The sequence below is a fragment of the Gymnogyps californianus genome, chromosome 1 (assembly GCF_018139145.2).
Source record: "Gymnogyps californianus isolate 813 chromosome 1, ASM1813914v2, whole genome shotgun sequence".
Lineage (NCBI taxonomy): Eukaryota > Metazoa > Chordata > Aves > Accipitriformes > Cathartidae > Gymnogyps > Gymnogyps californianus.
Window position 1 is genome coordinate 132,753,335 of NC_059471.1, and position 70,762 is coordinate 132,824,096.

A 70,762-nucleotide genomic window follows, 5' to 3' on the forward strand; every position below is an offset into this window, starting at 1 on the left:
GCGGCGGAGCAAGAGCGGGGACGGTGGCGAGGGCTGCCCAGGAGGTGGCAATCGGGAGCCTCTTACGGGACTGGAGCAAAGGTGGAGGGAGGCTCCCAGGAAAAAGGTGGCTGCCTTTAAGGTGGGTTTATTTGCCTGCCAGATGGGAAGTCTGTGACCAGCCCCTTTAAAACAGGTAAAGGCAGTAAGGCTTCTCCACCCACTTGCCTTGATCTTTCATCATAACTGTGGGCCAGGCAGGGAGGTTGTGCAATGTGTGCGCTCCAGTCAGGAGGCTGCAGGAGAGGTTCATGCACTGCGAGCAGGAGCCAAGGCTCGGAGGCCTGAGCCGGGAGAGAAGACAGGGGCTGGGAGCCAGCCCCCCTCTCCAGCCAGCATGGAGCTGAGGACCTGGAGCAGCGGGATCAAGCTCTCCCTTGGGCTCCTTCTCTTTTGGGCTCTCCTTCCTTCCGAGGTGCCTGGGAAAGAAGGTAAGCGTGGGACCCGCTGGTCCCTCTGCCTGGAGGGTTGAGCTTGGGCGGGCAGGCAGAGAGCGACCTCCCTAAGGGGCAAGGAACAGGGCCTGGCCAACACGGGTGAGGCCCCAGGGACACCACAGCCCGCCCGGAGGGAGCTGGAGAGGGACTGGGGTGTCTGGGGAGGGCAGGTGGGTGTGGGGGGACGAAGGCCTGGAGCAAATCCCATCCGAATCTTGGTGGCTCAGTGAACTGAGCCCAGGTATGTTCTCCTCCTCCCTCTCCACCCTCTCCCAGTTGAAGTACAAATGCCTCGACATATCCAGTGATCCAAGAGAATTCTGCCTGTTTGCCTTAAACACAAGCGTTGCAGATAACAAGTTTAAACACAAACTCAGAAAGTTCCCCCTCCCCCCCCCCCCCCAACACCCCCACAGTTTCCTCAGGAAGCCCTCTTGGGAGTTAACCCTTGTGAGCAAGAGGACAGTCATTTTTTCAGAGGCAGTCTCTTTCACCTACCCCAGTGTTGGAAGGTATAGCTAGGCTTTACAACTTCCTCTTCCACCTCTTCTCTTAACACTCCCTTGCCTTCTCTGTTCCACTTAGTTCCTTTTATTAGATGTAGTGATCTTTTTTTCTTCCATCTTGGCAGTTGCACAGTGGTTATGAAACATCTGGGGAATGGGAATTTTTAGCAGAGAGGTGAGGAAGAGTAAATCTCTGTTCTGTTCCCTACCTCCTCCTGCAGTTAATTCGTGCCAGAGACTTCTAGTCTCTGTTTTGCACAGTGAGAGGTGTTGGGGCTTTTCCATCCCAAGGACAGCCCTCTCCTTTGCTGCTCCAGGCTCTCGATCAGGAGGACCTAGTTATAACTGGCAGTTCAACCATGGGCTCATCTTGGACCCTGCAAGTGCTGAGTGCTCTTTTAAAGTGTTCTTGATGAGCACGTTTGTATTGAGGATCCACCTACATGGATGCAGCTAGCAGACATTGAGGAGAAGGCCAGCCTAGGTGAGAAGTAATATAAGGTAGCGCTACGCAGGCTCTGGTTTCCCTAGGTGTGTGACCAGTAGTTGGCAGTAACACTCAGGGACTTCTCTGCTGGCTTCTGCCCTATCTCAACCATCTCATTTGGGCTGTGTCTGTGATCCACTCTTCCTTAATGTGTCTGTCTGGGAACAGCTCATTTCCCCAGCATCCTCTCTTATCTGAAGTCTTTCTTCTTTTTGGGGAGACCTCCTCCCATATGGCTGGACAGCCACGTGAGATTCATAGCAGTGAGGCTGTGGACCAAAGAACTCGTAGGCCCCGAGTACTCGTATTCCCTGTGCTCTTGTAGTCTTGCTGACTCGTTCTTCCTTTCCTTGGAGAATCCCTGTTGTGGGTTTCACTTTGAGAGGTACTTCTTGAGAACGGACTTCACCCCCTCCAGTGGGCACTCGGCAGCTGAAGGAGCTGCTGCTGGCAGTGCAGTAGCATGGCACACGGGCTCTGCAAGGTTCCTGTCCTGGCTGCTTCCGAGTTCCTTTTCCCTTGCACTGCTAGAACTTGCCATGCAGCCCCTCTCACTTCCACATCACTGCTTCAGGCCTGAAGTGCGTGGGATAGATATTATCTGGGTGACGGTTCTGGAAGGACAGGCTACCTCACCCTGGGAGTTTTTGGAGACAACAACACAAGAATAGTATCTCAAATAGAGAGCAGAAGAAAAGTGAGTGAGGAGCCTTATCTGGACAGGGAGTCTGTGGCTAGGAAGGTTTTGCCATATGACCATGCTGTGAATGCTGCGAACTTGCAAAACCTGGATTCCTGCTTTTCCCTTCTCCCAATCCTGAAAGGGTGTTTCAGAGGTGAGAACAGCAGTGCAATCCCTCTTATCTCTGACTCTGGGCACACAGCATGCTTCCTCATTCCACAGGACTCTTGCTGATCTGCACTTTACACTCTATTACTTATAGTTGGCAGGCAGTATTTGTAAAGCAGTCAGATGAGGGGGAGAAAATCTGGTTATTTAAATGCCATTTAAATACTTCCCCCCTCCTACCTTTCACCCCCAAATTCTTTTCTGAGATGTTTAGGAATGACCCCTCTGAATACACCCACAGGAATCTAAAAGGGAATCCAAGGAATTTTTCCTGTTTCCTATGTTCCCAAGCTGGGGCTGCAATAGGTGCACCGAAACCAGTAGTCTGTTCTGGCAGCACTGGCAGACCCAAAGGCAGGCACGAAGCTGCACATCTAGCAGTACGACTTATTCCAACTCCTCTCTCTTCTCCCTGTTTGCCTACAAAGTGATACATTTTTACCTTCTCTTCAGATCAAGACTTGAGGGCAAACTCTGATCACATTTTCAAATTTCTTTGAGGGCTAAAAATGAATATACTGCTGAATTTCTCCTTTTTCATGACTCCAGGAGCCAAGGCTTAACACTGCCATGCAGGGCAATCCTGCAAGAGGTGGCAATGTTCAGCCCGGGAGCCCTTACTCTCTTGCTGTCATGGCTAAAACAGTCGTGGAGGGGAGAGGGTGAAACGATTTCTAGGCCACCATCAGATGGTGGACAGCCTGGGTCAGAGGTAGAGGGCTCAGCAGTTTGAGCAACTGATGCATCTCATGACTTTTGGGTACTGTGACAGTAGAAAGTCCCTTCTACAACTTCACGCTGCCTTTGTACTTTCCCAGTGTGTTTCAAGCACTGAATAGTACCTCTATGTGACACTGATTGATCTTTCGTGTTGGTAATTTATTTGATTGCCTGCCTCTTCATCCATTTTGTCTGCTGCCTTCCTATTCCAAGGAAAGATGTGTTCAGCTGCTAATGCTGGGTTCCTATTTCAATAGGCTTCAGCCTCCTGCTCCCATTTTGGTGCAGCTTTAGGAAGTGGAAAAATTTGTCAGGGTTGCATTTTTTGGATGTGTGTGGGTATTACTTGAGAGTAATAGGGGTTACTAGGAAGGGCAGGGAGTCTCATATATGAGGAAAACCTTTTAACTTCCCTCTAGCTGCACTGTCTTGTGTCTTCCCATCCTTCTTCTAGCCGTGCTTTTTGAAGGTAAAAAGTCACAAAGGACATGGGGTTGAGAGAGGAAGTGCAGGCTTTGTCTTCTGTGACAAAACGAGGATGAAGCCATTCCATGGGTCAAATGAGTTGGGTCACTGATTTTTTTTCCCCCTTCTTCTGGTTTTCAGTGGATCTACTCGACACAAGCACGGCGCAGGGTGAACTGGGCTGGCTTCCAGACCCTCCAGAAGTAGGGGTGAGTACACACCTTCAAGGAAGGGGAGCCACTGGGAGTACTAAATGATGGAAAAGCATAATCCAAGTTGAAATTTCACCCTGCCTCCCAAAATCGGGCTTCTGCAGCTCCACCCTCTCCTGGACATTGTATGCTTTGTAAGTCTCTCTCCCTTGCAGCCCCTTCACCTCTGCAGCCTCACCCACTAGCCAGCTGTTTGAGGACTCATGCCTCATGGACTTCCAGTAGCTCTTCTGATGCCTATTGACTTCCAGTAGCTCTCAGTGATTAAACATGTCCTTGAAATATATTGTTTCCATGAAGTAATAAAACTTAATGGAGAAAAAGGAAAAAATCAAATCATCACCCAGTTTTTCATTCTAACATGTTGCAAACACTTCTTATGTCTCCTTTTCTGGGCAAATAGCCATGGCAGAAGTATTTCTGTCTCCAAGTCTCTCAAGAATTTAGAATCTTTGTCTGTTTAAGGTTGTTCTGTCTTTTTTCCTCTTGAGTACTAAACTGAATGATTCAGTTACACATTTTTTAACTCAGCAGCTGACTGAAGAAATAACTGTTAACTCATGGGGCAGCAATCTGGCCTGCTGAGTGGGCTGCATGGTTCTAGGACTTTACACCAAGCCCTAATGCTGTGTTTGGCCCACACAGCTGATAATGGGAGAGGCATTTCCCTTTGTTTCGTGACTGTAAAATTGACTTGGTGGAAGTGCTTCAAAATCTACTCCTGAAACCACTGCAAAATTGGACCCAAAAAGACAGCTGAGCTCTCAGCTATTTTTGTACAAGTTGTCATGGTTTAGGCCCAGCCAGCAACAAAGTACCATGCGGCCGCTTGCTCACTTCTCCCCCTGCGGTGGGATGGGGAGGAGAAAATATAATGAAAGGCTCGGCTCATGACTTGAGACAAGGACAGGGAGGGATCACTCACCAGTTATGGTCACAGGCAAAACAGACTCGACTTGGGGAAAAGAAATCAATTTAATTTGTTACCAATCAAATCAGAGTGGGATAATGAGAACTAGAACCATATCTTAAAAACACACCTTCCCCCCACCCCTCCCTTCTTCCTGGGCTCAGCTTTGCTCCTGACTCCTCTACCTCCTCCCCTGCTAGTGGCGCAGGGGGGCAGGAACTGGGGTTGCGGTCAGTGCGTCACACGTTGTTTCTGTCGCTCTTTCCTCCTTGGGGGGAGGACTCCTCACACTCTTCCCCTGTTCCAGTGTGGGGTCCCTTTCATGGGAGTCAGCCCTCCACGAGCTTCTCCAATGCAAGTCCTTTCCATGGGCTGCAGTCCTCCACGAACTGCTCCAGCGTGGGTTTTCCCACGGAGTCACGGCCTTCTCTGGGCCCAGCCACCTGCTCCGGCGTGGGGTCCTCCACGGGCTGCAGGGGAATCTCTGCCCCACTGTTAAACCTCCGTGGGCTGCAGGGAGACAGCCTGCCATCTCACCACAGGCTGCAGGGGAATCTCTGCTCCGGCGCTCCTCCTCTCTCTCCTTCTTCACTGACCTTGGTGTCTGCATGGTTGTTTCTTTTACATCCCACTCCTCTCTTTGCTGCAGCTCTTCCTTTTTTTCAGCAGTCTTATTTCCCCTTCTTAAATACGCTATCACAGAGGCGCTACTGCAATTGCTGATGGGCTCAGCCTTGGCCAGAGGCAGGTCCAGGTTGGAGCCAGGGAAGCTTCTAGCAGCTTCTCACAGGAGCCAGCCCTGTAGCCCCTCCCCCGCTACCAAAACCCCACCACACAAAGCCAACACACAAGTACAGCTATTTAGTGTGAAGTACAGTTGAGCAGACCCTCTAGTGTCACAACCGATGTTATCGAAGATGGTTTCCTTTGAATAGCAGGACTGTGGGAGGGGTGGAAGGAAGGCACAAAGAAAAGGGAATTCAGGGACTGCGCTGCAGTAGTTAGAAGGATGTATGTTAATACATAGTTCCAGTTCCTCATCCATGCTCTTATCTTTCCAGCAAGCCCCAAACTCTCCTATGGAGAAAGAGTCTTTACCCTTGCTGCTTATAAAGTAGACCTAGGTTCAGCCTGTTCCTAACTCATTTTCATAACTTTCCTCTGTAATGCGCTGTGGCTGGTTTAAATTCACCCCAGCCTCCTCCTCCTCCTGGTAGTCTTACTGGGTGAACTAGAGCCAGACAGTGAGGTTCTCCTGTACTGGCATAACTGCATTTGTTTCATTAGTACAGCTGTTTTGGTTATTATTATACCCCACTCAAAACAGGTGCCCTAGTGAGACATACATGTAGATCATGTTTTGCCCATTGTTCCTTTTGTTGTCCCCATCAACTGTCTGTGTGGTAATTTTAACCCAATACTAGGCTCCAGGCATGTTCAGGATGAAGTCTGCCCCTTGAAGAGATTGGAAAAAAACACTGAAAAGTGCATTCTAAAAATAATCTGACAGAAGGAAGACAAAACCTTTGTTACAGAACATCTGATTTTTGCACAGTAGGTTCACAGCAGTGCTAGGAGTTGGCATACCCTTCTGCTTGTGCTGACTGTACCATTAGTGTGTTATCAACATTCTTTTCCTACTAAATCCAAAACACTGCACTATACCAGCTACTAGGAAGAAAATTAACTCTATCCTAGCCGAAACCAGGACACTGCTTTTTAAAATATGTATATTTAAAATATAGTAGTTCTAACTGGGAATTGTAGAAGGTGCTGGAAAACATGGCCTGAGAGCAATCTGAACTAATAGATCAGGATACTGATGACTGATAAACTAACAGAGGATGAAGAATAGATTCATTGACTTCTGATGAGCAACTCTTTTGCAGGGATTTGTCTAATTACGTCATTTCCCAATAACTGTTAGGTGGAAGGCTGACAAATTGCCACAAGCAAAAAGGGAACAATGGGCGATTCTCTCAGAATCAGAATTTTGAACAACTGTTTCTGAAACCATTCTTCCAAAATGAAGAAGTAAATATGTTCAAAAGAGAACCGAGATTAATTCAGAACATTTTTTGACACAAAAGAGCTAAGATTAATACTGAATAGTCTGACTAGCTTGATTAGTAACAAGCTGGAAACATCTGAGCTGTATTGCATACAGAGTTGAAGGGTATATTTCATGTAACACTGCTACTTGTACCTAACCTCAGATGCCAGAGATCTCCCATATGTGAGCTGGATTTGTGTCAATATGCTTATCACACAGAGAAGGAATTTGCTGTGAGGAATTGTCATGCTTTATATGGACAAGGTCTCCGAGGCATAGCCCAGAAGAGGTTGGATAATTCTGTGGAGGCAGAATTACACCTTTGTTTTCTCCTCACTTTTAGCCAATGACAATGGATGAAGTGGCTTGCCATGTGTGATTGTTTCATGGTCAGACTTGGTCTGTATCCAGGATAGACAATGCTTCTGTTAACACATGCTCAGCCAAAGAACACCGAGCTGCATACCAGTCAGTTTTGGACAGCATGGGTCATTTTTCTGGACTTCCAGAGTACATTAACTGGCACTGAAATCTTGCCTAACCTTAAAGGTAGTCTTTAAGTGAAAGTGTCTGTACTTTAAGTAAAGTGTATGTAGAAGTTTGTTTGCTAAAAGGTTTGTGCTAGCTTGCTTTGTAGTAGCTGTTCAGAAAGGGTTTAATTCATTTTAGGCTACTATTGGAAACTAGGGTCTTAAAAAGGCAGACTGTAGTTCCTATAATCACTTTCTTACCTACCTTACCACCCCTACCCTCCCATCATCTAACAAATTTGTTGATAAATTTTTTGTGTTTGAAGTTTTGAGACAGCAATACCAGTTGAACATGGGGAGGTGTATTACGGTACTAGTGCTAGATTCCCACCTTTTAACATATATTAGAGAGAGCTAATAATGATCACTTTGAAGGTGTCAGGAGTCCAGAATTTACTTGCTCTAACATTTCTTTAAGGCTCCCCATGCTGCACAAACAGCCTGGCTACTGGAACTGATTTCAAAAATCACTGAAACTGTCCAAAAAGGACTTCTCAAATCTTATAATGAACAAATTCAGTTACTGGGCGTAGTAGCATTGCTTCTTGGCAGCTTGTAAAAAAACAGTATAAAAAGTTATTTATCTCTATTTTGCTTTCAAGTGTAATTGTATCAGCTTTGAACAGATGGTGATGAGGAGTCATGTTATCCTCTTGCGTTTTGCTTTTAATAGACAAGGCCCTGAGCAACCCAACCTGGCTTTGAAGTTAGCCTTACTGTGAGGAGGGGATTGCAGTAGAGACCCAAGGGTCCCTTCCCACCTGAATCTTTCTGTGTTTACGTGATAGTTTTGCATTGTTTGTTCGTTAGCATTCTGAGCTTGAATTTTTAGCCCAAGCACAAAAGGTCCTTCCAGTTTTACCTGATTTAATGTTTTGAACTCTCTAATATCTATTCCTATGGATTTTCTGCATCAGTTTATGTAGGCCTATGATACAACGTATTAGGCAATCCGATATTTGTCTTTAGTTGCTATGATTATTTCACCCCCAGCTTGTGGGCCTATCTCGAAATTTTCCTTTTATCCACTATTTCCAATTTCCTTTTTGTGCATGTGAATAATATTTGCATAATCCAGTCATACTTTCATGAGTATATATGACTACTTAAGTTCCTAGCCATTTGTACTGTAGGTTGCTGCATACTGGGCCTCTCAATATGACATTCTGTCTCTATGCTGTTGAATGGATTGTAAATTAAACACACTTTATTCTTTTTTAGCTGGTATGTTTTCTTGGGAGGCATGCTTTCACCAGTTCTACAGCTGTCTTTGCTTGTAAAAGAGTCCTTTTTCACAGTAACTTTGTTTTTAAATTGGATATCTGTTATTTCAGAAATCACATGAACTCTGCTGCTGCCACTAATTGCCAAATTGTGTCATATTTGTTACATATTAAAGGTTCAGCAATGCTCAGTTCTCAACTGGTAGCTGGTTTATGGAACTTATTTTTCCCAAATTATATTCCTGCATGGATCATAGTATTATTAAAGCTTCCAGATGATTTTCTTAGTCTCCTTACTAGGCTGCCATTGTTCTCAATCTCCTATGCATGGTGAGGTGGAGGACATATAATTTTTTTTCTGCCTATTCCATACTCTTGCTTACTTCCACACTGTTGTGGTTTAACCCCAGCTGGCAGCTAAGCACCACGCAGCCGCTTGCTCACTGCCCCCCCCCACCCCTGGGATGGGGGAGAGAATCAGGAAAAAAAACCTCGTGAGTTGAGATAAAGACAGTTTAATAGGACAGAAAGGAATGAAAAACAATGATAATGATAATAATAATATGACAATAGTAATACTAAAAGAATTAAACTATACAAAGCAAGTGGTGCACAATGCAATTGCTCACCACTCGTTGACCGATGCCCAGTTAGTTCCCGAGCCGCGATCCCCCCTCCCAGCCAGCTCCCCCAGTTTATATACTGGGCATGATGTCATATGGTATGGAATAGCTCTTTGGCCAGTTTGGGTCAGCTGTCCTGGCGGTGTCCCCTCCCAGCTTCTTGTGCCCCTCCAGCCTTCTTGCTGGCTGGGCATGCGAAGCTGAAAAATCCTTGACTTAGTATAAACACTACTTAGCAACAACTAAAAACATCAGTGTGTTATCAACGTTATTTTCCTACTAAATCCAAAACACAGCACTATACCAGCTACTAGGAAGAAAATTAACTCTGTCCTAGCCGAAACCAGGACACACACATACTTCAGAGTGTTGCTATCAGTTTCAAACTTTCTGCCAGGTCTCCCAGTGTGCATGGCACCTGATCTGCTCAACTTTTCCAAAGTCTACCTTCACGCAGGACTAAGGATGTGCATTTAATCCCAGTGACCTAATGTATCCCAGAGGCTATTCATAAATAGCCACTAACTGCAACTGTTGTGGCTCCAAAAACACTTGAAGAACTGTGGAAGTTATGTAATTCTTGTGCAGTTCTGCACTCCCTGTTTCACAGGAGGTCTGATTATGGACATAGCAGCTGCAAAAACTATGTGAATGCAATTTGAGTAAGCCAATGCACAGATTTTTTTTTTTTAAGCTGTTATTTTCCTGCTAAATCCCAGGCATAGTACAGATTCTACACTGCTCAATTATTTTCTTTAGGTAATAGACTAGATCAAGTACCTGTGACCTGTCAGCAACTCTTATATCACTGACTACATGATAACGTTTACATGCTTCAGGTTCCAGCAAGGCGAGGTTGTGCTCCACCAGACTAAGAGGTCCCAGATGTTAATAACAGCTGATGGCTGGTTTCTGTTTCCACCACTTCTGCTCAGACAGATAGGCCTGGTCATGAAGGAAATAGAGTTGTGGGCCACACAGCCCTCCCCCTGCAAGTGATTCCAGCACAGCACTCCTATTTCATTAAAACCTGGGCAGTTCACTTTTCATCAGACTTCTTGGTATCTTACTCAGATAGTCTTACCTGGAACGAGTCTCAGCCAGTCAGCTTTTTGTAGCATCCAAAGGTGGTGTGAAAAAAAAAACATCAGAAATGCTATTATGTGCATCTCTTCCCACAACTGTTGACAATGCATGTCCTTTAAGATCTAACTCAAAGGGATGTCATCACCTCTGAACCTGGAATAGAGTAGCAGTATATACCTCAGGCTGCTCTCAGCTTAAGTATCAAGCATAGGGGATTAGCTCTTCCAAGTGAACAGGATCTGTATAGAAATAAGGAACAAATGCTTAGTAAAGTCAACAACTAACTGGAAATGGGAACAGCTCTGGCTTCAGGGTCATATCCTGACATGCCCTGCTGCTGTTGATATGCAGACTGGTGGACATAGTTCTTGATGATATTCTATTAAGTGAAAATTAGTTATTTTGTGTGGATTTGGGAGAGAAGGAAAAAAAAATGCTATGCATATCCAGATATACTTTACTTTACTCAGAGGGGTGAGAGGGGGGAGTAAAAAAAGTGAGATGAGAGGAAGTAAAGTGTAAATTAATAGCTGTACCGTAGGCCAGATTGCATGAGCCACCAACCAGGTAGCCTAGGATGAAGTCACTGCCACAGACCCAAGTAGCAATCTCAGCTAGTGCACTCAGTGTTGTGACCTGAAGGGCAGAAAAGACCGCGTTGCGAGCCAAAGCAAAGATGCTGTACAACCATGACATTCATCACCATGGCTGCTCAGGCACTACAGTGATGACAGCACTGTTGCCTAGCAGCTTCAGGAAGCTGATTCACCCTTTTATAGCTGTTGAATGAGAGTGGACAAGGTTCACTGAACTTCCTCATGTCAACACAAAAGCACCACAAGTCAGCTGGAGCTTTGAGGTGAGTCTGCCTATAGCATGGTCCTCCAAGAAGACTAACAGGCTATTTAAAATAAAAAACAAACCAACTTTTATTATAATACCAACCAAAATACTGGTGAGTTTGCAGGCAGGCAGGTTAGAAAGGAAAGGCTTTATATCTTTTGTTGCCTGCTGTGTCCTTGCTGGATGGACCTATGCTTTGAAGTGTGATTCTTACCATCTCAGAGGCAGAGCTGCAGAAAAATGTGCCCATTCCCTCTGATTTCTTGGAAGGTTATTTCCATTGCTTCTAAGGCCTAGTTCCTGGCTTATCTATGCTTGACCTGGAGCCTGCCAGCTCCTGACTGTGACTTTCATGCTGCTGTCTCCTGCAGCTTCTTTTCTCCAGGCAGGTTTGATCACCTCAAAGAAAAGGCACAATTACCCTGTCCCTGTGTGGGTGTCCTGGTTTCGGCCGAGACAGAGTTAACTCTCTTCTTAGTAGCTGGTACAGTGCTGTGTTTTGGATTTAGTGTGAGAATGATGTTGATAACACTCTGATGTTTTAGTTGTTGCTAAGTAGCGCTTATCCTAAGTTAAGGACTTTTCAGTTTCCCATGCTCTGCCAGCAAGCAGGTGTACAAGAAGCTGGGAGGGAGCATAGCCAGGACAGCTGACCTGAACTAGCGAAAGGGATGTTCCATACCATAGAACGTCATGCCTAGTGTATAAACTGGGGGGAGTTGGCTGGGAGGGGCAGATTGCTGCTGGGGCATCGGTCAGTGGGTGGTGAGCAACTGCATTGTGCATCACTTGTCTTTTCTTGGCTGTTGTTTCCTTTTTTTTGTTATATTCATTTTCATTACAATTATTATTATTTATTATTATTCTTAGTTAGTAGTGTATTTTATTTTACTGTAGTTATTAAACTGTTCTTATCTCAACCCACGAGTTTTACTTTTTTTTTCTTCCTCCCCACCCCACTGGGAGGGGGGAGGGGGAAGCGGCTGCGTGGTGCTTAGTTGCTGGCTGGGGTTAAACCATGTCAGTGGGATTCCACCTGATCCATCTTTAAAAGGAACCTATGCAAACAGAGCAAGTATTGCCCATTGCCATCAGTCTCATTTTCCAGGTTCTCTGTAAATACTGGAAGTATACTTGACACACCATACAAAACCGTAACTCACACCATACAAAGCCCTTTGCCTTGGAAAAAAAAAATCATTTCCATTTACAATGGATCCTACACAATGTACAACGTAGTGCAAAAGTAACATGAGAGCTAACGTTTGCTTTATCCGTAATACAACTTTAGTCATGAATTCTGAACTCTTAAGATGCACCATCTGATTTTCCACTCCTGTCCTTTTTGTAGTTATTGATATTGTTAGTGGGTGTTAGCAAAATAGGTATATACGAAACAAGTGTTCCAAAATAGCTAGGTGGAATGTTGGACTAGAGTATCATTATCCCTTACCTAGTAGCATCTGTTGTGACCAGAACTGTTTTCATGCAAGACCTTAATGTGGCCAGACAGTTCAGAGAATGAGCAGACAGCAGAACCTGGGTTTGATAAACAGGTTCTGTAATCAATGCGCTGGAGCTCTGTGGCGCACATTAGCATCTTCCCATAAGAACCTGAGTACAAGTTAAATGGAAGGAGATGGGTGGGATGGAGACCTATGTGCTAGTGCCCTAAAGGACAAGTAATTACATAACGTAGTTGCTCCTTCCTGAAAATAATCAATGGATCATTGTGGGGAAAAAATATATCATCCCACCCAGAAAGATACCGTAGACAAGTAAACATAATTTCCATGTTCAGTTGTGTCGAAGACTCCGTGATGATGTGAGGAAATCAAACTCCCCTGACCATTGCCAAACAATCAAAGAAATAAAAGCAGCCTCTTTGCTGTTCTCAGATCTAAAGTTATAGGACTCATGAAGTTAACTGTCTAGATGTCACCACACTTCTTTCATCATTGTCATCTAAATTGTCTTCCACACCAGCAAAAGAACTTGCAAGAGTATTGAGAAACTTTCAGTGAAGGGTCACAGAAACTTCATTCTGGAATACTGCCAAAACACCACTGTGGTGCTGCTATTTTTGACTGGCTGGTCTAGCTGTACCTACTGACAGATTTTTGTCAGATGTATTTTAGCTAAAGAGAAGCTGTTCATCGTATCATGGCAGGTACCAGCAAGATGTCTCTATTGTCACAGTCTTTCCTCTGAGGCACTACGCTAAGAATGTAGTACAGCCGAACCTGTGATGTACAACTGCCTTCAACTCTGAATCTATTCCAGGAAGGTTTTTTTTGGTCATGGTAGCATGCAAATACTACTATACAAAAGTCAAAGAGACTCCACAGGCAAAAGTGCTGCCAGAGGAAGGAGACAGAAACCGTTCAGCGGTGCATGTTCTGCTAGGTGGTTTAAGGCTTGGCACACCAGTGATGTATTGTTGCTGAAAAAGATTGCTGTTTTGAGGCCCTGTGATTTTTCTTCAGGAAGAGATTTCATGGATTAAAATAGCCCTCTGAATTCTGTTGCAAATTAGATGGGAAAGAGATGCACTTGTTAAGCGCAGGTACGCTGTAGCTGGCTGTACGAACTCAGCCGGTCTTTTCATCTTAGTGCAACTCTCTAACCCAAAGTTAAACAAGTTATTGGTTTTCAGTGTATGAACTCCTAACTTTTCCAGTGGAGACATGCATCTTAGTTTAGTACCTTCAAGCCTATTGGCAAGATGCTTGCCTTGTTGTTACCTTCTGTAAGTCTCTTAAAAGTATCATTGTGCCTTTCGGGAGGGGTCTGCAGGCCACAGATTGGAAGCCACTGTGCTAAGCTAATGTGAAAGCAAATGAAATATAGATCACAGCAGGCAGGCTCTTATCTGAAAGGAGACAGGGCAAGTCCCTGGCAAGCTGGAGACAGAGACAGCATTACTGTTGCAAGCCACAAGCTCTTTTGACTCCAGTCTGAGCCTAAGGATTTGCAATACTGTCACAGTCTGCTGCCTCTGTCACTGGTAGCCTACCTCTTTATTAGCAAGGATGAGATTTGTATTCGTCATCATAAAAAGTTTGTTGGGTTTTTTTTCCACATAAAAAAAGACTAAAAACAAAAGAGACCACTTTATTGATGCCTGCAGAGCCTGAGACAGTAGCTCCAAGGAGACATATGAGCTGTCTCAGTTTGTTTCCGTCTTATACCTTATGGCAGATCCTAGGAAGAGTAGCCTACCGATGGATGGAGGAATCACAGGTTGTCCTAGATAGGCTCCTTGACACAGACCTAACCTAGAGAAGGCTGATTTATAGAAAAAGCAGAGTAAGCCTGCCTTAGGCTTCAGAGCTTCAAACTGTATAATCAATTCAGAGTCGATCAAGGCAGATAGTAAAAGGCATGTACCTTATCTTATCATTGGATTTTTACTCACGTGGCAGACCAAACCAATACTGTTTACTACAGATATCTAGTGGTGCCCTTCCAGATTGTCATTCAAATAATTCTGAACTGCCTTCATAAAGACAGCTCGTCTCCACCATTGCTTTCTTTATAGTGAATCTAACCTAGCAATGGGAGGAAAGTTGCCTTCCTTTTGCGTAAACTCGCAGTGTTCTGAGGTTATTGAGACAGTACTTTTGCTTTGAGGTTGTCATTCACCTAACAGTAATTGCTGTGCTGGAATTATTTTGCTCAGTATTATAGCACCAGACCAAGACTTTCAAGAAGAAATCTCTAGAACTAAGTGCCTGTGTTAGTATATGGGCTCCTGAGAAGTACAGAACACCCTTTTGTTCTCAAATCCAATGGCTACATCCTTAGACTTTTTAGAAAGTCAAGCTACTAATTTATGGCCCTCTCCTGAATGCATTGGCTTTTGTTTTCTTAGCAACATCTTAAGAATTCTGAAAGGTTTTAAAAGTTTAAAGACTAGTTTAAAGACAGTTTAAACTTAAACTTAGAAAAGAATTTAAAAGAGATTAAAAGGAGTTTTAAAGAATAAAATTTAAAGAGTTTAAGAACTCTTTAGCTTGATTGGAGCAGGGAATTGGACTAGATGATCTCCAAGGGTCCTTTCCAACCTAAGTCTTTCTATGATTCTGAATCTCATGAGAAAGTTTTTTGTAGCATCATAAAACCACCGTTCGCTTACTGCTAAAATGAGGAAGTCTGACTTGTACTGTCCCCAACTTCTCCTAGAAGAATGTTTCCCATCCTATGGCCAAACTGATGACTGGAGTAAGGATACAGTGCCTGGAATGAAATGGGTAGAAAGTTGTATTATCAAAGGAGGTTGATTCAATGTCATTGGCAGACAAACTGGAGAGCCAAGTAATTAATATTGATTGAGCCAGACTTTACCACACATGTTTATTAAGAACATTACATTAAAAATCAGAGGCCTACGTTTTGATTTTGCAGCAGATTCTTTGAGGATGTGAGACAGTTGCCTAGCAACTTCTGGACTCTCACCCTTTCATTAAGTGTTGTATGTAACAGTTTTCCTCTACTGCTTTGAACTTAAAAGCTTCACTGAATAATGAAAAGAAGTCACAAGCATATTTAACAATAGTTCTGTATTGTTAGCATAAATAATATCCTCATTTCACTTCCTTTACCCATCAGCAGTAGAGTCTAGAAAAACCAAGTCTGACTCCTTTGTTATTTCTTTGCACCACACTACATATGAAACTGTGCAATAGTCAGTGCTAAGCATCTTTGCCCTGAAGAGCTCAGTCTGGAAGAAGGTGGGCTGAGATGAGCTAAGAAATATAGGAGTTAGCAGTTGGATTTTTTCCAGCAGTAGAGTGTAAAGGAAGTTTTTCTGCTAGAGTTGTCACTATTGAAAATGAAACTTTGGTCCTGTATCACTTCAGTTTTGAAAATGGTATATTCAGGACATGCATCACAACAGCTCATGTCTTTTGGTGAGACATGCAAAAATCACTTCCTAGTGACACTTGTCTGTGGTACTGCCTTAGGATAAACTGCTAATGGAAACTTGTCTAAAACTTGGCCTTCAAATGCAATTATGCCTTTTCCATCAGCTTGGTGGAGGCAGATACCCATGGAAAAATGCTTCTAAAAGCCAGTCCTAACACTGGCAGTTTCTTATGAAAGTTACTTTGTTCTTATTCTCCTTTCTAACTTCTTTTCTTCTATTTCAGTATACTTCAGGATGTGTTGTAATTCAGTTCTGTAGCATTTTCCAGAAAATTTTCAATGAAATAGTGCAAGAGGTGATTAAGTGATTGCCCCTTCTGGTTGATCAATTGGGATTGATCAGTCTGTTTCTCTCTCTTGCTATCCTAAGTCCTTTGACCTCCAGTAAGTGAAATAAGTGTAAATCCTGTGTAGTGCAGGTATAGGCCAGCTGGATCAGATTAAGAGGGTGGGGTAACACTGGAGATTAATTACAGGGAGAAAAAAGGAAACAAGAAGGGACACATAGATACCATCTGCAGAACTTCCTGGGAGGAGACTGCTAGCGTGCACTTAGGTAAATGGCTGAAATCAGCCAGATACGAGCTTGTGCTATCAGCAGGGCTTGCTAGCTTTGAGAAAGCACTCTGATATAGTTTTCAGAGTGGGGCTGCGCAGGAGGTATGCTCTAAGTCATGGCATAAAAGCAGAGCCTCCTTTGGCACTCTGTGGGTCCATCTTCTGTATTCCACTAGCAGAGTGATCTGGTCTGTGGGATCAGAAGCTAGGAGAGAGCCTGCAGGGTTGTGCTGTGAGTACAGGAGGTGGTGGTGCTGGAGAAATGTGTGAATCTCACGCTCAGCCCATGAGACCTGACAAGCCTAGAGTAATATAGAGACTGAGGCCTTGTTTAAATTGCATCTTAACCTGGGGTGTGATTTAAAACCAAGATGCTTAAACTTGTGCCAATACCTATGTGGGCACTTGTTTTAATTTAATTTGATTAAACATTTAAAGCATAATGAGAAAGGCAGTCTACGCATGGGGGGGGAAAAGGATCTAAGTTATTTTCCCTGTGGACAAAACCTTGCTTTCCAAGTTTTCAGTTCTCATGTGTGACTGACTTACTCAAAAGTGAATATTCTTTGCATTTCATATCTGACCTGTGGTGAGGAAACAAAACCAGAACCACATAAAATTCAGCAAAAGTGTATGTTAAAATATGTATCAAACCCTATTGGATTCATACAAATAGTATCACTGAGGTCATATAACCAGCTGGGCCCATGTCTTCCTCTCAGCCATTATTTGCCTGGGGAAGAAGCAGAATCTAGTATGAAGTCAGGAAAATCAACTGAGTTTTAATAGTTAAATTAGGGTTTGCAAAATACCACACTTAAAGAAGCATGAACTTCAAATTAATGAGTGCTTGCTCTAGCACAGTCCTTCTGCAATTGACCTTCCCATTGTGTCGGGCCATCTTTTCTCTTACCCCAGAGTGCTGTGCGTTATTTTCAGGGGCTGATAATAGTCCTGATCTGGTATGTCCTACTGTAGACTTTGAATGTAAATGATGGCAGAGAGAAGTGGCCAATATGTGGGAGTAGTGGGTCTTTTTCTCAATCTAAGACAGAGCAGTGTATGAAATAAATAAATTGGAATCAAGTTAGGACGAAGGGGATGTGCAAGGGTCCATGCACAGTGGTTCCCTTCAATTTGGCATAAGTCACATCCTAATTACAGTATCCTCTTTGCTCCCTATGTAAAGAGTTTAGGCAGATATGCGGCTCTAGACCAGATGCAGCTTTTGCTCAGGGTAAGAAAGAGACCTTTTAGCTAGCCAGGCTTTGAGCCCTGAATGCTATATGGGAATCAATCTTTTAGGGAAGATTTTGTCATATTTGAAACAAAACTTGTTTCTCACATCTGTCTAACAATGTGTTTTCTTCTACCCTGGGAGCAGTGGAGTGAAGTGCAGCAGATGATAAATGGTACCCCGGTCTATATGTACCAGGACTGCAGTGTGCTTTCCGAGGGTGACACTGATCACTGGCTTCGCACCAACTGGATTTATCGGGGTGAGGCAGCCTCCCGCATTTATGTGGAGCTAAAGTTTACTGTGAGGGACTGCAAGAGCTTCAAAGGTGAAGTGGTGACCTGCAAAGAGACCTTCAATCTCTATTACATGGAGTCTGAACAAGATGTCGGGATCCAGTTCCGCCGCCCGCTGTTCATCAAGGTCCGTAGAGCTGAGGGTGAAGACTGAGTCATATCTTTCAGCTTAAACTAGTCATATCTTTCAGCTTAAACTAGGTGTGTCTGGCTGGCTGGGGGAGGCCAGAAGAACCAGCATCTGGGGAGAGGCATGGATAGTAAGCATTGTCCTTAGAATAAACTTTGCCTCCAGTGTCCTCTGTGATGCTCAGAGCAGTCTTTGCCACAGGAGACACAGGAGTTTTCAAATGAGATCATACCTCCATTCTGCGTAACCATTTATTTAACTGGACACCACGTAGGTAAGGATTCTAAAGGGTTGTAAAAGTGCTGGATGGTTACACCAATTTTTAGAAATAGTAAAGCAGAGACCAAAGGAATTTGACTTGCCTTAGGTAATAAAGCAAGATTAGACCAAGTGAAGAACAGAATTGAGTTCAGGTCTCTGTGCTCCTAATCATTTACTCTGATTGTTATGAGATACAGGGTCTTATTTTCTAAAACTGGAGGTGATGGCTTGCTATAATGAAATTCTCCCTTGTGTGAAAATATTTAGCACCACTATATTTTAACTGCTGTTTCCCCCAACGTAGTGCCCTCTTGCCATGGAAACATTTGAACTGCAGAACAGGGAACCTCAGCTTTTTTGTAGAGGAAATTCTATAATCCAGTTCTGTCCTAAAAGAAGCCACAGACCTAAATTATGTGACTGCCCTTTCCTCTGCAGTTTAAATGGCATGTGATGAAAACAAAGAACAGTAAAGGCCACCACAGGCAGAGCAGGACTCTGGTAACTGATTCCCCTCACTCCTCAGTGCTCCTCCACCTCCCCTGCAGCCTACCACGTGTGCGATACGTCCACAACGCCTAAACCTGCGTTATGATCCCACTGCCAGATGCAGCTGCTGTGCAGATCCTTTCATCTGCCATCCAACTACACGGAGCGGGTGGTGTCATGCAATGGGGAGGGGCCTGCAGTGGAGAGAATCAAGTTATCAGGCTCTCCCTCTGAGAAGAAAGGCCACCCCACCTGCAGTCCAGCTCTTCCATATCACATGATGACATGGAGGCCATTCCCATTTGCCCAAGCATTGAAAGCATCTCTCACCCACTCTCATCCTTTGTTTGCTGAGGCAGTGGGAACGTAAAAGCATGGGAGCATTTTTCACCCAAGTATCTACAGTGCCAAAATACGTTGAGTGCTGCATGAGAAGCACCTTGCAGTAGATGATCTGATCTGCATCATTACAGCCTAGAAACAGGTGGCTGTAATTCACTGGTCAATTTAAAAACACAACTCTAAGCGGTGTTGTGATTTTACTGCATACAATTTGCAAACAAATTAAAATATCACGGAAGAGAGATTTGCTCCTTTAGGGGCAGTTCCTAAAGACCTCTGAGATCAGAGACCCAGAACATAGGGTACTGTATAAGACCTGTGAATGACTGCAACGGAGTTGAAAGGAGATGATGGAAAGTATGGAGGCAAGAAAGGATGCGGTCCTCACCATTAACACCTCTTCCAAGTGCAAAGAAAGCATGCGGTGCACTGGCATTAGAAGCAGTTGACCCTACAGCCTCTAAAAGGCTTTAGTGTAAAAGAAGTTTGAGAGGCATAGGTATCTATCTCAGCTGCTGCTGCCTGCTCAGATATTAAAGCTGTTGTCTTTTTCTCTTTCACTTAGCTCAACACTGTGGCAGCAGATCGAAGTTTCACAAGCAGAGACATCGAATCGGGCGCCATGCAGCTGAACACAGAAGTGTGCCCCATTGGGAAGCTGTCTCGCCGGGGCTTCTACTTGGCTTTCCAGAACTCTGGGGCTTGCGTAGCGATGGTGTCTGTCCGAGTGTATTACAAGACTTGCCCGGAGGCAGTGCGGGGCCTGGCCCGTTTTCCAGAGACACTAGCAGGTTCAGAGGGGCTGACAGAGGTGCCCGGGGTCTGTGTGGAGTACGCAGCTGAAGAAGTGGGCTCTCCCCCCAGGATGCACTGCAGCACTGACGGGGAGTGGCTGGTACCAATGGGCCGATGCCTTTGTGCTGTGGGGTTTGAGGAAGTCGATGGGAGCTGCGTAGGTGAGTATGCAGACAGACACTGGCTGTAGGCCATGGGAGAGGTTCCAGGGAGCTAGAGATCAGAGCATCTGTAAGCATAAAGTGGGATCAGGGGCGTTAGTGTGGTCTGCCTCTCTCTTGCCTGCCCTCTGTGCCTGCCAGGTGTATCTTACACCTTTCCTCCCCTCCTTAGCTTCTCTTTTTTCAATTGTGATTTTTCTCCTGATGTGTCAGGTGTAAGACCTGCACACACCTCTTCACTCCCTCTTGGGCTTCATCCAGGAGCCTTCAGCTCTGGAGCTAGTTTCTGCGAGCTGTAACTGTGTGATTGACACTGACTGACTCAACAACTGGTTCCCAACCCTTAAATGGCAGCCTTGTTCTCTCAGGGCAGACGGGTCAGATGCATGGAACAGTGTACTTGTCCCGTGACTAGAAAGCTGAGAGCTGGAGGGGAGAAAGTTTCTCCTGTGTGTCCCCTTCTGCTTGGACTGGGACGGCTCTTCTGCCATGGGAAACCACGTAAAGCACATTGCACAATACCGTCGGTGCCTGGCTCACTTCTGAGGAAGAGCAATTAGCAAGCATAGGAGTCACTGGGGTACTGGAACCACAGAGCGAGCCAGGGTTGTTGGAGCAAGCAGTGCAGGGCTCTCCCTTTGCCACAGAGGGGACAAGATTCAGCTGCTTAGGGCAACTTTGTGTTTGTCAGGGGAGAGGATACGTGTGGTGTTTTCAGGGATATGTATTACTGCAGAGAGGGAGGTAAAAGCACATCTCCGCTCTTGTCAGAGCCATATGGCACAAGGCTAAGGCATATAAAAAAAGGAATCCATGCACTTCTCTCAGGGTCAGCGGGTGCCCTGTCTCTCTGCTTTGTTCTGCCTTTGCTCTGCTACAAGGATTTGGTGCCTCTATGAATCCCCACTGCTTGCTGCTCATTTCACTTGGCGAACTGGTGAAGGTTGAAGCACAAGATCCTTGCCCTCCTCCAGCAATCCCCTCTCCTTGCACAGCCCAGCCAGTTTTTCCACTTAGGTGCTACAGAGCTCTCCCCGCCCTCCTGAGAGCACTCCCCTGGGAAGGGGCAGGGAAGCTGTCACGTCTGGACAAGCCCTGACTGCTATCACAGCATAGGTTCGCTCTACATGTGTGCTTTTATCCCACTCCGCCCAAGTACAGCTGCAGCCAGAAGTGTCTTTTGTAGGATCAGTAGGGACTGGGGAGGTCTCCCAGGAGAGGAAGGGAAGAGGGGAGAACCTAGCAGGGGTACAGAGACGTACTTCATGTCCAGAGCAGTGTCTTATTGGAGGATCAGAGGAGAAGGTGAATGTAGGTTGCCTGCTGGGGATATCTTGGGGTCCTCTCCCTCAACGGAAAAGACCAGGCATTGTGCAAAGGACTGGGAACAATCCAGGTCAGGATAAAGACCGAGGTCACAGATTCTACTTTGTCCTCAGAAGATGGTAGGACTTCAAACATGTAAAGCGGGACAGAATGGAGGAAGACCTTCTGGCAGTGTCTTTTGGTTCTGAGTTTTGCCTTAAGTAGGAACCGAAAAAAAGGAAAGCTGAACCCTTGCCTCGTAACAGGGAGGAGAACCTGACCTCTGTTACAGGACAGGAGGCAACAGAAAGCCAGAGGTCAAGGTTCTTAACTAGTTAACCTCTCGGTGAATTCCCAGCCATATAGAGCTCTGCTGGGTACATAATGGCTCAGCCATCCCACGATCCTAGAAAAACTGGGCCTGCCCAGAGGATTACATCTCAGCCTCTCGTAGCGTTGCAGACTTTGCTGCCGATAAACCCAGAGCTCCGTGATTAACTTCCTCAAGTATGTAATTTACTGTGAACACAAAGGCTGGCTGTGCCCCTGGTCTGTGTTCTGGTTCCTTGATGGGCTCTGCAGGGTGGCAGGTGAGCCAAGCTCCCTGTCAGCTCAGGTCTGGCATCTGCAGGCTGCCCAGTGCTTGGTGGCAGTCTCCCGATGAGCACCTGTAGGAATAAGGAATGCAGGGAGGGCCGCAGCCATCCTCTCTGCCCTCTGCTGCCTGGCGAGCAGTGCTGAGCAGGGCCTTTCCCAGGCCTGTTTTTCCCATCGTGTCGCCTGGAGCAGGTGCCCAAGGGCCGGGGAAACCATGTGCCGGGGGCCGCAGGGGCTGGGCAGGAGCTGAGACTGCTGGCTGCGCACCTCCCCCGCCGGCTGCGCTCTTGGGGGAGCCGAGGGCAGCCGCTCGTCTGCTTCTGCCCAGGGAGCCCAAGGCCTCCAGGGAAGGGAGGCAGGCAGCGATGGGAGCCGGGCTCCCCGGCCTGCCGCCCGCCGCGCAGCGCCATCTCACCCCCTCATGTGGCAGGCCCGGGCCGGGGCCCGTCGGCGTCTGCTGCCCCCACCCCCGGACCCGCCGGGCGCTCCGGGGGAGGCTTCGCACCGCCTCCGGGGCGGGGCCGGGCACCGCGGCCCCAGCGGGCGCTGGCGCCTGCCCGCCGGGCCGGGGCCCGCAGCCGTGGGGCGCCTCGCCGGTGCTGTGCAGCCACCTGGCGGCTGCTGCTGGCACGGCGGGTGCGTGGGCCCTGGTTGCCGCGGCGGGGGAGCCGAGGCGCCGGGCGCCGCCGCCGCCGCCGCCGCAACGCTTCGTGCGGTCAGGCGGCGGCCGGGACCCGGGGGCGGCGGGGCGGGTCGTGGCGGCCGGGGCCGGGGGCTCCGCCCTGAGGCGCCGGGGCCGCTCCCTCTCGGGCCCCGGGGGCTCTGCCCGGCTGCGGGGCTGTGCTGTGCGCGCCGCTCCCAGGGCGCCGGTCGGGGCTGGCCTGGGCTTGTGTGGCCCGCCGGCCCTAGACTGGATGGCCTCATGCCTGCCGCCCGCGGGAGCTGCCCCCTCGCTGCGCCCCGTCCCTCCCAGCGTGCCCGGACCCGGGGCCATGTTGGCGTCTGGGTCGTGCAGGCAGCTGAGTGCCTCCACTCCTGGCTGCGCCTCCTGCCCCACTTTAGTTTACTGATCTAGACGCAGCCTCAGGTGATGTGACCCGGTCCGGCTGGGTGGTGCCTGCCCGGTTAACTCCTGGGTTTGTGCCTTTGCCCAGATGTCCCCTGTGCAGTTCCATCCCTGCACTCTTGCTCCCTGTGGGGCACTCTGTCTCCCTGCAAGGCAGCTCTCCTGCTTGAAGGGGCTCAGCACCGCTGGTGGGTGAAGCAGATGTGGACTGTGGGCTGGAGTGGCACTGGAGCTTTGGCCTGGAGGAACAGAGGCCTAACAGAGGCTCTCTTGGGGTCGGAGCTAACTGTTCTTGCAAAGGTCCCCAAACCCAAATTTCCCTAATTTACTTGCTGACTGGTCTCAGCCTGATAATAAGAGGGTGTGTATGTTGTCCCATATTTATGGCAGGTAGTATTATCCAGGGAACATCAGAACCTCGGTGTTATACGAATCTGTGGCCCTGCACTTCATTTGTTTTTCATGTTCCTGTCAAAGCTCTCCTGACCCAAACCGATCCAGTGTCGGGAATTTTGAAATCTTACGCTCGAGCAAAGTGGCAGGAGGCCACAAAGCTTTCCTCTTCACTCCAGCATGTAGCAGTGTTCTCAGTCGTGAGCAGCCTAGAGGTCAAAGTAACTTTTCTTCTTGCCTATTTCTCAAGGAGATGATTTGATCTGGAATATAAATGGAATCTTTTTGGGCTAGGGACAATCAATGCTTGAGCCTTTTAATTCTTTCAACAGCCTTTGCTATCATTGACCACATAGTTGCATGATTGTAGCTCAGAATGGTAGACTTTCCTAAGTGGTTCTGTTATTTCCCCGAAATTGGAAAGTGCTGGTTCCTTCTGCTTCTTGTCATTATTTTTCCTTTCTGTGCTCTTTAGGCTTCACTGCTGCAAATCCTTTTGGCCTGTGTACTGTCACAGTATCCTCAAATGGTTGTGTGATGGTATTACTATGCAACTGGTAGGCCAGTTGTCATCATCCAGTGTTAATGGAACAGTCTGCCTGCCATCCCAGGGCAAGAAGGGGGACCAATAGGAATGAGATGAAGCCACTTCTGTGATGACAATCTAGAGAGAGATCTCAACGTAGTGAGAATAATGACTCTTCCTGAAACTGATGGTGAGGAGTCTTGTTTGGCCTTTGTTAGTGGAAATTTTTTTAGGTCCCTCAGGTGTTCCTCTGTGTCACATAGTAGGAATGGGTGGATTGTTTTTTGTCTTCTGGTTAAAGGATCCTATGCTATGCTCCACCACAGTAAGCCATTTGTGTCAGGCTCCTGAGCAGATGGCTTTCTCTGTTGGGATCTCCTGAGGGATTACACAGGACATTGTTGCTTTTGTAGTGCAATATAAAAAGGGTCATTCCCTCAGTGCTCAAATTAAATGCAAGGTGGTAGCCGTGGCATAAAATTAGTGTATGCATTCCTCAACCATCTGATTAGTGATAGATTGTTTGTTTCTTTAGTTTAAGAACGTTTGAGAGATTCATTTAGCACAGACCAGTAAACCATTAAATTCACAGGTTACTTCAACCTCCCTCACTCATTTTCTCCTTGCTACACACCTATAGAGATGAAGCATTGACCTTGAGATAACTGGTAGACAGACCAGTGCTTCTGTAGATCAAGCTAATAGTAATGCAGCAAAACCAGTGTGTCAGATGTTGTACTTAAGAGAAAGATGTGGCAGCTTATTTTTGTAGGACTGGAAATAGAAAGCACGTGGCACCTATTCTCTTGCAGTCTGTGTTGGCTCTGTAGCCAGTTACACTCAATGCTGTTAGGCGAACTGATAGTTATCTAGATATTCCCCAGGGCCCTGCTAGGTGATGCTCTGGTACAACACTTGAAATCAGAAAAGATGCTTCTGCTAAAAAGCCCACTGGCTATCCCATGTGAAGTCAGCAAGCAGAGGACTCTAAGGAGAACAAGGACTTGGAGCTAGTCTTTACAGCTCTTACTTATGGTGTGGAAAGCTTGAAGGGCAAGGTGGGGACCAGTCTGGCTTTATGTTGAAAGAAGTCTCTGAGGTTGACCAGCTTCTGTTTTCATACGACATCCATGAGGAATGAGATCCCCCTTCTTCAGTCTACAAGTCCTATCATAATATTGATCCTACCTTGAGTTTGCATCTCCTCTCTATCTGCTCTGAGAAGATGATTGGTCTAGGTGACCTCCAGGGGTCCCTTCCAACCTAAATATTTCTGTGAGCTAAGAAAATGGAAGAAAAGCAGGCAGATAAAGGAGTGTTCAAGAAGCTGAACAAAACTGGCAGGTGGCTTCTTGTTGATCTTGGTTTATTGTTGATCTTATGTTGACTTGTTTGTCTCTTCACAGCCTGCCAGCGAGGATTCTACCGTCACTCCCTGGAGACTAAACGCTGCCTGAAGTGCCCCCCCAACAGCTTGTCCAATGAGTCAGGGGCTACGTCTTGTTCCTGCAATGCAGGCTTCTACCGAGCACCTTCGGAGGGCCAGAACATTGCTTGCACCCGTGAGTCGCAGATAGAAAGAACAATATCTATACAGACTGGGGGATGAATTTATTGAAAATAGCCCTACAGAGAAGTTAGGGATACTGGTGGGCGAAAAATTAGATATGAGCTGGCCATGTGCGCTTGCAGCCCAGAAAGCCATTTGTATCCTAGGCTGCATAAAAAGAAGCGTGACCAGCAGGTCAAGGGAGGTGATTCTGCCCCTCTACTCCACTCTGGTGAGACCCCACCTGGAGTACTTCATCCAGCTCTGGGGTCCCCGGTACAAAAGAGACATGGACCTGTTAAAGTGAGTCCAGAAGAGGGCCACAAAAATGGTCAGAGGGCTGGAACACCTCTCCTATGAAGAAAGGCTGAGAGAGTTGGGGTTGTTCAGCCTGGAGAAGAGAGGGCTTCGGGTAGATCTTATTGCGGCCGTTCAATACTTAAAGGGGGCATATAAGAAAGATGGAGAAAGACTTTTTACCATGGCCTGTAGTGACAGGACAAGAGGCAATGGTTTTAAACTGAAAGAGGGTAGATTTAGATGGGACATACGGAAGACATTTTTTACAATGAGGGTGGTGAGACACTGGAGCAGGTTGCTCAGAGAAGCTGTGGATGCCCTGTGTTTGGAAGTGTTCAAGGTCAGGCTGGATGGGGCTTTGAGCAACTGGATCTAGTGAAAGATGTCCCTGCCCATGGCAGTGGGGTTGAACTAGGTGATCTTTAAAGGTCCCTTCCAACCCAAATCATTCTGTGATTCTATGAACAAGGAGATGGGAGGAAACAAAACATTGGGAAATGGAGATAAGAGGTCAGAGAGGGAGAGGCTGGGGGGACAGAGGGCTCCATTCAAAATGCATCAGCAGATGGGAAACTGCCACAGTACTTTGGGTATTAGCAGCTGGATCTAATACTTTCTTTCATGCTTCTTGTAGGCCCCCCCTCAGCTCCCCGCAATGTCAGCTTCTCCCTTATTGGCACGCAGCTGAGTCTGTGGTGGCAGCCACCCAGCGACCACGGTGGGCGAAAAGACCTGACTTACACAGTCTTCTGTCAGCGCTGCCATTTCCTGTCATGTGAGCCGTGTGAGGCTGGTGTGGTGTTCTCCCCCAGTGCTTCCGGTCTCACTAAACCTGCTGTGGATGTGGACGGCCTAGAAGCTTACACCAACTACACATTTGCTGTGGAAGCCCATAATGGTGTCTCAGGAATGGGACCTGCTCCACAGAGAACTGCTCCAGCTGTCTGGGTCGCGGTTGGACATGCAGGTTAGCAGAAGCAGAGAGAAGTTCTTCCTGCTCATCAGGAAAAGGAAGAGGAATCTCTGTGAATGTTTAAGCTTTCCTCATCTTCTCCTTCTGTCTGCCACATGTGTTGGTATGGTATGATAAGGACTCTAAGGTACCTCTGCTTCTGGCATGTAAAGTCCATCAATCATATTCCTTGCAAGTCAAAGCAGCAGTAATCATTACCCACCAAGAGCTATGAATCCACCAAGGACTTAACAGAGGTGAGGAGGATAAAGCCCTCCCTGTCATACACTGGTGTAGTCCAGCCTAAGTATTGTTACCTGTGTGACAGGAAGAACAGGGACTGTGGTGTTAAATATTTCCCATGAGTCAGATGATAGTGCAAAAAATCCGGCCAAACACAACAGAAACCCTGCTGTAACTGAAAAACAAAAAAAGCTTTGAAAGCATGGAGAAATGAGGATGTTAAAAACATGCAAGTTCTTGACACATTTCTGTAGTTTAGCTTCAAGCTGGCTAGTTTGGCTGTCCTGTGAATACTTTCCAGAGTGCTGTGAAATGTGATTATAGAAAAGTGACATCGCAGTGCTCAACAGCCCTTGGTGCTTTCCCCAAGTTCTGATTTAGTGACAAAATAAGACTTTTCTTCCTGATGCTATGCGGGGGCAGCACAACTCTGAGCTAGAAAAGCAGAGCTACTTTGGCTCGCCTCATCACTTCCTGGTGATGATGAAGGACAAGGAGAGAACCCGGCTTGATTCTTCAGTCCTTGCAGACTGTTGAGAATTACCTTTTTATTCATGAACAGCATGCATTTGCAGTCAGCTGAGAGATTTTGAGCATTGAATTTCACTGTACCCTTATGAAATGGAGCTGCCTTCATAAATCACATAGGATAGTTGTGTTACTGCTGCTGTAAGAGCATAAAATCCTAAGATTTTTATTTCAAATTGAACACTTCCAGTGCAGTGCTGGATTAAATCTAATTTCTTGGAACACTGATTTTGTTTTGAGGGCCAAACAAAGTTATGTTTCCACTGTTGGGGTAGAAGCATACTATTCACGGAAAGCAATAATTACAACCGGAGACCTCATTTCCCTTTCACCACAGAAGAGAAAGATGAGGGAGTGGCAGTGGCAGTGAGAGTCAGTTCCAGTTGCATGGTATGACCAGGGAAGGAAAGAGAGAGCTTCTGGTGGAGAGAGGGCCTAGTTTGCATTATGTTTGTATTTCTGATGTTCTCTGTTCTCTCCCCTGCAGCTCCAGTGACAGTATCCCAGTTTATCCTGACACAAAGAGACGACAGTAGTCTTTCTGTTTCTTGGCTTGCCCCACGGCAGCGCAGCCGGACCTCAGTGGAGTATGAGGTCATGTTCTTTGAGAAGGTGAGGCCTGCCTTATCTATTCTTCCCCCTTTCACCCAAAGGGGTGGAAGTGTCCTCTTTGTTCAACGTGTGCTTGTTACTTGACCCTGTTTGATTTCTGCAGGGAGAGGAGGCACGTTACACAGTGAAGCACCTTCTTGAGCCAAATGTCACTCTGAGAGACCTGCAGCCAGACACAGCCTACCTGCTTCGTGTGAGATCCATCACACCCCTCGGGCCAGGGCCCTACTCCCCGGAGCAAGAATTCCGCACTCTTCCACCAGGTAAAGGACAACCACTGGTATCTCATTTGGGAGAAACTCATTTCTCCATCAGATTGTATATTCACCTGGTACACGGATCTCTTTCTGTGTTTTGCTAGCTGTAAGGCACAGACACCACACTCCTGCGTTCCTTGTCACCAGGGCCAAGCTGTTGCTTTGTAAAAATGTAGAACAAGGAGATACTTATCCTGTTTCCTTGCTGTCATATAAAATCCACTTGTACTTTCCTATTCAGAACTGATCACTCTCAGGTTTGTGTGTTGTACTGGCAAATTACTTAACAAGCTCTTCATCTAGTTCTCCTGAAAGACATTTTGATTCTGGCTAATGTTTCTAAGTTTGAATGTTAGCAAAATGATTACCATACGTCTCCTTTTGTGTGAAAGTTACTAGTGAAAAGGAGAACTCAAAGGACCTCACCACTATTTTTTTCCAGCTTTATAATTTCCACTGTATGTAGTCCAGCCCCTGAATGTAACTCTGCCCAAAAAGATGGTATGTGCTGCTGAAAAGAAGTTCTCCACCAAAGCACAAAGTGTAGAAGGCCAAGCTATTGAAGCCACAAGAAGACCTTTCTCCTATGTCAAAGAACATCCCATACAGGCCTCACATCCAACCTCCTCTTTCCCTGGGTTACCCAGAGACTTCCACTTTATCAAAAGTTTTCTGTCATGGAGTTTGCTCTCTCTTCATTCCGCACATTCACAGATCCTCCTATTGACCCTATGGATAATTTTAGAAATACATCCATTGAAATGATGCCTTTGAAAGGCTAGTTTTATTGTAATGAAATAAGGACATGGAAGAAAGCAAAAGCATACCTTAATGTAACTAAATAGTTAAGTTAACTGTGTAAAAGGTGATAAGGAGTTTTGATACCATGACTGGAATATAATTTAGATTGAGCTGTTTTTTGGCACCAGGAGCTTTTGGTAAAATTTTCATGAAGTTGCAGTGCCAAATGATGATGACAGAAGTGATCTTTAACCAATAGAATAACATACTGCAAAGGTTCTGTGGAAAATACGTAAGTTAACATGTACCTTAGACGGTTTTGATTATAAAAGGACATGTTAGAAAATACTTTCATCAAGATTATGCTTTTTTTTAAATAAAAGTTGATCACCTCATCATGCCAAGACAAAGGTATTTTGAATATGAAAGGGATTAAAAAGAAGTGCCAGCAAGGTGTCATTTGGTGGGAGTTCTTTGATAATACTAGCAGCATTATTTAGCTGTTAATGGTCTAGGGATATTAGTGGAACAAGATTTGCAGAGAGAGGCACTTTTTTTTAATCTGAATCTGAGAATTTAGATCCCTTAGTTTCCTGCAGAAGTGCTATGTACCTAAAAGCTTGTTCATTTTATTAATGAAAGATATTATTTCACCTTCCAAATCTTGCCTTTTTGATTTTAACAAAAAAGAACATAAGCTCTGCCTCTCGATTTCTTCTTCACTAAGCTGGTGATTTTTAATAATTTTAGTGGGATGAGTCAGCATCAAATTGAGCAAGAATAACAAGTGTTAATTAGGCTTTACAGATGCTGACCATTGGACTGGATGTTAGGAAACACTTCCAGGCACAGTTGTCTGTGTCACACAAGCTGTTCCTTGCTTTAAAATCTGCTCATTTATTGAAAGAATTTCTTTAGGAATTGTCTTTCTTCTGGATGTTTTCCTAAATCTCTTTAGGGAAATATTAAAAAATGTAGATTCTCATTAGATATGGATATGGACACTTTTCATTAATGTATTTTTAAGTTTTTTAAACCGTTTTTTAAGTTGTGGGAAATAAGGTTTAAAAACACATACTTCACCAACAGAGGTCATTTAGCATTTCCTCTGGTGAATTCAAATATACTGTATGGAAATGGATGGCTTTAGCTTGAGAATCTAAATGGAAGAAGGCAACCTGTGTTATGTGAACACTATCTGAATGCTATCCAATCACAAAATGAAACCACCTGATGCTTAGTTTTGAGAAAGCAGGAATATGATGTTAGACTGCAAGTTCATAAGTCAGTATTTGCTTGTTTCAAAAGTCCTAAGCAGACAGTGGCTTCTGTCAAGGTAATTAGGCAAAGGACCAACCCCAGATATTGATGGAAGGGGAGGGGGAAATTAATTTTGTAAACAAGAAGAGAGTCAAGTTAGACTGCTGGGGAAAATCATGTCTTTGCTGTGCCATAGTCTAAATCAGCTACTGAGCAGGAAGAAGGGTCTGATCTGAAAGAGGAGTTGGAGAGGAGTGGGAGGGAAGGAACAGCTGTTCTTCGTTTTTGAAAGTGTCATGGAATTTATGTGGGAAATCAGGCATAGGGATAAATTACTCAACTAGAAGACCAAGACTGTAGATAAGAGTCAACCAGATACCCACCAGAAGTTGCTCCATGCACATAAATAACAGTACGATAGCACTCAAATCTGGTGGCTCTGCTGCCTGGAAGACAAATGGCCGTAGCTTACCTAATACCATTGGCTGGTAGAAGCTGGTTGCTGCATTCCAGACAAATAGTTCTTGGTCTTTTAAATGATATGGCCTTTCTCTTTGTTCCTACAGACACGGGAGCTCTGTCTGGTGGAGTTATAGTCTCTATTATCTTCGGAGTTCTACTATTTTTTGGGCTGCTTCTGGGACTTCTAATCTTTCGGCGAAAGTAAGTGTTGGGTTTTTGGTATTGAAAAAGGTATAGATGTAGGAATAGCTGAGCTATGGGAGCTTGAGAAAGGGAGGGAGGCCCTGATTTCTCACAGGATATTGGATAAGTAGAGGTTAGTTAGAGAAGAAAGAGTAAGACCAGTGTGCTGCGGCAAGATGGAGAGAGTCTTTTGATTAGCAGGATTAGAGGGATTGATATGTCTGTAAGACAATGCTTGCTGCTGAGGACAGAGGAAAATGTGTTGATTTCTCAATTTTGTTACAATCCAGCACTCTCATACTGTTATCATGACAGATGAATAAAAATACTGTTATAGTACAATCATTTCTATAGCTGCTGATCAATTAAGTGGGCAATACATGTATCCAGTCATTTCAAACCATTTTCCATATACCATTACTTTAGTGGTCCTCTACCCAGATACAAAATTCTACTTCCTTTCTAAATGTCTAGAAGGCTGCTATTGTTTGGTTTTAAGAAGATCAGGTATTGTACTGGAAGTGTACAGAAAACATAAAATAAATAGAAATTAATCTGTAATTCAGCAAGCAGAAGGATGAACAAAACGACTTGCATGGAAACAAAACTCCATTTCTAAATGTAAACGAAGCATCACGTTTTCTTGCTAGGTGTACTCTACCAAGTAGGTGAAGTGTCTGGTTCCACTTTGCTCTGCGCTACCCTGAACTCTGTCCCTGACCAACTAGGGCAGACACCCTGGAAGTCTTGCTTTTCTCTTTGCTATCTGCTGACCACTTTATTTTCATGACTGCTTCTTATGTTCCAGGCAGGCTCGTCGGAGACAAGCACGGCCAGATTACAATACTTCAGGCTTTGACCGAGGTGAGCTTCAAAGGGGTAGTAGAACCAGGGAGAAGCCTGGAATGGGTTGGAAGGAATGAAAAGAAACAGTAGTTTCAAACCAGACAGTGGCATGGATTTTGTGATGTAATTTGCCTCTTCCCATAACAGCTCTAGGCTTCAATGTATGTTTGGTAGATTTGTTTACTGCCATTGTCAGAATCCCATGTCCAAAGAGTTGACAGGTTAATTTGCTCTTTTGTTTCCCTTTACCATAGAGAAGGTCTGGTTGAAGCCCTATGTAGACCTACAACCATATGATGACCCCAGCAGAGGGGTACTGGAATTCACTAAGGAACTGGACGTCTCTTGTGTCACTATGGAGAATGTGATTGGAGAGGGTGAGTTACTTGTTGCTCTCTCCATCTTTCAATTCTCCCACACTGTTATTTTGCTGCCTGTTCCTGAGTTCATCTGTGACCTTTTGCCTCTGGTTGTCCTCAGGGGAGTTTGGGGAGGTCTATCGTGGGTCTCTGCGGCTCCCAGGGAAAGAACGTATCGTGGTTGCCATCAAGACCCTGAAGTCGACATATTCAGACTCACAGTGGTGGAATTTTCTGCGTGAGGCAACAATTATGGGGCAATTTAATCACCCAAACATTGTGCGCCTGGAAGGAGTTGTCACCAAAAGTAAGAGTGTGTGGGAGAGAGTCCTGGAATGACAGCAGAAACTGGCACATTTCTCGAGCCTTTCTTAGAGAGGATGCTGTCAGAGAGGCTGTGCTGGGAGAAGACAGGCATTGTCACGTTAGCCTATGGCAGAGAATGAGGAAGGAAGGAGAGGTATGGATTTCCAACAGTCATGAGACAGTGTTAGGAGAGGTCTTCTTGGGTTGGTGAGTGAATGAGAAGTTGGGGTAGTGTAAGGGATACTGTAAGGTTATATGTGCGACACAAGGAGGAATACAAAATCATTGGGGGAGGTCTAAGGAGAAGGGTCAGCCAGCTGTGCCAGTGGAGTGGGGATGTTGGCTGGGGTTGGATATGGTTCTCTGTGTTGGGGCAATGTGGAGAGCATTGAAAGGCAAAGAGTCGGAGAATTGCAAAAAGCCTGACAACTTCTTGTCTTCCTCAAGGGAGGCCAATGATGATCATCACTGAGTATATGGAGAATGGAGCGCTGGATACCTTCCTCCGGGTGAGAGACTCCAATCTGTAATAGGCTTGTGTACTGCTGGAACTTGCACTTGACCTGGATTTAGGACCCAAAAAGAAGACTAGAAATAAGATCCAGACATCCATTTACTTTCTGGTCACTAACATTTCCAGTCTCAGCAGTTGAAGCTTGATGCCATCCAGTTTGCCCAGTGTCCAGAGTGCTGTCTTTGGTAGTTGGAGTGCAGGTGCCTAGTGATGACTCTTGGAGACCACCACCAGTCCCTTAGTGAGAACGTGTTGGGTCCTTTGGGCTGCAGCATTGCCTTTTTGCTTGTTCACCAATGCCCACTTTTGCAAGTTGATAAGGCCAGTAACTAGAAACCAAGCAGACTGATGTCACTTAACCTCTTCTCTCACTTCTTCTTCCATGCAGGAGAATGAGGAAAAATTTAGCCCTGTGCAGCTTGTGAGCATGCTGCAGGGAATAGCCTCTGGCATGACCTACCTTTCAGAACACAACTATGTGCACCGGGATCTGGCCGCTCGCAACATCCTGGTAACACGCAGTCTTCAATGCAAGGTGTCTGACTTTGGTCTCTCCCGAATATTGGAGAATGATGCAGAGGGAACCTATGAAACCAAGGTAATGCAAAAACAATCTCTCAGTCTTGTAAATGAACTGTAGTCTCAGGGGGATTGGGATTCTGCCAGATAAGAATGGCAGAATTTCTTCACAATAGGAAACACCAGGCCGGGGGAAGATTTGGATGGTAAATCTCTGAGGAAAATCCATAGTAAAACTGCAAGTCGCAGTGTGGATGATTCAGAAGGTGGTACTTTTCTGTCTGGAGTCCATGTTGATTTTGTTTGCTAAGAGATTCAGAGGGATTGTCGTTTTGAAATAAGAAGCAAAATAAGAGGTCTGATCTTTTGGACTCAATTAACTAAATCTAGCTTTGAAGATAGCCCTGCTGTGATGAGGGTTTTGGACTAGAGACATCTACAGGTGCCTTTCAATGAAAGTTCCAGTGATTCTAATGTCTGGTGTCATTCAAAATAGGGCTGTGATTGGTGTCAGGCTTTTACTCCCACAGCAGTGGTTTTGTGTAGCATTCAGCTGAACAGATGGCTTAAACTCATTCACTTTCCGAGAATGTTTCTGTCCTTTTGAGAAATTTCCCCAGGGGTGGTTACATGTCACTTCAAGTGAAGTAGGCCCAGTCCTTGAACCACTTTGTAAGCTCCTTGCATGAAAGCACTGGAGAAATACAACTCAGTGATACATGCTGGATACACTATGTCTCTGCTCTTTCACAGGGTGGTAAGATTCCCATCCGATGGACAGCCCCAGAGGCCATTGCTCATCGGATTTTCACATCAGCCAGTGATGTCTGGAGCTTTGGAATTGTCATGTGGGAGGTGCTGTCATTTGGTGACAAGCCATATGGGAACATGACCAATCAAGAGGTAACAGATGCTGAGCTCAAGTGCTGATTTAAAAAAATAAACAAGGCATGGAGGCCCAACTTTTGTAGATCTCCCTCAGCATGCAGTCTTGACATTCTTTTGAACACATAACTACTATGTCTCCCTCCCTGCTAAAAATGTTCAGGTGTCAACAGCAATGAGCCAAATTAAAGACTGGTTAAATCAGCCATGGCCTTTGGGTCTGGAGATGCTCTCTGTTGGTTTCTTTCTCTCCTTCCTCTGGCTCTGGAGTATTATGTCTGGTCTCATTCTAGGTTCACCACATCTGTGAGGTTAGCACATGCTGTTGAAATTATTCCCCAGAGTCTGGTTCCCCTTTTCTCACCGGGCCTGTGCCAGGATCATTTGGTCCTCACTTCTCATGAACACATGCCCTGAATGGCAAATGGGAGCTAAGCTAGTAAAGGATTCAAAGTACATGCATATGCCACTTCACTTTTTGATATCCCTTAGGTGTCCTGATCCTTTGCTGTGCTGCCCAAACCCTACTTCATACACGTGTAAACTGCTTCAACCCCTCCCCGACTGCACACTGTGCAAAATGGTGAACTGCCTGCTCCCAGCCCCACAGAGGTCTCTGGCTCCTTTTTCACACTCTCTGCTCTTGGCCAGATTTCTCTCTGTCCTCTGTGCAGGTGATGAAAAGCCTAGAGGATGGGTACCGGCTCCCCCCACCTGTGGACTGCCCATCTATCCTTTACGAGCTCATGAAGAGCTGTTGGTCACACGATCGGATAAGGAGGCCTCATTTTCAGGAAATCCGGGCACAGCTGCAACATTTCATCTCAAGTCCCCAGCTCCTCCGGCCTGTTGCAGACTTTGATCCCAGGTAAGCAGGCTATCACTGGAGGAGGAGAGGTTAACTGCGAGATTTGCACCTCCCTGTCTCCAGCAGGAGGAGAGGTAGTGCTAGCAATGCAGGCTGGCAAGAGGCACCTTGAATGCTCTGTGTGCAGAAGACAGTAGTCATCTCTCTCTCATGGTGACAGAGGGCATAGCCATTGGCCTGGGCAATCTGACCTCACTGTGCAGAGAGCAGATAAGTTGGCCTAGCCCTGGCAGAGGGTGCTTGCCCTTTAGCTACTATCTCATAGTACTGGCCATTTAAGGTAGTTGCCTGACTAATGAGGGTTTTATCTGTCTTTAGGGTAACACTCCGGCTCCCCAGCTGCAGTGGATCTGATGGGATCCCCTATCGATCCATCCCTGAGTGGCTGGAATCCATTCGCATGAAGCGCTACATCTCCAACTTTCGGACTGCTGGCCTGGACACCATGGAGTCCATTCTGGAGCTCACTGCTGAGTAAGGACAGACTAAGCTCCCACAAGGCACCCCAGGCTATGCTACAAATAGCTGTGTCTGTCCCTGTGCTATCTGAACAGGCACTCATATTTACTTGGAAGGCTTCTCTCCATCCTTCTCTATATAGTTAAATGGAAGCGGACTGGCTTCTTGCCCTAAAAGGGAAGAATTAGCCCAGAAGAATTGGGATCAGCCCAACTATGAGACTAATTCCCTGTCCATGCTTGAGGCTTTTCAGGGGCCTGAGCTGCTCTGAACTCGCATCAGACACAAACAGCAAGGGGAAACAATAGATGGCAGACAGTTCTCTAACCTGACCATCTCCCCACCCTTGTAGGACTTTGTAAGATGATTTTCTGGCCTTAAACTCCACACGGGCTAGTGATATTCCCCCCCACATCAGCCAGGCGCTGTTCTATCATAGAGCAAAGTCCTTCTGGGCTCCTTAGAAGGACTCAGGTCAGATGCTTTACCAATATAGCCATGTTCCGTTGTAGGGTCGGCGATGTATAGCCAGCTCCAACCAGGACAGTTACATAAATGAGCAGGCACAGTGCAGGGACACACCTGCTAAAGGGTTGAGACATGGCCCATATCACAAGCTGACATGGACACAGTCCTGATTTAATGGGAGCACAGGCCTAGTCACGAGGTGGGAGAAACCAGTTGACTGGGTGGGCAGAGGTAGCCAGGGAAGGGCAGGAACACCTAGAAGTTTCTTCCCTCTAGAGAAAAAGTAGGCGTAGTAGGAGGCACTGAGGGAAAGGAAGCTTTCTGAACTAATGCTTGGTAACTGTTTCTGCCCTTACCCACATCCCAGTCCCCAAGGAACAGCAATTCATTTTTTCCTTTCTTTTCCCATTTCTTTCAGGGACTTGAAACAGATGGGAGTGTCACTTCCAGGCCACCAGAAGAGGATCTTGTGTAGCATCCAAGGCTTTAAGGAGTGATCAGTTGTTGCTCTCTTAAGCTTGCTAAATGCCCATTCTTACCAGATATCACTTGGAATCATTCCTATGGCAATTGCTTCCAAATGAGTGACTGGGACAAGCAAAGCAAAACAACCAGAACTGAAAAGGCTCATGAGGCAGCACCACCTGCTGTCATTTCTGTTCCCCCTTGCTTTAGCTCTACAGCAGCCATCAGTACGTTTCAGAGCACTGGTCTTAGAAACTGTTCTCAACGCTGTCTTCTGTAGTCTGTTCTGTGCAGCACTAAGTAATCCCTGTAGTCCACATACTGGAGTTTCAGACCCTCAGTATATCACATGGAAACATAAGGATACATACAAAGCAGGTTGGGGGTGGTGGATAATGTTTTAAGATTGGAGATGAGGGTTCAGATAGACTGGGACACTCAGGGAACATGCACAAGGACACAGACATGTAGAGATTGGGCCCATTCACTCCCTGGCATACATCCCTTCTTACTTCAGCAGCCTTCTGTCTTCCTTATTTTACAACAGGAACAAACTATTCAGTCTTTCACAAGGCTGCTGGTAAGGGATATATTTTTTAATTCAGCTATTCTAGCCTTAAACACCAACTCATGGTGTACTTTGTTCTTTGGAGAAGTTGGGAGTAGCAGCACACCCTGCTGTAACTTGTGTGATCACCTAACCTCAGCATGTTGCTGTTTTGGACATGCACACTTCAGTGGGGAGATGTACATCTCTCCAACCTGCTTAATACCTTTACTTGTGCCATGGACAGAAAACCCTTTAGGTACTCATTTTTCTCTGCCCCTTTTTAAAAGGGAGAGTAGTCTTGTTTGGCTGGATAGGGTATTTGTAACAAAAATGTGTAGGTGGTCTGTCTTATTCCTTCTCTGTGGAGGAAATATTATTTATCAGAGCTCAAGACAGTTGTAGACTGTAAATAATATTTTGTAAATAAACCTGTGGCAGAGCAGGCTGTGTTGGAGTTCTTTGGCTTATTTCAAGTATGATTGGGACCTTTACTTTAGCATATATATTATAAGTTCCAGCAGGGTCCTTACATGCATGTTTAGTTGTTTCAGCCAATGGTCTTTGTCCATCTAACTGCAGATTTAATGTGGAAATGCAGTTGCGTTAGGATTAAAGGATACGCAGCTTCAGACTTTTTTCCTGTAAACCCACTTACAGCTGTATCCATCCATTAGCCAAGTCCGTCTTTTTACAGTTCCTGAGTTTATTCCTAAACCACGAGAAGTATTAGAAGCTACTGCTGTAGTTTGATGAAATACATGTGAGTAGTACTTCCTTCTCCTGCTATTCTGCAGGAGAAGGAAGGCCTGTCCAGGGGGGAAAAAAAAAAGAATCATCTCACACTGATGTTCCTAAGACTTTCTCCTACCTGGGAAGAGTAGTCACCTCAAGATTTATTTTTCAGTGCTTGAGCTAAGTCTAGGTTGGTGAAGAAGGTAAGTGCTAGCTATTCAGCAATCAGTTATTTGCTGTAGATAGCTATCAGTGTTTCCATAATTGTATAATGCTCCAAATTCTTAAGGCTATAAATTAACATTCGTGCTCCTGGGAAGGTCTTGCTTAACCATAAATGACAGAAGGGTTAAGAAGCAGAGATCTAAAGAACTGCAACTTAAAGCAAGAAGGCTGGTTTCTAGTCAACATGAGAAGCAGCAGAGTATACACAAGGAACCATAGTATACATGTACCTCAGCTACTCAAGTCACTGCAACTGTAGTGAGAGATACAGCTGACAAGATAAGCTCTTACTGTGAGTCTTGTTGGTGTATCAGTAAGTTCGGTCTTAGTAATAGGTGTCTTTAACGTGAAGTATAGAAGATAAATAAAGTTGCTACATGGCAGATATCCAGGCTAGAAGATAAGCCCTGATGAGGCTGACACAAGATTATGAGCTTGTGTCATGCATATGTAAACTTTAGCCTATCCTTGCAGATGATAGAAAATTGGGAGTGGTTGATACATCAGATGGTTGTGCTGCCATTCAGAGGGACCGTAATAGATGGGAGAAATGGGAGGAGAGGAGACTCATGAAGTTGAACAAAGGGAAATGCAGAGCCCTGCAACTGAGGAGGAATAGCCCCATGACCAGTACATGCTGGTGACTGACTGGAATGCAGCTTTGCGGGAAAGGACTTGCACGTCGTAGTGAACAGCAAGTTGCACTTGAGCCAGTAACGTGCCCGTGTAGCAAAGGAGGCCAACAGTATCTGGGCTGCGTTAGCAACTGCATCACCAGTAGCTGGAGGGAGGCAATTCTTCCTCTCTGTTCAGCATTGGTCAGGCATCCAGAGCATTGTGTCCAATTTTGGGCTCCCCAGTACAAAGAAGGACATGAACTTACTGCAGCAAGTCCAGTGAAAGGCCACTATGATTTTGAAGGGATTAGAGCATCTGACATATGAGGAGAGGCTGAGAGAGCTGGGACTGTTCAGCCTCAAGATGAGAAGGTTTGGGTGGCTCTTACCATTGTGTATAAATACCTGATGGGAGGGAGTGAAGAAGAGGGAGCCAGACTCTCCTCAGTGGTATCCAGTGAAAGGAGAAGCAGTGGGAACACATCAAAATACAGTAAATTCCATCTGAAGGTAAGAAAAAACTGTGAGAGTTGTTAAACACTGGAACAGGTTAGCCAGGGAGGTTGTGGAGGTCTCATCCTTGGAGGTATTAAAAAACTGACGGGGTACATTCCTGAGCAACCTGCTGTGGTTGACCCTGCTCTGAGCAGGGAGGTCCTTTCCAACTTCAACTGTTAGGAGCTGCTGAATCAGCTGGCCTGATAGAGAAGAGGCTGCTCAGTTCCATGTCCTCAGGTACAGCCAGTAGCAAGCCTGAGCATGCATTCCCAATAGGCACTCATGCACACAAAATATACATGTATATAATATGTGCATGTATATATATGCACACATACTGTACATGACTGGCCTGAGGCAGAAGACACAGCAGTCATGCAAGCACAGCACAAACAGCCTGATCCTATTCCCTTCTCTGGCTGATCAGGATGAACCTGTTAGCGGGAAATATATGCATATATACTATGGATCCCTCTAGTGTCTAAGACCAGCTATCCACTAGCTGGCTCCACGATCTGGAGCCTGAGCTGGTCTCCTCACTTGCTGGCACCAGGACATACGAGTCCTCAAGGCCTGCAGCCCCACTCCAGTGGTGGGCACTCGGACCCCTCACGTGCGCGCGTGCACACACACACGCCCTGCAGTAATTAGCCTTAGACATTGGCTCTACCCAGCAGCTGGCCCCAGGATTCCCTGGTCTCCCAGTCACCTCACACACAGATGCAAACTGTTCTCTGGTAGCTGGTATAGGCTTACCAGTAGCTGACTTCCAGACCCGAGAGTAGCTGGCTTGGACCTCCTGGGAGCCCTAGCAGCTGGCTCTCAGACTGCTCTTTCCAGCATCTGGCCAGGCTCACAGCTATGCCAACTCATGGCTCTCAAGTCTCTTACCCTACTCACTCACCAGCTACTCTGACTTGATTTTTGCTAGTGATTATGCGTGGACATACACACCCAACACAATATGCATACACTCAGGTATTTCCAGTTGCTGGCCCTTAGATCTCCATATGCACAGAATGGAGTCCCTTCACACAGGAAAATTAAAAAAAAAAAAAAAAAAAAAAAAAAAAAAAGAAAGAGTTTAGCAAGAAGACGGGACAGACTGCGCTGATGACACACAGGGCATGGCCAGACAAGTGTACTGTGTACATGCAGCCAGCCCCTTCTGTGCCCTTTTCCCCGTTTTCCCATGCTGCTTCCTCTCCTTGATCACTCCCTTTTCCTGCCTTTGATCCTGCCCCTACACATCCCATAACAAGTGTTGTACAGTCCCCAAATGCTCTTCCCCTGCACTCCATGCCCCTCAGAGGGACTAACCTCCCCTTAATCTGCAAGGTGATCCAGAGAGCCCTTCCCATTGACTCCATGTCCCATGGACAGGTTTCATACCCAGGCACTGGGGCTATAGTCCTCCAATAGCTCTGGGAGGAGCTGCATTAGAGTGCTTCTCTCCGGTCATTGTTTCTCTCCTCTGTGCTCCCTGGTGGTTGTGGGCATGAGCTTTTAATCTCATAATCTAGAAACAACCACTCAAAACAATGCCTACAAACCAGCAAAAACTCAGATAAGAAAAAGAAAGCAAATGTACAATTTGTTTATTCTTTGCTCATCTTATAGGAAACCTCAATGCATTTACTGGATCAATTTGCAAGGAGTCATTGAAGATTTTCCCAAAACTGGCAAGAGAACAAGAGTAGGTTTCATGTCTTTGAAGTGTAGAAGCATTGATGCTACCACAAACAGGAGTTTCACCTGCAGTGACCAAGACAGTACCATGCTTAAAACCATAAACATCAAGCACACTTTCTGAGTAGCAATAGTTAAGGCAAAGCAAGCAAATTGACCACTTTATTCCAGTCTGATGCAAGTGGATTGTAATAACTCACCTCCCAGTGACACATCAAGCAGACTACAACCTTGCTGTACTGAAATGCAGTCTTCCACTGCTTTAAATGAGAGCTACTCTTCAGGCACAGAAAAGTAGGAAACTAAACAGTTTGAAAGGGAGACCAAGAGGTGGAGAGAGAAAGGCCATTTTCAGACTCCTCATCTCTGGAGGCTAGGTGGAATAGCAACTATACATTCTTTACCGCCTAAGACAGCAATTCTTATGGGTAGTTGAACAAATACAGCAGACACGTTAATGGAAAAAAACCCACATTTTATTGAATGCAAACAGTGGTTGGACAGTGTAGTTATTCAAAAGGTTTGTTCAGTTTGAGAGTTTCTAGTCTAGGAAATGGGGCTCGGTGCAGGAACACTTAGAGCCAGACAGTACATTGCAATTACACTGCAGCTTTCACTGACAGCAGTGAAAGAATCCCTACTGGAATGGGGAGACGTTCCTCAGTCTGCTGAATCCTCATCCACGCACTGAGACACCTCCTCACCACGTGCTGCCCGTCCTTATGACGATCTTTATTTGTAAACATGCATTCTTTGGACTGCTTTGCTACTCTGGTGCCCAGCCTGGCTGTCCAGAAACCACACTGGGAAACAATTCATTTTGGGGAGGGAAAAAGATTTTTTAAAAAAAGTTTCCAAACTCAGGAACAGAGTAGGATTCCAAACATTGCCAGTTTAATCTGGCTAAGGAAAAAAAAAGTGACAAGACAGTTAGCCAGTAAAATCCATTAGAGACAGAAAAGCCATGGTAGGTTAGCTTTTTCCAGCAACGATAACAGAGATTCCCAATATGTTCTCCCTCCACACTCTAACCCAGCAGTGAGGGACAGGGCAGGGGAAGGCATCCTGATAATGAGGTGGCACAAGAAAAAAAAAAAAAAAAAAAAAAATCGAAGACAGAAGCAGTGCCGAGATGGAGGCTTCCATCTTCTAAGGTCAAATCATCATTCTTGGCTCCGTGGAACAGAAGAATGCTTAGCCCTTCCCAGCACCTGCCACCAGGTCGTTCTTGCTGCTTCCACCAGGCGGAGGTAGAGGCTTGGTCTTTCTCCTCCAGAGCCTTGAGGGAACAGAGATTGTGCACTCACCTTGATCATAGCCCCCAGCCTGGAATACATTGTGGCCAGGAAGTGGCGACAGGAGAAGAGGTCCTTTCTTGGTGGGTGTGCAGAGTGAAGTCTAGGAGTGGTGAATCCTACATGAGTAAAGAACTGCGCTGGCATAGTCTCCATTGGTAGCAATCTGCCTTGTCAGGCAGAGGGATAGGACAATGGCAGGGAGGGGAAGAGGCCTGAGTGCAGGGGTCTCAAGGGTATGCCCACTCCGAGCTCCTCAGCGTGCCGTTTTTGCACGAACGGTGTGACATTTGATACACAGCACGTGCCCATCCAGTGGAAAGCACCCATTCTCATCTGCTTCAATGGACAAGGGCTTCCCACAGTCCTAAACAGGGAAAGAAAAGAGGGAGGGAGCTCAATGACAGCCAACAGCAGGGTAAATGCATTCAAGGATGTAAGAAATGCCCCACCTGATCAGGATAATGGCTCACAGCGCACTGCTCTGCCTCTGATGGTGCTAATGGGAGATACTATTTAGAGGGAAGAGCAAGCTCCTTCTGTGATCCCAGCATGTTCCCCCAGTATACACAGCTGCTGTATTAGGGATGTTAGAGACTACAACCCTGCATAGTCCTTGTTCATGAACCTGTGGTCTGTGAATGTCTCATCTTTTTCTGAAGCTGCTTCAAAAATGCTTCAGATTCATTCAAAACAACCTTAGCATTTGGTCAGAATAGACAACAAAGGTGCCCAGTTGCTGGTGACGGGCATGGGAGAGATGGGAGGAGTGGGGCCACTAGGCTTACCTCACACTTGTAACATTTCATGTGGAAATTTTTCTCCAATGCCACTACACGCACTGTCTCATCTTTTCCAGGCTCTGGCATGATAGGCTCACTACAGACTGAGCAGCGTGGAGCATACTTCCTGCAACACACAAAAATATGGAGGAGACCATGACCACTGTGGTGACATTCAACGCAAGTTTCTCACTGCTGTACAATAGTATTAGCAGCAGAGAAATAATAGATCACAAAGAAGTTTAGGTGGGAAAAGACCTTAATTGCTACAAGGTACATTGCCGACTCATTTTTAACTTCATGTCTAACAGCTCACATGGGCAACCCAACTCCATATTGCAGCAAAATTAAAACAGGTGTGAGGCAATCTGCCTTCTTTCAGACACCACATGCATATGCTCTCTCCATACCTATGGTAGTCATCCACACAGTGAGGCTGGTTGGCCTGGTCCACAATAAAAGAGGCCCCCTCAAGAGGGGTATGGCACATCACGCAGGTGAAGCACTGGGGATGGTATGAGTTACCAGTGGCCTTCAGCATCCGGTCTGTGATGGTCTGTTTGCAGACACTGCACTTTTCCAAGGTTCCCTGAGCCCAAAGGAAACAAGACACATTAATCCAATCCCCCACCCCTGGGAGGCTACACCACAGACAGACAAGATGGAAGGAAGAAGGGAAAGCATGAGAGAGTAACCACAGCAAGCTCAGCTCTCTCCAGAAGCTTTCATCCCAGTGACTCACAGCATAGCAGTCCTCGCAGAAGGGCTTCTCATCCACATTGTAGAACTGCTGCCCCTGCAGCTGCTTCTCACATTTGAAGCAGGTGAAGCATTCCACGTGGAAGAGGCAGTCCAGGGCCCTCACAGCTGGCTGGGTTCGTGATAGGGGCTTCCGGCAGAAGCCACAGAGCTCTGTCAATGGAAGAAGAAAGGGATTAGGAGAGATGAAAACCCACCACAGTCTTAGTCCTACTGCTGTCCACTGAGGGAACTCACCAGAAGTAGCAGTCTCTGCTGGGGGTGGATGCTCCATATCCTTCATTAGTTTCTGGGTCAACATCTCCAGCTCTTCTACCTCCTTCATGGTCAGACAGGAATTTCCCCTAGGTGGATCGGCGCTGGAGCCTGTGGGTCTATGCTGCAGGAAGAGGAAACATTCAATCCCAAAGGACACATATAGCCAGACTCCTTCCAACCCTGTCTCTAGTAACAACTTCTCTCACCTTTACTTCTCCTCTCTGTCTCTCCCTAGGGAACAATCTGCCATCCACTGTGCTTGCTTCTTTCCACCTTTACATGAAGCCCTATCCCTCTCCACCACTGTCTCTAGTTACATATCTCTTTCAGATGGGAAACAGCTTCCCCTAGCCTGGGACAGACCCTCCCTCCTTATCCTCCAACTTCACTCCCAGTGATGCTGTGCCTGTCCAAAGACACTGGTCCCATGGCTCTATCCCTTACCATGTCTTTTGCAGCAGCAGGTTGTTCTGTGGGACGTGGCTTCTCCTGCACTTGGGGTCTTTCCCTTTGCTGGACATAGGTGAAATTGGGAGGCTGTGGCCGAGAGGAGGGACCTGAAGGTGAAGGAGCTGTGAACTGAGTCTGAAGGGAGGTGGGATATCTTGCAGAGTTTGAGGGAGCCATGGGAACACTGGCACCTGATTTGGACCCAGATTTAGGAGAGCCAGCAACAGGGGATGGGGTGAATTTAGGGGTAGGCTGAGCAGAAGGGAGAGAGGGGGGTGGAGGGACTGGTGCTAGGGGCTCCTTGCGTTGCTGTGGGGCTGCCCATGGGGTTGGGGTGGGGGTCAAATCCACTCCAGGGGGCTTGAAAGATAAGCTTCCACTTGACTTCGGAGTGAACTTGGAAGGAAAGGAATGAGGAGTATCTCTGGCTGCAGATGGTATTTCCACATGGGCTTTTGGGGCCGATGGTTTCTCCAGAGAAGCTGTGGATCCTGGAGATATCTGTAAAGGGAAGCAGCAGAGACATACAGGCAGTCATCAGCAAGATGGAAGAGAAAATATGCTGTGTATAGCAGTAAGTCATCAGCTATCCCAGACCCACAATGCTAAGAGTTCCCACACTGTTACATATTTAGCAGCCCTGACAAGTTGCAAGGTCTATGCTTTCTGGTCCTTCACGTACACTTTCACACTATGGTTTATCCAGACATTTTAATCTTCAGTAGCACCCTTCTCACTACCTCCATTCAGCAAACTAGTCATCTCTCCTTCCACCTGCGACATTCTGGAGAGCTCACCCGGGATCTGAAGGGGTCATTCTTCTCCATGTCATCCAACATTATGGACAGTGAGTCAATCTCAAGATCAATGCTGCTCATCTTGCCACGTACCTATACCACCATCCATGAGGAAAGAGGGAGCAGAGCATGTTACAGGAACAGCCAGAGAACCGGGTGTATCCCCTTACAATAGCAGATCTTGACACTTTGGACTGCGGTACAGATCTGCTCCTTGCTTTGAGTAGATAGCAAGTTGGTGAGGACGAACAGGGCAGAGTCTCCAAGGTCTACAAACAGTGGGAAAATGCATAGCCCAAAGAAACTCACACACAGATTTAGGTGGGAAAAGACATCTGGAGGTCTCTAGTCCAACATCCTGCTCACAGCAGGGCTAACTCCCAAGCTAGAACAGGTTGCTCAGGGCCTTGTCCAGGTGACTTCTGAACATCCCCAAGGACGCAGATTCCCCAGCCTCTCTGGGCATGTGTGCCAGTGTTGAGCCACCCTTGGAAGGGAACAGGTTTTTCTTCTGTCCAACACGAATCTCCCTTGCCGCAACTGGTGTCCATTGTCTCTTGTTCTCTTGTTGTGCCCCACTAAGAAGAATCTGTCTTCTCTCCAGCCCTCCTTTAGGTATTGCAGACTGCAGTTAGATCCCTGCCTTGGCCTCCTCTTCTGCAGGCTGAACAAACTCAGCTCTCACATCACGTGCTCAAACCCCCAATGATCGCTATGACCCTTCGCTGGATTGCATCTAGTTCAGTATTCCTCTGGGGTTATTATACTGGGGAGCCCAGCTGGAAACAGTCCTCCAAGATGCAGCCTCACTAGCACTGAAGAGAGGAATAATCACTGTCCTTGTCCTGCTGACTACACTGTCATGAATGCAGCCCAGCATGTGGTTGGCCTTTATTGCCACAAGAGTGCATTGCTGGCTCACATTCAACTCACTGTCCACAAGGAACCCCAGGTCCTTCATCTGCAGAGCTGTAACCCAGCCAATTGACCCTAACCTGTGCCAGTCCATGGGGTGGTAGCATTTTCTGCTTTCCCAGATCTCAGGGCTTCCTGCTGCTGAGTTCAGAGAGTAGTGAGAAGTTGTCCCACATCACAAGAAACTATACTTCCCTTGACCTCACTCACCTGTGGGGCAGGTACTTTGCTCACAGGCCCTTCATCAAACATCGGCGGAGGAGGAGGAGAAGGAAAAGCTTCTTCTGGGGCTGGTGGAAAAGGCTCCTCAAAGGGTGGCGGGGGTGGGGGAAAAGCACAGTTTGAGGAGAAACTTGCCTCCTCTCCAGGTGGGGGAGGAGGTGGCAGCGGTAGCTCTATGGGGAAGAATGAGAATAAAAGCAAGTTTGGATCATTTCTTACTCTTAGCCAGTACAAACCCCAGGAGGAGTCTTGAAGGTATTACAGCAAGTAGTTCCCCAGTACCCAGAGGACCCCAGCACCCATCAAGGACAACTGAACTCCACAGGCTGGCTTTCACCTTGTCCAAAGCTATTTGCCATCACATAAACTTTCCTCAGTACCTACTGCAATTAGACACTGGGAATAGTTATTGTATAATTGGCAAACATGTCTTACTATGCCCTTTCCCACTCCTCCTCTCATTCTTTGGTCCCTAGCATATGCTTCTTTTGCCAGCAACTGGCTCAGGTTGCTGAATACAGAGCAGCATTAGAAGGAATGCCAGTGGACAACCCAGGACCCTGAAGAGCCTGCATTATTACAGGAAAATAAGCTGGCACCTCGCAGCTGGCTAGTAAGCACTACAAGAAACAAGCGTGTGTGGGGGAAAAAATGCATATGAGGAATCTTTGAAACTACTTTATTTTTCTGGGAGATGAAAACAGCTTTCCTTTGGGAGGCTTAAATGTCCCCATATCTGATACAGATCAGGACATGAGACATTTTCCAGAACCCTTTTAAGCAGGCTGAAAAGCACCAGAGTGCCTCAATCTCCTAGAAGGAAACCCTATTGCTTCCACCTATTCACATTTGCCGAAGATGTGGAATGGGCAAAACGAGACATTTTTTACTACAACACAGTCAAATTTGAATCCTCTTCCCTTCACCATGTATGGGAGAAGTTGTCCTCTTATCATCCAAGCAGCAAAGAACACTGAACAGAAGGAGGCATAACTTCGACATCCCTTCTTTTGGACACCCACCTCTCTTCCTAGCTAGCCCCAACCAGCGGTAGGGTGAAAGACCACGTTTTTCACTCCTGCTAGTCCATGTGCAACTTTTAACAGCAGTAATCGAATTGACTCATCTTTATATGTAGCTGTTGTCGACAGACTTTATAAGAACTTCTCATCTGTAACCTAAGGGAGACGATAATGCCCTTTTGGAAAATGAAAGCTGAAATTTTATTAGCCAGTGGAATGTATAAACTGCACTGGTATTCAGCACCTCTTCCAAGCCTTCTTGTGCCACAGAAATTCTGCTTGTGGGGGGGAAGTAATACCAGGCCAGTATTTTTTTTTCTGTGAAACTAGAGTTTGGGATCAAGTTTGTATACGCTTGCCTTCTGGTTTATTGAAATGATAAAGAATTATCATATCACTATCACAAAGCCCTGATCTGCTGTCACATTGTTTCAGATGCACTAAAAGCCCGTTTTATGAATTATTCATACAAACAAAAAAGCTCCCCACAAAGTTACTATACCAGATTTATAGAAGAATCAATACTAAATATAACATTCCTGGAGCAATACTAACTTTGTCTTAAATGACAGGATGGCTAAGAGACCAATTGCTATGGCTTTATGTTATGCTACTATTTGTTTGGGAAGTGTATAAGAAAGGGAGAGAAGGATTGAAGAGATGCATCAGAGAAGGATCAAATCAGATGCATTTCTCTCATGACTGAGTTTTGGTGGTTCATTTGTACTTCAGATGTCTTGATGGCAGCCCTCAGCCAATGGTGACAGAGCAGCTTAGCCAAATGGTTCTTTTGCTAATCTTTCTGTCAAGTTAGTGCCTCCATAATAAGCTTTATAAGGAAGGGAGAAGTGGAGCAAACAACACTCAGTCCTCCACTCGCACTGTATATTGAAAAATAACTTTTAACAACTACTTTTGTACTTCAGGTAATGTATTTGTGTCAGTTTGAGACGTTCCGACAGACGCACCCCTAATCCACACAACTATAGCAGAAAATCATAAAGCCTGAGATGGGACCTTGGATTACAGACACAAGATTCCAGCCAACAATGTATGAGAAAAAGGTCACCAGAGTCAGCTGGTACAATTCTAGGAGACAGAAGCACCAACATGCTGAAGCCCTTGTGACTCGAGGAACGGAAAAAATGGCTTAATAATTTGTCTCCTCTGAGCACAGGACCAGCCTTCCTATCATCAGATCAGCTGCCCACTAACTTAGCATGCTAACCCAGAAAACATCAGCATTGTACAGTCTGTGCTAGACTGTGAAAGGAAAGAAATTTAAATCAGCAGTTAGCATTACCTGAACACGCGTGTCCCAACTGAGGTGCACCCTGATAGAGTCTTGGGGTAATACGCAGCATCAAGCATTAGCAAGAGGTTCCTAGGGAAATTTCCGGTTGCCCCATGCTGATCAATTCTAACTAGGGAGCCACACAACCAGGAACTTTCTGCTTCTTAGAGGACACAAGACCAACCAACCAACAAAAAACGAAACAAAAAACCACCCCACCACCACAGGAAATTAAAAAAAAAAAAGAAAAGAAAAAGAAAAAAAGAAAACCACACTAAAGCAAGAAGTCACTCTACACAGGAAAACACACCCAACCCAAACCACTAGGAAAAAGTATAAAACTCTACAAGCCATACAAACTCTAAGTCTCACTTCCTGTTTATGATAGCTTCCACCATTTTTTCATGCAATTATTTCTTCTTCCCCATCTCCAGCAGCAAAGATGGCAACTGCAGAGTCCACAAGAAGGATCTCTACAGTCAGAGACAACCAACTTGAGCTGAGATGTATCAACAAGAAGGAGAATAGCATGATTCATCACCATCAGAGTCAACTTCCCTGCAACATATTTGCTCTCAGACATGCTGGCTAGAAACTGACTGCAGTTACACAATTACGCACTCAGGGAATACTATGAAAAATCCATTGCATTCCTCCAGCATCGGTGCAATGCAGGATTGCCTTCCCGCCTCCTTTCCTAATGGAGATACTACATACTTTGAGATCCCTTTACAATCGTTTTATCTCATTCTGGAATCTGCCAGCCTCTACAGCAAGAGTATCTGTCACAGCAGTTATGCCCCTGTCCTCGCGTTTAGCCCAGTTACAGACCTCACACCCTGAGAATTCAGAAACACATATTCACATCTGCCACGCCAGCCCTCACCTACCTTCTGCCAGCAGGGACGTGGACGCTGATGGAATCTCCCCCACCTTCCCTATCTGAGCACGCTGGGCGCCAGCTCCAGGAGGCAGGGGCAGCGACGACTCTGACGCACCCCCAGCCTTGAAGGGGTTCACCTTGGGTTTAGGGGCAACCACAGGTGCAAACTTCTTCTGCGGGTTGTAGAAGGAAGGGGTAGAAATGTTGATACTGACTGTGGATGTCATGCGGGTCCCTGGGGCACCTGGGGAGGCCATCTTCTCAGCACCTGGCAGGAGAGAAGACGGAGGAAACCTATATGAAGTCAGCCTTGGGCCAGAGTAGAAATTAATAGAGACAAACATATGAAACAGAGGGATACAGGAGTTTAAGTCCGGCCAGAGGCTGAGGTGCCTGAGCAGAGTGCAGAGCACTTCCAGGATCAGCACAGGAAAAAGGAGGAACAGAAACTGCAGACAGCTCCCATGAGCCAGCACGCTTCACCATTTCAACTCAGGCATTAACTGCAAACGGGTTCTTGCCACGGAAAAAATCAAGCTCTTTGCTGCATGAGAACCCTGCGTGCACACATGCTGGAGAGGACAGCAGCAGGCCACCAGAATGAGTGTCATCCGCCACACACACCAAGCCCCACACACCCTAAGGAGGGTGCCCCCATACATGCTCTCCCAGAACTGGAATTAGCATTTCCTCTCCCCCGCTTACCCAATAACGCCAGCCAGTTCCTCTTGACCTCTGCCCGTGACAGCCCCAGTAACGTCCCCCTTCACCCCCCCAACCCTGGCACACCCCCTGCATCCTCGATCCTTTACCTCCAGGCCCCTGCATGCCGGAGGAGCGCAGGCAGCCGCGGCAGGAGCAGAACAACAGGGCGAGTGAGGAGCTCCCTGGTGTCACATCCCCGGGCAAAGCCCCCTACTCTCCGGATCTCCTTCCTGCGCCCGGCGAGGGTGACAGCAGCGCCCGCCACCCCTCACCGGCTGCGCCGGCGCCCGCTCCGCCCCCGCCAGGAAGCGCTCCTCGGATACCGGCTGGCGCTCCGCCGCCGCGCCCGCCGCCCACAGCGCCCCGCCGCCTGTCCCTTTGGGCGCAGCCAGCACCGCTGCAGCCGGGGCTCCCGTCCTCCAGGCAGTGCAGCCGCGGTCCTGCCCGGCGCAAGGACTGCCTGTCGAGTGGGGGGGGTGGGGGGGCAAGCGCTCCGCTTGCGGCATGCGGGCATACGAACTCTCTCCACTCGCTCCTTTCCACCACCAGACTCGCACAGCCAGAGGACAGCCCCACCAAGTCGGCTGTTCCAGGAACCGCAGGCCTCATGACGAGAGCCACGTTTCTAGGATTCCCTCAGTCCTGCAATCCAGGCCAGAAATCTCATCCACGCTAGAAACCTCCGTGAAGCCAGATGCTATGTTGTAAAGCCTGGCATGCCTATAGTCCTCCTAACACCCCAGCACAATAGCGCTTCCGCCAGCACAAGGGGCTCTGTGCCAGCATTTCAAGTTGGCATGTTCAAATCAGTGCCCTTCCACACTACCGGCCTCTCTCACACGGACAATAACAGCTGCTGGGACAGACAGCCCTGGTGCCACAAACATCCGCCCACCGCTAATTCACCCATGGCTGCTGATAAGACCTGCATGCTCCATTCTTAAGCGCTCCCATGACTCTGTGCAGTATGGCAAGACGGAGTAACGTGTAACAGCTTCTCCAGGTGACAACTGTGTGACAACATAGACAAATGTTAAGTCCATGCTGCTCCACTTTCTGTTCCCTTTGTGTAGGGCTGATGAGTTGCATGCACTTTGACAAACTCTTCTGGGCTTTTCAAAACAAGGAAGAGGTTGCAACAGTAAGCAGCAGCCAAAAAGCTGTGCTGAGCATCTCCCACATGATCCAGCATGGGAAAGGGCCAAGGCAGAAGAGTAATTAGCAAGGTCTGTCCTCAATCCCTCAGACCTGTAGGGGTCAACAGACTTGCAAGTCAGAAGGGACTGACCAACTCCCTCCAGTCTGCAGCTTCCCACCAAGCTACAGAAGCTATTAAAAAGACCTCCAGCCTTTCTTTAGAGACTTCTGTCTTGTGCTGCACTGTTTCACCATGGTGCAATGAACCACCTAGTAGTAGTTCTACCTGAATTGACAGCATTATGAGCAGAAGACCACAGTGACAACGTCACTTCTGATCACGATCCATATTGGGGTTAGTCAACACAGAGACAGCCTTGGGACATTGGCTGCTTCACAAAAAAGTGCTGGCTTTGCTACCAGCAGCTGCCATCTCCCTTAACCCAAAGCAGCCCATTTCCCGGTATGCTCTGTCGCACTTAAGGCCCTTTCTGCTCAGAGCTGTCTCCATCCAGCAGCTGCCTCTGCTCATCCTCACTTCTGTTTATCAGTCCACCCCCATACAGACCAAACAGGCTGAGAAAGGCTGGCCTTGTGAAGAGTCACCTCCCCAGCCCTGCAGCGTTCCCAGTACCATCTAAGCCTTACCAGAAACACACAGCTTACGCGAGTCCTGTGGCGCTGTTTGTAAAAGCTATTGGAGAGGGAGTGTCGCACCAGCAGACCTGATCTCAAATCCTTCTCATCCTCACATTTTCCCTGAGGGGAGAGATTTTTTCTGCCTGCTGTAACAGCATTTAAGATGACTCAAGTGGAGCTATGAAGAAAGGTGTCCCCAAAGGACACAGTCAGGATACTTAGTTGCCTCACACACTGTTTCTCTCTAACAGAGAGCAAGAAGTAGGAGGACAGAACCAAGTGACACCTCCCTCAGCAGCAGGGTCACCCAGAAGGTCCCATGGTGGGTCTGCCACCTCTTATGCACCCAGACAACTTTCAGTTCTTTGACCCCAAGACACCACTTTCAAAAGCTCAGCTCCTTTCCTCGGGTAGCGAAAGGACGAGAAACCTGAGGAAACAGAGAGCTGAGTATTATTTTTCACCTCTGCTGGTAGAAAGCAGTTTGGCTCCAGCCACACAGGGAGCCCCTGTAAAAGCTAGCCCAGCACCGTGGTCTGACACACCGCATCTGCTCTTCCCCCGTTTGCCAACTTCCTCCCAACTGAGGGGCGTCAGAAGGAGAACTATAGCAAAAAAATATAGAATATGAAGTGAACAGATTAAACAGATTTAGGAGTTACACTTATTTTCATCCCCTCATACAGACTAATTCCAGAAAGTTCTCCCAGCCTGGCCCAAAGTTACAAAGCTTCAAAGAGAGCAAAGTCCTATCAGCTATGCAAGCTGCAAGGTAGAGCCTTAAACAACCAGGCTGGGGGAGGGGGCATTCAGAGCTACAATCTTCTCCCAGATATGCTGGGCTTGCCTCCTCCCTGTGGAGGGGGAAAAAAAAAAAAAAGGAGAAAAAAATCAAAAAAGCTATGCAAACATATTTAAAACGTTAGGAAGTTCTACGACTTTGCAACCACTTGCGTCTTCACTTTCTCAGGGCACTCCCAGAGAGACAGAATCGCATAAATTAAACAAATTTCAGGCACAAAGCCACAGATTCCTCTCTCTCAAGCACATCTGGAAAAAGGCTCCATAGGTATCTCACTCATCCGTACGCACACAAAAGAGAGCTTGTCCCGAGTAAAACCAGGCAACACCCCCTCCCTCTTCCCCACTGCTGGAGCTATACAGGAGCGTTTAGCTGCCTCCATTTCACCGGGAGGGAGGAAAACTCACCAGATCCACACACACGCAAACCGCTCTTCTGCGGAAGGGCAAAAAAACCCCACGACCCACGACCGTAAATCAACCCCAAAGAGACCGAGAGACTTTGTACGAGGCGAGCAACCCTCCCGGCGGGAGCGGCAGGAAACCCGCACCCCCCGACACGGGTGCACACCCCTGCTCGCTCAGCGCCAGCCCCAGGGCTGCAGACAAAAGCTTTTTTGCTGAGCCAAGAGAAGAGACTCACCTCTGGGGAGGGGGCTCGGGGGAGCGGGGAGGCGGAAATGCCGCCCCCGGGGCTGGCGATCGCGGGGCTGGGGCCGGGCTCCTCTGCCCCCGGACGGCCGGCTGCCTCGGCCCGCCTGCCTGCCTGGAAAGGCAGCAGAAATGAAAGGTGGGGGAGCTGCTGAGCCCAAACGCTTCCTACCAACTCGCGAAAAAAGCCTCGCCCAGGCAAAGTTGTTTGACCATAAAAGGAGAGAGGCTGCGCGAACAGCTGAGCTCACTCGCTGGGGAATGTGGCAATGAGGTAAGGGGGGTGGGGGGGGGAAGGCAGGCAAGGCGCGCACCGCCGGGGGACGGGGCCTGCTGGGGCAGCGGCGGGAGCCCCGGGGTGGCATCTTGTGTGTACCCCCTCCGCCTTTACGGGGAAGGGGGGGTTTATTTCTCTGCCTGCCAGCGGTCACGAAGAAGAAACGTTTGCTGGGGTTTTCTCCCGGCCCTCTCCCGCCGCCTTACCGCGGACTCGCAGCGTTGTCCCTCGCCCAGCGCCCCTCCCGTCCCCCTCGGGCGCCCACCCTGGGCTGGGCTCGCTGCCTTCCACCCTCACAGAGCCCTGCTCCTCCCGCCTTCCCTAACTCCAGAGCTGCCCCCTGCCCGTGATTTCCCTTCCAGTGGCTGAGCTGGACCTTAGGAAGAAATTTAGCACCTCTGGTGAGTCAGGGTCCCTGCTGGCCTCTTCCTCGCACGAACCAGCTGTGAGAGCATCTGACTCACGCTCCCCCAGTCTTCCAGAAATTAAAGCAAACATCAGATGACTCCGCCGTGCAGAAAAGCGACTTGTTCTCCTTGTACTGGCTGCAAGGCAAACACTAAACTGTTCTATATCAAACACTAGCCACTTGAATTGCTTTGTTGGATTGCCTGTGCTGCACGTTGGTTTTATTTCTATCCCAGTGCTGGCTGCGGGTTCAGCCCTGCTCTGGACCGGGGACAGCCTGACCCAGCACAACAGAGCATATAATTTTCAACCCCAGTCTTTTCTTCTCCTTGCTTCTAAGCCTCTCAGGGAGGAGGGATACCAATAAAGACAGAATTCCTGTGCTTTGCACAATCATTGTACTTTGTCTTTGGAATTTGGCCTTAATAGGGGGGTTAATACCCCTACTGTTGCAAATTCCCTGGAGAATTACTGTATTTGGTAATGCTCAGGAGATCTGGGGCTTGTCTGCTCCTAAGACTTACCTACCAACATAGGTACTTTTCAGTACTGGTAATTTACTCACAGATGGGTGAGTAAGCCACAAACCACACCAGGTAGACTCCCAGTGTGCACTACTACAAAATGTTCACATTAGAGAGCTATGCAAAGAGGTTCATCAAGGCTTAAGAAATCCAGTGTAAACAAATCGTTAATTTTACAAGCAAGGTTTGTGCAAAGATGTAATATCTTTTATTTAACTAGCTGATGGAGTTGGAAAAATTGGGTCTTCTGTGGGGTTTTTCATTTTTACATACCATATGAAAATGTCTCCCATAGCAATGCGTAGCACTGAGCATCTCACTCCTTACACAGCTGCAACTGTTGAACTATTGATCTATAGCTGTGAATTGCTTAGGGATATATAGCTTTTGTATGGATGCTAAATAATCCTGAAGTTACTGCTGCTTTTGTAGGCATGGCATCAGCCCCGTTAGCTCCCGTGACTAATGCACAGAGTAATTATATAGGATAAGGAAGGTACCTCTGTGCTGGGTCTTCTAACACTGTCGCTTTTCTAGTGCAGACAATCTTTTTCCCTCTTGTTCAGGTAAAGATGCCAGTGCAGAGCTAAAAAGATTTCATTGTGGAATCGCTAACGAAATTCTGGAACATCACAGCACACCTTACACAATCAGCCTGACCTCACAGTACTCTGCCACTGTTCCCTGGGCTAGCCCTGGCTCCAGAGAAAACAAAGAATGTCTCGGACTGAGATTAAAAAAGTGCTGAGAGAATATGAAAAAAATCTGCATGCTCATACTTTCTGGTCACATCCCCATAAATCCAGATGCTTGCATGTTTGATTGTCTCACCAACATGGTGATATTAAAAGCTCATGAAGGCAGATGAAGCAAGGTGGGAATAAGGAAAAGAAAAACAGACCCTCTTAGACGTTTTGTATGAACTCTTCACTATGGGGAAACAAATATGAAAGAAAAGTGTTTAGCAGGTTGGACATGTGAAAGCTAGAATTCTCAAATTGGAATACATCAGAATACACAAGGGGAAACTTTAATCTGATTTCATGCTTGCCATATAGTGGATTTAAAGTTTGTGCTTTTGTAATCGGAAATGAAGATGAACTAACTTCCCTATGTTAGTTCTGATTCCTCCGGAAAGAAAACAAGAATCTCCTTGTGCTAGCAACCTTCCTTCATGCAATTCTTTGCTTGGAAGAGTAGACATTTTTCTCCTGCAAACTGAAATTAGTACCTTGAGATGTACACAGTTGTAGTCAATCTCATTAGTTGAAGCAAAATATTAGTCCTGAATAGGCATTTAGCTATCTGGGTACAGAGATGGATCAGCAGGTATACTCAGCTTGTTGTGGCAGACATTGTAATTTCTGGAATTAGCAGCAGTCCTCTTCATAAATCACTTTGGCTGTCCCATGCCATGAAAAAAGTGATCTGGTGTTTTGGACTATATTGTGGTGTGAATGCTACTCTGCACCATGGGTGAAATGACAGCCCACTACAAAGCAGATGTTGGAGGGATTTACAATATGCAGTTCTAGCTGGGTGCTTCTTTGAGACGAGTGACAGCAAGCCCCAGTACTGGCCATCAAATCAAAGCTTAGAAATTCTTAGAGTTCAAGGAACCCACCTCAGAGAGACTAAGTTTTCATGGAGACAGATATAAAGAACCTTCACTGGTAATTCAGCCATGTAATGCAATGAGTAAATAAAGAATAATGGCATACAGAAGTGATGTGGCAAGTTCATGTACTGCACTGAGATGAGGAGTATGCTAGCAGTGGTTAGGTGCCTATAAAATGAAAATAAAAATAGATGTAAGAGAAGAAAAAATAAGTCCTTGAATGCAAAAAGAAGGATTATTTGCAAGAACACTAGCAGGGAATTAGACTTGTCGGGCAGAAAATCTTACCTAGATTCAAGAGGGTTCAGGTAGCTGCAGATGGGAATCTGTGTTAACAATAGGTTTAAGGTCAGAGAAAAGCAATCTGGATGCTGGACAGGATGCTTTAGTTGTGTTAATAATGTAAAACATCTGCATCTGTATAATTTTCATCCATATCAACAGATCAATTAGTGCCATTTTATCTCAGCATGAGTTAGTTAATAATTAGTGATGCCACGTAGGAGTCCATGTTTTTCCTAACCAATGAAAAGTTCTGACTCATATCTGTGTTGCATCTCTGATACTTCTTTAGTCATATAACTTCTGTTTAGTCTAACCACATTTTATTGATTCATGTTAAGCTGCTACTCATAAGCTTTCCCTGTGCTGTATTAAATGCTATGTCTGGGCCTACTGGAAGAGTTGGGAATATATAATGGGTCCGCTTTGGTCCCCAGGCCAAGAGATACAGATGAAGTTAGGCCCACACTGTCCAGGGCAGGGCCACCTGCAGCAAATTGTCTGCATCTGTACAGACCAACTGATGTAATGCACCCTGGTAAGAGCTATCCTAGGATCTGTTGTGTTCCCACAGCACAGCCCTCTCCTGGTGTGCTCCTCACTCCCTCCCTCATGCAGGGTGTTCTCCGTGTGAAAGGCTACATGTGGCATAGGTTGACACCCGTCACGGCTGCTGCTCCCACTCTTTGTGGAGGCCATGACGTACGCAGAGCTGTCTTCCTCCTAACCAAATGGCAGTTTCAAGTTGGAGTGCCTCAGTCCCATTGTGGGATGTGTGTTGACAGCTGGGTGCCAAACGCAGAGCGCTGCACTGGGGACAGCAGAGCCTCCAGTCCTTATGAGCCTAGTCATCCTCCTGCATCTGTGAAACTGGCACGCAGTCAGGAATCCTATTTGCAAAGGTCATGAATTCTCCTGGAGAAGTCCCTGAACAACCAACTACCCAGGACAGATAACTAGTGCCTCTCTGCTGCTTCCCTTCAAAACTGAGTCTGCTGTGCAAAGCACGCTTCAGAATTGTCCCTCCCTGAGAGCTGTTTAGCAGCTACAGAAAACCTCTGTGATCTCTGAAAAGTGTTACTGCAGGTCTTCAAATCCCACTATGAAAGTATTGCATGGTACGCACCCCCCCATGTACATACTTCAAAAGGCCATTCTAGCCATACACATACAATTAGATTACCCTGACTAAAACACTAGAATAGGCCATAAGCTGTAAACAAAAAAAACCCCAAACCCTTGCTGTGCCAGGAAACATTTTTTAGTGAGACAAATCAGCCATATACAAATAAGAGGAAGCAAAGTATCTCTGTGGTATGACCTTGGCCATGCCAGCACGTAACAGGCCATCAGAGCGGCCAGGCAGCTAGGGGAGCAGGGGTCTGGGGTGGTGTCTGTCCAGGGAAGAAGCTCCATTTCCAGCAGGGCTGGCAGGTCTTTCCTAGAAAGAGCCATGGCAGGGGCTCCTAAGGCAGGACATGCAGCTCCCAGATGAGTTACCACTGCTGTTTCCTTGTCTCCTGCCACCAAGATTTCCTGCTGAGCTGCTGCCTCTGTCCGCTTCTCGGTGGGGTGGCAGGCCTGCAACTCCATGGCTTCTGGGGCTGGCTCACTGCTGCTGGGCTTTGCACCTGAGGGATGAGGGAAGCAAGCAGGCTGTCCCAGCGGGTATCTCTTCCCCCAGGTAGAGTATGAGCTGTTCTGCAACTCTGGAAAACTGCGAGCAGTCAGCCAAGGCCTGGAGAAGGCAGTGGGACGCAGCTGAAGCACGGATGGGTGACTGGGGCATGCCCACGTATGCAGCTGAGTATGGATGGCTGCCAGAGCTCATTCTGCTTGGAAAGCAGCCATTTCCACATTCCAAGGTACCCTTGCCATTTCCTCAACTGTATGCCCCACCCCTTGCCACCAGCAAGACAAGCAGTGACATATTTGGCTGTTCTGTGGCAAATACTGCTTGTCAGAACTGACTGTGAAAGAAACAGATCTGTCAGCCTGCTAATTAAAGAGTTCCTGTGTGTGGTGCAAGCCTCTTTCCACCCCTCAGTGCCATGCTCTCGTGGTAGAAGTCTCCTTTCTTCACGTCATTATGTAGTCTTTTAAGCATGGCGCAAACAAGCCATGCTCCTTCCTGCAAACGAGTGTAATCAAATAGATGTATGTACTCAACAGAGCTGGGTGCACATGTTGTAGCATCCTGGGGGATTTTGACAAAAAGTTCCAGGAATAATTTCAGTGTGTATATGTGTCGGGGAGAGGGTGTCATGTCCTTGGAAAATGGTTCTTCCCCCACATCCTCCCTGTGACAAAACTGAGAGGCAAAAGCAGGTTCTCAACTCCCTTGGTCTCATACTGAGCCTCCTCCTATGTCATATAATAGGAAAAGTTCTGTGGTGTCTTCCCAGAGAAGCATCTGGTGCAGCTGTTCAGTACTGGAGGGACAGAGATGCCAAGCTACAGTCTCAGTAACATTAACCTGAGACAGGATCCTGGTCACTCCAGTCCCCATGTGGCCCCTTTCTATCCCGGTGCTATTATTTTCTTGCATAAGAAGTGAGATAGATAGCCAAATAAGCAGGGACAGGCTTTGGAGACTGCTAATTCTCTATTTTGTAGTGCACCTACAAAGATGTGTCATGCATGTGCCAGGGCATGTTGGACTTGTGAGTACGTTAGGAATACATAAGAAGATTGTTCTGGTCAGGAAGAATGAAGCCTGGTGTAGTCCACACCTGCATTATCTATAGGGCGTGGATCCTGAAGCAAACTACCCTCTCTTTTGAGCCTCACAAAACCAAATAATTGGTTAACTCCAGACTGGCGTTCTGGCAAAACCTAGTATGTACACAGTGTAGATGATCAAGGAACCAAGGCCCTGGAGCAAAGCAACAAACCAACCAAAGAGACAATATAGGCATGTGGTCCAACAGCCTGCTTGCAAAAAATATTAGGCCAAATGTTATCTACAAACTGCACAGTAAAACACAATTTGAGTACAGCTTTAAGAGGTGCAGCCCCTCAAGCCCTTGCTTTCCAAAAGCAAGAGGTGTGGAGATATATGAAGTTTTCTGCAGTTCCCCGGTTTAGTACCTGTGGCTACTAGTATGTTTGCTAGTTAATTTACTGCCAATATGAATAAGAGGCTGACTACAGACCAGACAAAAAAACTTTGTTTCATGGGGTTGTCAGGACAATTAGCAGGGCCTTGCAGTGGAGGCACTGTCCTTTCAGTGGCAGCTGGGAGTCTGTGATAAGTGACAACTTATGGAAGAGTGCTGGTCTTCAAGCAGATTTTCAGTGGGTTGAAAATATAAGGGTGTGACAGGCCTTACTGAAGATTTGTGCTAAGTTCATTCTGTATGTAGCAAAGTGATCAAGCACTGCATGAAAGCCACTGACTCTGGTAGTAGCAGTTACAGGCCACCATTGCCAGCACTTTGTAGCTATTCTAAGTGGTATTGAGAGATCAGGAGCCACAGCTATTGTTCAAAATGCAAGAGAGGTCCTCAAAAAGCGTTCCATCTTGTATTATCAAGTCACTGACAATTTGCACATTGGGTTTTCCAGAGGTGTGCTGGGATGACTGAGGCATAGCCTAACTTCTGGATCGGTTGACTACCACCACTTTACACCAATGCAAAGGGCTTTTCCTCTCTTAACTGTGAACCATCCCTGCCCATCAGTAGTAGATGCTTGGGCAAGGGCTTAAGATATAACATTAAAGAACTCAGCTGTGGATGTACATTTCTGGAGATGCATTTCTTTCAACCAAGGCATTCTTCAGTTGCCTTGATGAAGGTCAATAGGATGACCATGTCTGCTAGGTACTTGGCAAACCTCCTGACCCTTTGCTTCCATGGCTTGTGAAAAAAGTTACTTGGAACCTTTAACCTTCAGTCAGTCAAAACACTTCAGTTTTCATGTAAACAACTTTAGGTATGCATTTGGCCAGTTGAAATCTACATGAAGGTCATCTGTGTTCGGGCTTCATATGGAAATATACTTCTTCCCTGGGATTCTTGAGTCCCAAGTGATGTCTGTGACAGTGCTGGCTAAAAGTTGGGAGCAGCAGGTAGTGAAAGACGCCTGGAAACTAAGCCAACAGAATCTCATCAGGCGGCTAACGAAAATAGGGTGGGTCAGGTTATGAGGAAAGCCATATTAAACTATTTTCTGCAGAGTGACTGATGGTTTCAGAGACAGTGTTAGTCTTGCTGCTGCCAAAAGAAATAAATGGGATATTTACATAGCTATTTCTCCAGATCAGTGTTGCTTTTCCTGGGCTTCTCACCAACAGCTTTCTTCCCAACACCTTGGTACATAGTGTTCAACGTCAAGAAAAGAATTGCTGGGTCCTACCAGCAATAACCCTTTTGCTTCCTGTTTACTTGGCCTTTATGGCCATGGTCTCCAAAACTGTGTCCTCCCAAGGTGGTCATCGAGCCTCTGTCTTAAGAATATAAAACAAAAATGAGATTTGATAAAAAAGAAAGGATATATTTGTATTGAAAACATGTTTTTGAAGTAAAACAGAAAATATTGTGGATTCGTGCAAGGGTGTGGTAGATTTGAAACAGTGCAAGCCACGTATTATATCCAAACAATGTATAGGCAAGCAGTGCAAGATGACATAACCACAGCAACCTCAGATGTAACACCCTGAAAGGGAAGGAGCCTTCTTAGTCAGTTCCAGTTGTCCACTTGCTTTGGGACATACCAGACAGCCTGCATTCTCCAATGCAGTAAAATGTCTCCAATTTTTTCCTGATCCAAGAAAGAGGAAATCTGCATAGAGGTCCAAATTTGAATGTACACATGGGATACTGTCTGTATCCATTCCCTCCTAAGTTTCAAAAGGAGGCATTCCACAGGGGCTAGACTACACACTGCAAATGAGTCTTCTTGAGGAATGGGACAGAGAAGGGTAGAGGGTACGGTTCAGTACCAAGAGGAATGCTTTGAAGAATATGGATGAAGGTCTGGTCTGGTTGATGCTGTTCATTGCCTCTTACTCTTCAGACTTGATATCACTGTAGACAGATATTAGCCCTTGGGTGCCAAAAGCCTAAATTCAACTTAATGACCTTAGCTTGCAGTCAAGATTAGAGGTACACTAAATTGTAGACTCTTTTTGACTCTTCCATGTTCGATAGTCTCAGGCTCCTGGCTTGGTTTCAGGGCTGGAACGACTTCCTCATTAGACACAGAATTCATTTTGTCTTTCAGCCTACACTGATCAGAAGCCTACAGTATGCTGCATCCTATCTGCTTTGCTCTCTTACCAGAGTATACCAGAGTCCTGGAGTCTCCATCTGTGTTTGCTTTCGACTCGAAAATTGTTGTTCTCCAAATCCCTGTACCTCCAAGCAAGGAATGGAATTTCAACTTACATAGTTGGTGCCTGAAGAATTCCACTCTCCTAAACATAGCAATTATTTATGTGATTTGAGGAACCATGAGACCAGAACTCTTCTCATCTACAATTGTTTCAACTCTTTCTCCCAGCTGACAGTAAACTGAGGAAGAAGTAGTAAATATGAAAGTGTGATAAATGTTCTCTTACCTACTGCAGATTAAAACCAACTTTGGGGAGATACAAAGGAAGAGCAGCCTTCTGTGGGAGCAGAGAAAAGCTAAGATCCCCCAAAATGCAGAAGACATGCTCTTGCATTAACTGCACCTTATGTTTCAGGGCCTTACTATGTAAGAATGGGCCTACTACACATGAGAGTGTGAGAAATGGGAAACTTTTTGAAACATCGTGATGGCTGATTATAGTATTATACTGTGAAAAAAACCCATATATTGAATCAATGTATGTCTTGATTCCATTTAAAATTGCTTTTGTGTCAAAACCATGGACAGAACAGGGTTGGCTGAAGATTAAAGATGCTGGGGAAGGACACGCCACTGCCCTTCAGGTTGGACAGGGCTTTGAGCAACCTGATCTAGTGAAAGATGCCCCTGCTCATGGCAGGGGGTGTTAGACTGCGTGATCTTTAAAGATCCATTCCAGCCCAAACAATTCTATGAAAAAGTACTTGCAGGCATTAAAAACACTAGTGATTCACGGCAGGGGTACCCAACTGCAGTTGCCTGCCAGTCACAAACACAACCAGGTTTAAGAAAAAACAGCACAACTGTCTGCCAGCACAGAAGCACAGCAGTATTAAAGAAGGCCCTCCTTAGCACTGGCCAGCAAGCATTCTCACCCGATGGTTGCTTTGTTCCAAGGCAATAGCACTCCTTCATATGTGTGGGAAGTGACAGAGTTGTTGGACATAATGCTGGTCACTATTGTCTTTCCTGTACTTTCCTGTACATGGACTTCAGGGCCTTTGCCTCAGCGCAGTACCAATACATATGCCTCCATATACTGTGCAATGCAACAATAAACATTATTATTCCAGGAGTTTCTAGTGTCCCTCTCTTGAATTGCCTTGGTGCTACAAAACCTAGGAAGTCAGGGATCAGCTATGATCACAATGGGTTTGAGGACAGGATGCTCTTCTTTCCTGGCCTGCTTCTGGTAGGGAATGCCTCCTAGCCAGAAGCACCTGAGGGTGCCATCAGGATGTCAAGGGTTGCAAGACAATAAGAAGAAAAGGTGGCAAGGCAGCCTCTTCTGAGGTCCTGTTCCTCAAATTTCAGTAGGGAACACAGAAAGAAGCAAGGCCCAAATGTGCTTATTAAGGTGGTTGTCAGCAGGTGAAAACATTTGACCTCAGAAGTCTTGTAAACACAGATGGGAATGGAAAAGTCACCTCCAAATAAGCAGAGGCAAGCATTCTGGATCCCACCATATTCTTTATGGAGTGCAGCACAGCAGAGCAGGTAGATGTATTCACATCCTCCAGAAACAGCAACAGGCCTGACTTGATTCCAAAAATCGTTTGAGTCAGTTGATTTGCCAAAGCCTACTCACAGCAGCTGTGTGCTCTATGTTATATGGCAGAGGGTACTTTCTGGAGATTTTTTAAATATGAGGGCCATTGTCAGTGCATGAGTGAACAGTTAAGTCAATATTTTGCTTCTGGATACATTATACTATCATTATTCCAGACATAAGAATTCAGCAGTGAGGACAGAATCACTAGCTTTTTAAATAACAAGTACTTTCTTTGTTCAGACTTGATTTTAAGGTTTTGGGTATTTTCATATGTTTTTATTAAGATTTGTATAATTCCAAAATTCCATTGCAGAAAAAAACCCTTATTTTTTTAAAAGAATTAGTATCTACAGTTTCTGTGAGCTTCTAGTCCCCCGTCTCCAATATATCAAAGGGAGAGAGTGAGGAGATGACAACTGATATTTTGTAAGGCTAAAAATATTGTGCCTTTTTACATAACACTGGGAATTTAAAAAGCACTTTAACTGCTTGCAGATTATTTTTAAAAATGCAGTTTGAGCAACACCACTAGTATAGATTCAACTGACATTTAGGAGAAGTAGCTGCTGTATGTTTCACTGTTTGGAAACGAGACATTCAGTAGAGAATGAAGTAAACATTTTTAAAAAGGGAAAATAAGACTCAGACTGCATCAAGGATGTCTGCACCCTAATATACACGTCACATTTATGTCATTGGTGGTGTCTGTTTTCCTAGTGCATACCACATACCCTTTCTGACCCTCCGAAGCCACCTCCTCAGATCTCCCCTCTTGGCGCTACCTACCTGATAGTGAGCAACCTGCACACTCTCAGTGTGACTGCCAGAGATTCACCAAGTTCCCTTTCTCTTACATTCCTGGAATTTCCTTTCTTTTTTCCTCCTCATTTGTTAGCATCTGCTGAGCCCTTCCTGGCAGGGAGGGAGTGGGAAACAGTCCCTTATCTGTGAACTCACTCATCTTCCCATTTCATGTGCCACTGGAAAAGCCCCAGGCCATGGCAGAAGAAACTGGAATTTCAGAACACGGCCCAGCCTACCTCCAGTCTCATTCTGTGTGAGCAGGCATTTGGCTGGTTCAGACACAAGGTGAGGACATACGAGGATGCAGAACAGACTTATGAAAGATACTCACCAGAATGACGTTGCTGAGTGGGTGAAGTTTGTGACAGATGAAGCAGGCTGGACTTGCTAATTCTTTGATACTGAGCTGCAGTTCCAGAGAGCGACGGTTCTCCATGCTCAAATGAATGGTGATGCATGATCACATGGATCACATGCAGTAGGTCAGTGTGCTACAAAGGCATCAGTGAAATGCTAACAGAATAAACCGCACCACCACAGTTCCAGATGGTAAATTCCTTTTCTATGTCTTCCGTAAAGTCTAGAAATGGGAACTATGAAAGATGAGATCTTACCTAATATATGTAGAACAGAACATGACACTTCTGCATGACTCTGGATAAAAATCAAACATGGATGAAGATGCTGAGAGAATATTACAGTTGCTAAAAATCTGCAAAACAGCAATGTTGTTCTGAAAAACTGTCACGCTACAAATCCTTCAGAAAAACTAATGGAAGGCAAATATCAAGATAAGGTGAGAAAAGAATGGCGAACACTGAACATTTATGTAAGTGTGTACCAATATGCCAAACCTATGTGTTACAAAGAAAGGTGATTGTATTTTAATAGAATACCACCAAATAAGCGAGGTCACACAACAGGGATCTTGCAGCAAAGCAGGTATGGGAGTATTGTCTGTTGTTAGATTACAGCTAGCCCACTGCTTGCCTGCTCTTTATGTGTTGGGATGACATACCTCTTCACTGTAGTAATTCTTAAAATTTGTTTCAGAAATATATTTTTTAAAAAATTCAACCTGCATTGAAATGAGTATGTTTTTAAGGTATCTGGCTAACATCAAAGTATTTCATTCCTCTGAGTAAGGTTGTCCTTCATTTGGGACACTCCGTCAATGTTCAGTTTCCAATAGATGATGCCAGGATATCCAAAGCGTGTGTCTCTACTTCCGCAGCATAGGCCAATTTGAGAACTCACCATGCAGGGGAAGAGGAAAAATAATGTTTTGGTGTTCACCATTACCTCTCTTCAGCAATATGGGACAAAATACCGAAGAGGATTTTTTGATAAATACACGATTGAAGGGGTGGATTGATTAGTTCTGTCTCAGCACTGAACTAATATGCTCTCATAAAGTTTTTTATGACCTCTGGGTGCAGGCAGAAGAAGATCACATTTGCTTGGATGTCAGTGTAGGTAAGCATAAGCTTATATCACAACATGTAATGCAAACATATCCTACGTCTATACCTCCACCTATTGTCCCTTCTAATCTTCAGTTGATTCACACAGCCTCAAATATTTTCCCAGCTTGAAAGGACCCAGCCTTCCACTTACAAGTCACACCACTTTCAGGATCTGAACTACATTGGCACTGCTTTTTTCATTCTTTGAACCTCATAAAAAGCCTTTCTGTTTGTCTCCTGCACCGAAGGAGCTCTGAACAAGAAAGAACTGTATGAGTCATTTTGCTATCTCATTTCCTTTTCAGTCCACATGAAAATCCTATCAGTAGCTAATACAGCTTGATGTAGAATTAAATCTTGTGGCATCTACTCCATTACTTCTATGAAGCAATTACAGAGATCTCTGCCAGAAGCAGCATTTACTGGGGAATCCATACTGCCAGTGGCAGGAGGCCAGCAGAAAAGCATATTGGAGTAACAGTCCCTGGAGGATGATTCCTGCCTCTATAGATCAGATACAGATACTATTTTTGTAAACATCTCCTACTCATGAACTTCATAGGTCTCTGTATATTTTCCACAGCTGAAGACACATCTTGCAAGAAGCATGTAAGAAGTTTCTCCATGTCTTTCTGTGATGGTAGTGCGTCAGGCCACAGGATTTTAAATAAGGATTTTAAAAAGGATCAGAGAAGGAGGTGGTGGTGAACTTTTCATGGGAGGATAGACATGGTTGCCAATGAGACCTCTGGGAGCAGGAACTAATGTTAGGATGAATGATAGACAGAAGGAAGACATTTTAAATTATTTGAGGGTTGGCAATGTTTACGTGAAAGCGGAACATTAGGTAGCAAGATTTATATTGGTAATTTTTTTCATTTTAACTGGTTTAAATGGCAGCTAAGGGAGACTACAGGGGCACATTACCTACTGTGATATAATCTGCATCCCTGATAATTAATTGATGAAAAGAATAAATTTACTTGGCAGGTACGACAGTGACAATAGCTCTGTATTTTATAAGCAGTGTTTCTTAGGAAGAAGCTGTTCCAGTATTTATAAGACCTTTATATTTATACAGAGCTATAGGGAACATCTGGGAAAAAAGGTTTAATAGATTCATCAATGGCTTATAGAAAAGATAAACAATGCTGAACAGGCATCTCTTAAAAAGCAAACAAACAGTTAACAATTTACAGCATAAGTGTGTCTTCAGGGTTGTCTTCAGGGTTACTGATGGAGGTGCCTCAGTGTGGATTTGGAACAAGTTGTTAAAAATCAGAGCTGGTTCTGAAACTGCTTTGCTCTGTGCTGTTACCCGCCCCTCTGCCAGGCACGAGGTCACTATGGAAGCTTTGCTGGAAGTAGGTTTTCCTCCCCCACCCATCCCTGCTCAGACCTAGAGTGACCACTCTGCCTGTGTGCAGAGGGTGGGGAGAAGAGACGGCTGGAGGCATGGATCCTTGTCTGTTCCCAGCTCACCTTGGCATTCAACCCCAAAACCAGGTAGTAGTCACCTAGGAGCACACACTTAATGAGTTGATTATGGCATCTCAGTCAATTTCTCTGTTGCATTCATGGCAAAGGTGCAGGAGTGGGGGAAGAATAAGGTCAAGGGAGCTTTATGTTGCCCTTCCACCAGCAGCATCCTTGACCTAGTTTGGGCAGCCCTGAAGCTCTGCTCTGCGAACAGAAGTTCCTAACAGCAGTGACCTACAACCCATGACAGCTCGAACACAGCCACGCTCTTCCTTCTCTCTTGCCCAGCATGCCTCTCACAACACGGTCTGTGGAAGGTGAGGTCTACAGCTCTACAATAAACAGAGGGGCACATAATTTCACCCATCATACAAATAATTTAGGAGGTTGCAAGTGGCTGTTTCCTACTGCTCCTTCCTTCTGAGATACCTAGCTATGTAAAGAATCTATCCATGTTTCTCTCTCTAGATACTTAAATGTCTCCATCTCCTTATCCTATATGAAAACCTACACTTACAAAGATCTTTCAGACCAGCATTTAAATCAGCACTTACAAAACATATTTTGTACACAATTTCCTACATGAAATTATAGCCTTATTGTTCAAGAAAGTACCCGCAATGCTTAAATATTCAGAGCCTGTCAGAAAGTGTATTTCAAAGAAAACAAAACAATTTATGTTTTGTCATTTACCTCCTGTTCCTTGCAGCAGCAGTGGGAATACTGTTGCTCAGGAAGAGCAAGGACAGAAACTGGGGGGGACAGTTAGATTTGTGCTGTTTTAGTCCCTTGTTCAAAGATTCAGTCCTGTCACTTCCCTCCTACATGATAATTCTCATGAAATCATATTCTCATGAAATCATATATTTCTTCAGAATGCAAAATAGCTACTGTTTTCTTATGCTACTGTATGATAAATGTATTTTAACCAAATTTAGGAAGTAAAAGTTAGGTACTGGCTTATTAAAAACTAGAAACTGTTCACTGATTATGAGCTCCCTATTGCATGGAACCTACTGTACGGAAGAGCCAAACAACTGTGTCAAAACTGATAGCTGATAGTCTAACGAAGTCTTCCCAACTTCTAATGAGAATGAAATTTACTTTAAATATGGAGATTTATGTACATAAGGTCCATAATGAATAAATGTATGAGTAAGAACCAAAAGACGGTGTGAAGAGTCTATCCTTTGATTAAATCGACTATGTTAAAAATGGCAGACAAAGCATGGCTGTAGGTGCCAAGACAGGTAGTGCTTCCAGCAGCTAAGTGATATTGATTCCAAATAAAAAAAGGAGAGAGCTTGTAGCATCAGGACATGTGAGACAGCCATGAGACAGGCCAAAGGTTCTGTGGAGTGAATGAATGAACACTTGGGTATAATCCTCCTCCTTTCCAGTTCTCTTTCTCTGCTTTGCATGCCTGACACTTAACTTGCAGCAGCACGGGTGCTTGCCAGATCCCTATGTAAACTACCACCTCACTAAGGCAGCAGAAGACAAACCCATCAAGAACTGGAAAGCTGCTTTTCAGGCAGGGTAAGTGCTAGGACTTGCTCGCCTGCCTGTGGAATCACACCCTGAGGAAGAAGTCAGAGCAGACTGATGTAGATGATATTGTAGCTTAATGAAAGGAGAGCCAAATGTGCACTTGCTAGAACTGGGAATATGACTTTTTGAGCTCGAGACAAAGTGATAGACAAGCTAAAGCATCGCGCACAGGGACTAAAGTAAGAAGAGTCAATGTGACTTACCTGAAATCTTCACTGAAAAGGAAACCACAGCAGAGATCATTCACAGTGCAGAAAGGAGGTTCACAGAGGAACAGATTTAGATTGGGTGCGTGGGTGAAGGGGAGAAAGGGATTAAAATGAAACCAGAATCTTTCTGAACAGAAGAAAAGAAATTACCCACAGTTGTATCAGTAATACATCATCTCAGGCTAGGATGAGATGCAAATGCTGTTTGGTGGGGTTTGCGGTGAAACTCCTGAGGACAGCTGTCCTGATCAATCTGTCTACAGGAGACTGTGGATGACAACAGTTGGCTGGGCAGCCACTAACTTACAAAACATTTATCTGAGACAGGCCTTGTGTCTTAATATACTACTCTTCCCATTCCAATTTGCTTTTGTTTCCCCTTTCCTTGCATTTAGCCCTACAAGTCAATGTGGATCCGCTTTTCAGAGATGCCGAAACACCTCTGGTTAACGTAAAGTTCCACCAGATACTATGGTTTCCCAGCATTTCTACAACTTAGGTTTCAAGAGTGCAGATACATTGGGAAATAACCTTTAGTGAGTCATTCAAAAAGACTAGATGAAAACTGATAGGTTTGGAAATATATGGGGGAGGTAGAAGGAGGAGTGAAATAGGGAAGGAATTCTAGCTGTGGAAAAACCTCATCCTCAGCGGAGATCTAATGTGCTGTACCCAGTGATGAGCATTATAGCACCAGAGCAGACTCTCACTGGCCTCAGGCACCCAGACAGGAGGAGACTATGATCTCTTACACTTCAGCAGTGTCACATTCACCATACTTAGTAAATCTTCAATACCATGAAGAAGGGAAAAGATACAATAGCTGCATATATTCAGACATTGCTTTCTTTTTTTCTGCCCATGTTCTTCCTACATAAATTTTAGTTTGTGAACTGACTTTGTGTGAGTAGACTTCCTGCTTATTGTTTCAGAGGGTCAGGCAAAATATGTTCTATCTGAAGTGCTTTTTTTTTTTCCTTTCTTAGGCTGACTGTAAGTTGCAAATGGGAAAACAAATGAACTTACCTATTCCCCATTACTGCTGTTAATCAGGGCTGTTCAGCTGCCTTGAGTGACTTCTCAGTAATACAGACAAAAACTGAATTTTCCAGGCCCAAGGATGAGAACAAAATGGCTCATTTGGGATCAGCAAAATTCAATTTGCTGTTGCTAGAGACTGGTGGAAGGAAGCTGGTGAGATCAGTGAGGCTTTTGGGCTGAAGGATGCACAAAGGGACAGGGAGAAATCATGAGCATTTCAGAGAGTGAAGGTGGAAGGAGGAGACTGGTGAGAGTTCGTGGTGCTGGGGAAGCGGGCCAGGAGGATGCTGCCTGTTGCTGCTACTATCAGGTGAGGAAGAATGTGGGCTGTGAAGGGAACAGACCTAACAGCATCTTCTCCATCTGCAGAGATCCCTCCTCACTGCCATGTTAGCGGGGAGGACGCGGGAAAGGCCTCAACGATCTTCCACAACAGGGTTGAGCTTGC

The 70,762-nt window shown here is 46.0% G+C and overlaps 2 protein-coding genes across 3 annotated transcripts; one reads left to right on the forward strand and one right to left on the reverse strand.

The window, feature by feature from the left end:
- Positions 1 to 376: 376 nt before the first annotated feature.
- On the forward strand, positions 377 to 37,823 carry EPHA1 (EPH receptor A1). Its single transcript, XM_050915598.1, has 18 exons — positions 377 to 470; positions 3,646 to 3,713; positions 17,856 to 18,131; positions 19,792 to 20,182; positions 25,476 to 25,631; positions 26,553 to 26,885; positions 28,129 to 28,253; positions 28,357 to 28,516; positions 31,078 to 31,174; positions 31,965 to 32,020; positions 32,257 to 32,379; positions 32,483 to 32,668; positions 33,115 to 33,176; positions 33,570 to 33,779; positions 34,454 to 34,603; positions 35,260 to 35,453; positions 35,772 to 35,927; positions 36,799 to 37,823. The coding sequence occupies exons 1-18, from the start codon at positions 377 to 379 to the stop codon at positions 36,875 to 36,877; spliced, it is 2,916 nt and encodes a 971-aa protein (XP_050771555.1). The 3' UTR covers positions 36,878 to 37,823.
- Positions 37,824 to 41,614: 3,791 nt separating this feature from the next.
- On the reverse strand, positions 41,615 to 50,691 carry ZYX (zyxin). Of its 2 annotated transcripts, XM_050906921.1 has the most exons (10): positions 50,646 to 50,691; positions 49,841 to 50,101; positions 46,623 to 46,807; positions 45,498 to 45,590; positions 44,695 to 45,201; positions 44,230 to 44,371; positions 43,976 to 44,145; positions 43,644 to 43,822; positions 43,240 to 43,360; positions 41,615 to 42,818 (listed from the first exon to the last, which is right to left on the reverse strand). In XM_050906921.1, exons 1-10 carry the CDS (start codon positions 50,659 to 50,661, stop codon positions 42,708 to 42,710), a joined length of 1,785 nt encoding a protein of 594 aa, XP_050762878.1. In that variant the 5' UTR covers positions 50,662 to 50,691; the 3' UTR covers positions 41,615 to 42,707. The 2 variants fall into 2 exon arrangements, with proteins under 2 accessions (XP_050762878.1, XP_050762887.1); XM_050906930.1 differs by lacking the exon at positions 45,498 to 45,590.
- Positions 50,692 to 70,762: the final 20,071 nt, after the last annotated feature.

Bases quoted from the DNA above. Each gene is read 5' to 3' on its own strand.
- EPHA1 (XM_050915598.1), top strand. From the start codon at position 377: ATGGAGCTGAGGACCTGGAGCAGCGGGATCAAGCTCTCCCTTGGGCTC. The intron at 25,632-26,552 runs GTGAGTCGCAGA...TGCTTCTTGTAG, and splicing joins CCAGAACATTGCTTGCACCC to GCCCCCCCTCAGCTCCCCGC. The intron at 35,454-35,771 runs GTAAGCAGGCTA...ATCTGTCTTTAG, and splicing joins GTTGCAGACTTTGATCCCAG to GGTAACACTCCGGCTCCCCA.
- ZYX (XM_050906921.1), bottom strand. The intron at 45,591-46,622 runs GTGAGTGAGGTC...ATGGTGGTATAG, and splicing joins GCAAAGTACCTGCCCCACAG to GTACGTGGCAAGATGAGCAG. The intron at 44,146-44,229 runs GTGAGTTCCCTC...TTCCATTGACAG, and splicing joins AGCAGAGACTGCTACTTCTG to AGCTCTGTGGCTTCTGCCGG.